The sequence below is a fragment of the Indicator indicator genome, chromosome 23, assembly GCF_027791375.1.
Source record: "Indicator indicator isolate 239-I01 chromosome 23, UM_Iind_1.1, whole genome shotgun sequence".
Lineage (NCBI taxonomy): Eukaryota > Metazoa > Chordata > Aves > Piciformes > Indicatoridae > Indicator > Indicator indicator.
In genome coordinates, this window is record NC_072032.1 from 6763343 (window position 1) to 6835009 (window position 71667).

The 71667-nt window shown below is 43.1% G+C and overlaps 2 protein-coding genes across 2 annotated transcripts; both read right to left on the reverse strand.

The window, feature by feature from the left end:
* Positions 1-6814: 6814 nt before the first annotated feature.
* RNF4 (ring finger protein 4) lies at positions 6815-13314 on the reverse strand. The gene is made up of 7 exons (XM_054391543.1): positions 13306-13314; positions 12745-12859; positions 11921-12000; positions 10910-10919; positions 10065-10230; positions 8255-8303; positions 6815-7363 (listed from the first exon to the last, which is right to left on the reverse strand). Exons 1-7 carry the CDS (start codon positions 13312-13314, stop codon positions 7214-7216), a joined length of 579 nt encoding a protein of 192 aa, XP_054247518.1. The 3' UTR covers positions 6815-7213.
* A 6998-nt stretch (positions 13315-20312) lies between these two features.
* Positions 20313-57000, reverse strand: CFAP99 (cilia and flagella associated protein 99). Its single transcript, XM_054391675.1, has 15 exons — positions 56881-57000; positions 52470-52614; positions 49599-49693; positions 45691-45803; positions 44525-44699; positions 40450-40530; positions 38145-38210; positions 37160-37219; positions 32409-32497; positions 30030-30234; positions 28085-28226; positions 26762-26913; positions 25349-25554; positions 22057-22219; positions 20313-20432 (listed from the first exon to the last, which is right to left on the reverse strand). The coding sequence occupies exons 1-15, from the start codon at positions 56998-57000 to the stop codon at positions 20313-20315; spliced, it is 1932 nt and encodes a 643-aa protein (XP_054247650.1).
* Between the last annotated feature and the right edge of the window lie 14667 nt (positions 57001-71667).

Sequence of the window (71667 nt, forward strand, 5' to 3'; positions counted from 1 at the left end):
GCTACTGCTTTTCTGCTTTGTCTTTAATGAGCAACTCCTCTCCATGAGCAGCTGCATGCAGGCACTGCCATTTTGTCCATTAGCAGCCTTATCTTTGCAGGCTGTGAGGCCATTCCTCTCCACAGTGACATCAGCCAGCGGAGGATGTGATTTATTTCAGCATGATGCAACTCCTTGTAACTGGAGTTTACTTTGCTGCAGCAGCTATGGGCTCCCTCCACCACACAGAACATTTTGATGCAGCACAAAGCCTCCTCCTTGCGATAACAAAAGAGATATAGAGGGAGGTGCCCCACAGGCCACCACCACCATTAGTAACAGAAATCTTGGAAACAACATCTCAGGCCTGGGAACCAAGAACTGGGTACTCACCTGCGCTCACCCCACTGACACCACTGTGCTCAGGGCTGCTGAGTCAAGGCTGACAGCAGCAAGCACCAGTCCATGACAGGATGCACCCAGCTGGGTACTATTAGCTACCATCAACAGCAGACTGAGAGCACTCTGGAGAAGGTCAATCATTTTTCATTTCCCTGCAGAGCATCCCACTCTCCTCTGGCCACCACACAGAGCCACTCTGCCGTTTCCAAGGTGATGCCTGGAGGTGAAGCCTGTTAAATATTCTCTTGCAGGTAACAGCAGCTGCAGCTGAGACATGCCCTTGGATGGGTCGTTGTTTGAAAGGAGGCAGCAAAAAGATGGAAAAAAAAAATCTGTCTGTAACCAGTTTTGACAGACAGGCAAGAAAAAAAGGACAAATTAGGGCATTTATTTTATGGGATGGTGCTCTCTATTGCAGTTCGAGTCCTTGCACCTGAGAATGAGCATTGTGCCTACCTTGTAAACAACAAAATGAATCATCTGATCCTCAGTTAGCTCTGTTCTCTGAAGTGATGGTTACAAATGTCCTTTGTGCCTAGCATTAAGTCTTGGGTTGCCTGAGGAAGATTTTGGTTTCATGAATCAAAAGCTCTGTGTTCCTTTCCCTGGGCTCCTTAGAAGGGCTTGCCTTGGATGCAGCACTTGACTCCTCGTAGCCTCTGGGACCTCCAGATATCCCAGGGAACAGTTTCTAAATGATAAAAAGTCAGTCTGCAATTTCTTCTCCAGGGTTTTGCCACAAACCATGTTTATTTTAACCACGTTTATTATTTTTTTAAATTTACTTTCACTGGAGTCTTTCTGCTGACCTTCTTCAAGCTCCAGAAGTTGTAAGACCCTGTGGTTGTGCAGGCAGTGGGTGCTTGGGTTAGGAGATATATCTCTTAGAATCATAGAATGGTTTTGGTTGGAAAACACATCGAGGTGCTGGAGCAGGTCCAGAGAAGGGCAAGTAGGCTGGTGAAGGGTCTGGAGAACAGGGCTGGGGAGGAGCAGCTGAGGGAGCTGGGGGTGTTCAGTGCGGAGGAGGCTGAGGGGAGACCTCATTGCCTGAAAGGAGGTTGAAGTGAGGTGGGGGTTGGTCTCTTCCCCCTAGGAATAAGTGATAGGACAAGAGGAAATGGCCTCAAGTTGCACCAGGGAAGGTTTAGGTGGGATAGTAAAAGAAACTTCTTCACTGAAAGGGTTCTCAAAGACTGGGACTGGCTTACCAGGGAGGTGGTTGAATCCTCATCCCTGAAGGTGTTTCAAAGAGGCAGAGATGTGGTGCTCAGGGCCATGGTTTAGCACCAGCCTTGGTAGAGCTAGAGAATGGTTGGACTGGATGGTATTAAAGGTCTTTTCCAACCAAAACAATTCTATGATTCCAGGGGAGGGAGACTCTGAAACAAAGGCTCTGCCTGACCTCACATCTGGGAACCAGGTAGCCATTCCTCAAGTCACCATCCTCCAGCACTGCTCCAATCTGCTCCTCACTGCTCCTCTTGGCCAACAGTTCTGGGGACAATTTGTGGGATCCTATAGGTGGATGTTGAAGTTTATGGAACTGGCTAATTTTTGCTGGTTAAATAAAAATAACAGCAAGAATTAGAGGTCAAGCCCCTCCAGCTGGATGTCCCCTTTCTTCCCAAGCAATGGTGGCAGTCGTTGCTTTCCCTGCAAAGCTCTCTGCCTTCCAACACAGAGGCAGAAGGCAAAAATAAAGGGAACACTGGCTGGCAGACCTAATAAACTCTGTTGACAGAGAGCCTGCAGTTTGACAAAAGCACTTCAGATCAGTTTTAGCCAGAATTGTCAGAAAATGATCCTTTTGTGAGCATTTCTTCTAATTAGCTCTTCGCAATTCATGAGGCTGGCGTTGAGCAGACAGCTCTGCCCCAGCAGAGCCTCAGATGCTCCTGTGGCCCCACGCTCCGTTTGCTCAGCTGGGGGGTGCTGATGCTTCAGTCTGCAGCAGGCATTTCCTTAAAAGCTGACAGACTTAAACACATTATAACCATCCCATAATCTGGCAGGTTGGAAAAGAAGCTTTTAAAGAGCCTTGTAAAATAACTGACTTCAACCTTCACCCCAGGCTAATTTTAGAATTCATTTGTCTGCTCTCCAGCAAGGAAGAAGGCACAAAATATATGCAGGATCCACATCTCCAGTTTGGGTTGCTTGAATTAGTTAGAAATAAGCTCTGATCTTTGTGGTTATTAATAAATTATTTGGGAAAATGGTGATGGAACACTGCTCACTGAAATAACCACAGTGCAGACCCTTCCTCTGTAGATCACGGAGTGGAATGAGATTAGTGGAGGCTTTGATGGCAGAAGAAAGAAGGCCAGCGCCTTCTTGCAGCAGGGTTTTAATGCCTGATTTACACATTGCCTCCCACTGCAATGTGTGCACTCTTAATCATGCTAATTATCAAGTGCCCACTTGGCATGATGCTGCAAATCAAGATATGCAAAAGGGGCCACACAGGAGCTTGCATCAAAAAAATAATGTCCAGAGAGGGGGAATGAAGCTGGAGAAGAGTCTGGCTAACAGTTCTGGTGAGGACCATCTGAGGGACCTGGGGTTGTTTGTCTCTTGTCCCTACTAACAAGTGATAAGACAAGAGGAAATGGTCTCAAGCTATACCAGGGGAGGTTTAGGTTGGATATTAGGAAATATTTCTTTCCTACAAGAATGGTCAGGCATTGGAACAGGCTGGCCAAGGAGGTGGTGAAGTCATTGTCCCTGCAGGTGTTCAAAAACGTGTGGACATGGCCATGGTGGTATAAGATTGGTGGTTGGACTCTATGATCTTAGAGAGCATTTCCAATGAAAACAATTCTGTGATTCTAATGTTGTTCCATCCACCCCATCCCACAGAGCCTCATTCCGCTATCAGCACTGTGAGCTCATGGAGCACAGCCAGGATCTTGCCTCAGGTAAGATCTTTATGGTAGGGAGAATATTTACCCTGGCACCTTCAGAGACTCTGTAGGAACAGAAGGCACTGAGATGGGGCTTGCTTTCACTCTGCCACTGTGTGTGCCAACAGGGATTGGGAAGGGCAGAGGGTATCACGGCAGGTCTTGGAAGGATGAAGGAAGCAGAGGTTCTTCACCTTCCTCAGGAAGCAGGAAGAATCCCTCATTGGATGGGAATGCATTTTGGGCACTCCCTGGTAAACAATTTTCCATATAAGTAATGGAAGTGTGTTTAAAATGGACATCTGCAATTGCTTGTGTGGACAGGACAGACCTCTGAGACCATGATCCCCTCAACCTCTGTTACCTCTGTATTAAACCAGTGTCATTGAGGGTTTTGATGCCAATGTCTCGTTCATACAATTTCAGAAAGGAAATAGGTTTAGAAATAAGCAATTCCCACTCACATTTTAATTTGTAATGTATCTGCCTCTAACTGGTTTTCCTCCAACCTTAAGGTAACATCTAATCTGGAAAACAAAAATACACCAAGGCTGAATCTACAATCTGTGGGTGGCAGAGTTACTAGTGGGAAGTCAGGCTTTCAGTTTTCTGGTGTGATTCAGGTCTTCAGCAAATGAAAGATGTTAACTAATCAGTGTAGTTTAGAAACATTCTTGGAAGCCTCCTTCTCGTTTGTACCAAAACCAGAACAATGCAATCACCTGCCCTCTGTGGTCATCCTCCACCACTGGCAGGGGTGGGACCCCTCTCTGATGCAACCTGTGAAGAACTCTTGGGCTGAGAGGTGACAGGCCCAGAGGCTGAGGCTCAGTCAGGCTCCCTGAGAGACCCCAGAGCTGACTTTGTCTCTCCCATCCTCAGTGCAGGAGTCACTAGGCAACCACCTCCACAAAATTCCCTGTCCAGGTAACAGGAGTTCTCTCTGCACACTGCAAAACAGGTAGCCTTTTTCTTTCCAGGAAAGAAAAACATTTCCCAGCATAGCCAGCAACAGAGCAGAGAGGGTGGGAAAGAAGCAACACAACCAGAAGGTGCCGAAAAACACCAGGCTGCAGCAAACACGGATCAGCAGAAAACATCCACACCTCATGGGTGTTAGTAGCAGCACCTAATTCAGAATCCATCATTGCTAGGCCTGTCTCCATCATCTTTGGTAAGTCATGGGGAACAGGAGAGGTGCCTGAGGACTGGAGAAAGGCAATGGAACTCTCGTCTTCAAAATGGGTGAGAAACTTCAGGACAAATGAGTAAGAACAGCAAATCAGAGAAACAAGACAACTTCAGGGCAACAGCATCTATGTAGTTTGTTTGAAGAAGAAATAAAAGAACTTTTCTAGTGAACTTTTCTGGTCCTCTCCTCAGCATCCCTCTTGGCTGTCTCCAGCACAGTTCCTCATATACCATGTGCACAAGCAATAGGCAACAAGCTCCAGCAGCAGGCAGGGAGACACCTTCCAAGTGAGGTATAGATACAGCTGCTGCCCCTGGAAGGGAGGCCTCTCTGCTGCCAGCACCCCCAGCCTCAGGCAGGACTGCACCCATCATCCAAAACAACACACTGACCAAAGCAACTGCAAGGTTGGGGAGCTAGGCTATTTTCCCTCTCCAAATCAGTTAAGACTGCAACTAAAAGAACGAGTGATTGATCAAATTGACAAACTTTATTTCAGCCTGGTAAAAGAATTGTGTGCCTACCAGTGGAGGCTGGGAAAAACGGGACAGACAGACATGAATACAATTAAATACTGAGAAAAATGGAACTCTATACAAGACATACATTTACAGAACAAAAAAAAAAAGTCTGTATATTCTCTACCAGTTCTTGCCAAAATGAAGCATCACTGGAACTCAATTATACTGGGCTTTCTTTTCTCTCTTTTTTTTCCTCCCTAACCTTCCCCCTGTAATGCAATTCAGTATTTTTCCACATACTGAGACTCAGAATTTCTTTTGAGATGCACAAAATATGTGGCACTTCACAGGGTACACAAAAAGCTGAAGAGTTTTGTTCCATATTTTGTAGGTTGTGGTGTCTAAATTTCAGTTCAAGGTATTTCTTGAGACACAAACTATCAAGTGCTATTTACACAGAGGGAGTTGTGCAAAGGCATTTTAGGCTATGGCTAGCATACTATGGAAGATGCATGGATACAAGACTCTCCTTCATCCCCAGAGGTAATTCCTTAGATGCCCTTCTTACCATCCCTCTCCTGCAGCAGCCACTCAAGGAGCACTGGCCATCAATGAGTTTTTTTTTCTTCTTTTACTAAGCTACTCCTGTGGCCCTGAAGAGTCTTGACAGTGTTCAAGCTTGGCTGCCTCTCCTCATGCAACATTTACAGCTGTTCCACTGATTAGCTGCTTTTTGGGACACAAATGCCAGCTGTGGTTGTCACTGCAGTCTTCTAAGCCTGCTGCAGGCCTTGCTTGCAGTTTGCATCACCCATGGGATCACATAGCAACCTATGCAACTGCTGAGCAGTTCCCATACTGCCACAATGCAAACTGCATATTCCTGATATCAGCTGATCTAGAGCTCCTCCAAAGCAGGGTGGGAAAGGTACTGCAGTTCTTCAGCCAGCCTTTATGGAACTAAACTCTGTGTTAGTACATCCAGAAACATCCCTAACCATCCTAGCAAAAAACCTCTTCAATACAGAAGTTGAAGCTGCTAGTTAGAAGAGCTGTATAAAAGGCTTCCTGCAGAGCCCTAGGGACAGGTTAGCAAAGACACATCAGGTATCAGCACTAACTAAACGCACCCAACGACCGTGCTGCACCAGAGCACGGAACAGTACTTCCAGTCTCCATCATCAACCAATTGCCAAAGGGTGTCCAAGCTTCATTTTCTATCTTTTCATAGTTGGGGCTACTGGAGATGTGGATCATACAGCACCAATTTCCATCACCTCATCTACATTTAACTCCTATAATCCTGTTTTACCAGCTCAGCTGGGATTCCACATCAGCTTGCAGATTTTAGCTGTAACAGGGTTAAAGCAGAGATTGACCAGGAAGGTCTGCAGGTAGTTTGGTCTTCAGCTGACAAGAGGACAGCATACAACCGGCTTCTAATTCATTGCCAGCAAGCCTAGAGAAGACAATGTTCTGAGTTCACAGGAGACTGCCCTGGAGAACGAGGGTAAACCCAAAAGACCATCTCACCATGTCAGAACATAAATTCTTAGAAAATCAATTCAGTGCTGTGGTTCAAGTTCTGGAATTGTTGGCAGATGAACATTCAAGGATGTATTTTCCCACTGTACACATTGTCATTTGTCTCCATACTTCAGATCTCATGGAGTTCATAAAGATACCTGCACGTTCAAGCCTCCTGCTCAAAGCACCCGAGGGCTGGTTAACGGCAGGTTCTGTTATTGCATGACCTCAGCTGTCAGTTTCATATTGATTTATGACAAAATCCATCCTCACACAACTTACTCTTCTTGGGCAAAGAAGGTATAGCAGAAAGCACCACAGTCATCAGCTTCTTACAGGGCAAAACCTTAAGTGTAACGAAAAGGGCAAGCACTCATCCGCAGCTGGAAAGGGAACTACTCTGCATCCATATGCAAGGGTGAGAATAACTTAGAATGAGGAATAACAAAATATTCAACCCCGTCTTACTAAAGCATGAAAAAAGTAGAAGGACATGGATGAGCTGCTTCCTTTCTGATGTAGGCTGCTGGTCCAGTTTAAAGACAGTCCTAAATTGAACATTATGACCAGGGACAGGACAAGAAGCAGCTTGGACCATAAGAAAGCTGTCAATATACATTACAAGTTCTTCTCCAGAATTTTATTTGGATGTATGCACAACTTGCTGCCTTTAAATCTTCAGAGCACTGAAAACATGATATTTTCCCCCAAAATCCATTTGAATTTGTCCTGAGAAACAGAAGTATTCATATATAGATGGGATGATACTGTCTGTGATTGAGTTTCTTCCTGCAGGTTGGGCAAGAGTTGGCATTCCGAAGGGAATCACGGAGGCACTGGCTGCAGAAGACGTGGCCGCATTTGGTTGACACAATCAGTCGTCCGCTCTGCACAATCTGGAGGAAAGGAAACCAGGACAGCTACTTAGGGTCAAGAGCTCAACTTGCCTGGTGTCTTGGCACCAGGCAAATAGGACTTGGAGTGTCTACAAAGACAGGGAACACAGAAATTAAGAAAAGTGTGACCAGCAGGTCAAGGTCTCCTCCCACTCCACTCTGCCCTGGTGAGGCCACATCCAGAGTATTCATATTCAGTTCTGCACTCCTCAGCTCAAGAAAGGCAGAGAAGTAGTGAAGAGAGTCCCACTGGAAGCTACAAAGATGCTGAGGGGACTGGAGCCTTTCTCTGAGGAGGAGAGGCTGAGACACCTGGGCTGTTGAGCCTGGAGAAGAGCAGCTGGGGAGGGGATCTGATCAATAGCTAAAGGGTGGGGGGCAAGAGGACAGGGCTGGGCTCTTGTCAGCAATGACTAGTGACAAGACATGGGGCAACGGGCACAAACTGGAACCCAGGAGGTTCTGCTTAAGCATAGGGAAAAGTTTTTCTGTTGGGGTGCTGGAGCCGGGGAGCAGGCTGCCCAGAGAGGTTATGGAGTCTCCTTCTCTGGAGAAGGATTCCAAAACTACCTGGACACTGCAGTCCTGGGCAGCCTGATCTAGGTGACCCTGCTTTAGCAGTGGGGTTGGACTAGATCATCACTAGAGCTCCTTCCAACTCCTACCACTCTGTGATTCTGTGAAGACCTTTCAGTGCCATCTTGGCAAATGTTTCTCCTGCTCTGTATACGACTCAGAAATGACTTGGAGTTAAAACCAGTGTCACCTTCAATCCAAGCTCTCTGCTTCAAAGCCAACTCTCTGTGGCCTCCCACATAATTCAGAGTTGTGCGGCTCACCCTCTGCCCCATTCTCCCTCTGACATGAAAGAAATGACATGTGGATCCTTACCTCTGAATAGCCATCCATGCAAATGGGACAGCTCACGGTACCAGACGGCCTTGGCAGAGAGAGGACAGGAGCAGAAAGAACAGGCATCCATGAATTTCACCATGCATGGAGGGTAACCGATACATAAATCATCATGCAATCATCAACAGCACAGACTAGCCACAGGGCATTTGGTCTGCAGATCCCTGAGGATCTTTAATTCTCTCAAGCTGTTGCATTTAATCAGTGGTTGGGGTTTCCCCTACCTAAAGGAAGGCAGTGCCTTGATTTTCCTTAGGGAAAAGATGCTGTCAGTCACCCTGCTCTGTGATGCCAAGTGACTGTGCAGTACGTGTGTGGCTGTATGAATCTTCAGCAGGTGATCAATAAGAGGTTTGTAACAAACGTATCTAGCTGTCCCTTGGAGACTATCCATTTGAGATGTGGAAGCGGTTGCCAGAAATCAAAACATCCCTGTTTGTATTTAACAACATCTCAGCCCACTGACGTATCCACACCAAGAATTCCTTTCTTACCAAGTGGAGGGCAGAACACACCAAGGTGAGGAAACATTAACAAATACATTTTTAGTTAAGAGGAGAGACTGAAGCAGTGTCTTTTACAAGCTGTGGTCACAGCTGTACCTCTCCTGCCTCCAGCTGTCTGGTACACACAGCTACTCTGCAGAAGGGATTCTGTCAGACAGAGCTTCCTGCCACTTTTATTTACAGATTCTCTATTTTCAACTATTACAGCAAGCTGCTTTCCTAAGTCCTTACCATAAACACTTAGCTTTATTATGTCACTGACCATGCCAAGCAACAGTTGATAACTGATTGATTCAGCTGGAACAGTAGCATGAGACACCTGTTATCCTGCCATCCCCAACTCAAGCAATGAGCACTAGCTGTGTTCACCCCTGGTTTCACAGCCATCATTTCACTCCATTAATTATCCCATTTTACTGCCCAAATGATTTATGCAGCAGCTATAACATTAACTCGTTTATTACAACTGGTGTTAACCATTCCCACAAGCAAGAGTAGTCTAACCCTGCAGGCAGCTCCCTGGCCATCTCCAGCATCAACAGCTTTGTGTCAGAATTAAATGCTGCAATACTGAGTTGTTTGGTTTCAGCCTTACCTAAGCAGAGCATGAAGGCACTTTCTTGAACAGAGAACTTAAGATTGAAGAAACAAAAGATTCATTTTTTACATTAGCTAATTAGTGGAATTTATTCACCTACATAACAACCACGATTATAAAAATCTACAAATCTATTATCACAATGTGCTGGTTTAGAACAGAGTAAGGCCTGAGTGCTGTATTTAAGACCTAAACCCCAAATTTTCATGCCCAAGTTCTTTCTTACTTGGCCTTCCTGTCATCTCAAATGCTCAAAGCACACCACCCTTATTAAAAAATCTGTACTTCCCCAAGCCCCCAAGCACTTTAAAAGCCTTCTGTACCACAGTTCTTAAGCTGTCTGCCCACATCACATGGCCACTTAAATTGATGTCATTAGTCCAATATGTTGGGTCATTCTTAACATCAGAAGTGCTCCTAGAGTAGGACTTGACTGTTGCTCTGCAGAATGGGGTTTTTACTGTGCAGGCTCCTGACTGAAAAGCCAGGTCACCACCTCACAAGCAAACATGTCAGAGCTCCAGGGCATATATGGGACAGCACAACAACTGGCCACAACACTATTGGCTCCACAACTGCTTTCCAACTAGATGAAGTTAAGACTACAAAGCCCAGCTATAGCAATGTAACTTAGTCCCATATATATATGAATTTAATTGTTTGTAAGGGCATGAGGCACACATACTTGGAACCTGCAGTTTCATCTTCTAGTGGTCCCAGTTCTCGAGATACTTTATTTGTCACATACACATCACTGTCTCTTGTTTCATCCTCATCATCACTACTCAGCACACAGCTGTCTGACTGTCTCTGACTTCTTAGTCTGAGGTTTCTCCTTGGTCGTTGATTCTCTGCAATTTAATTGTGGTAAGTTAGACACAATAATTATCTCCCTGCATCAAGCCTCAAAATGGATGATTAAAAGATGAACTATTGCAGAATATTTATAAATGGATCACATTCAGCTGGGTTCACAACAACCAAGCTAGTTTCCTAAACATTAAGGCTGGACACTTCCAGACACTCAACTAGAAATCTACAGAAGACAGTTGCTTTGCCCTACAAAAAAGCTAAAACTTGATCCGACAGATTCTGGTGTCCTAAGTTTCATACACTTCCACTAGCTGTGAATAAATCACCCTTCTAGAGGGAAGCTACCTCTCCCTAGAAAAAAGCTAAAAAACACCTTTTGACATTTTCTTAGTCAAAAGCAGGTATTCCAGAGCTAGGAAAAATCAGCACCAACTTTGGGCTTACAGAACTCCTGCTTGTGGAAAATAACAAAACCTGTTTTGAGCAGCTTTGATGTATTTTATTTCAGGTACTTTCTACAAGCTCTGATAGAGAGACTTCAAACACAGATTGGGCCCATTCTCTAAGACACTGGCCAGACACTTTTGCATTGTCCTTTGCCTTTTGGTAAATGCAGTTTCAATCAAGGCTGCTTAGGTTGACAAGTGTGTCTTGGAAAAGACAAAAAAAAATTAAGTTGAGGACAATTCCAATATCAATGGTAAAACATCAACTCACCTTCAACAATCTTGCATCAATATAGGTGGAAGGGAGAGAAAAGAAAATACAATTAGACTGGTGTGCACCCCAAGTGTTACATACAAACAGCAGATAAGCCAAGTAATTCCAGCAGAACAAGCTAAGGGTAGCAGGGTATCACTCTTCTGATTAGGAATGTCTCAAGTATGAGACAGTCAGCTGCTGCTCTGAAAAGAACCAAGTGGGTCTCTGGTTCTGCTCATGTTGCTGCAATGGGACAGAAATGGAGGCAGCTTATGAACCACCTGAACACCCTCCTCCCTGCCCCCCAGTTTTAGTGTACTCATTTGATTTAGGCCGCAGGAGATGCTTTCCCTCTCTCTGCCTCAAAGAGGCAAATTCAAGTTTGATATCCCTAAACACTTCATAGTAGATTAAGAGCTGTTGAAGAAAAAAACCTCAAACCTCAACCCTGCTATTGCCTTTGGTGGAACTAGCACTGGGGCAACGCGGATTATCTGGTAAAGCTTGGGGCCTGTCCCTTTGTTCAGGGACAATTCCAGCAGGAGAGACCCCCATGTTATTCCTGCTGCTGCTTTCTGATTTGCACTGAAGCAGGAGCACCCCAAAACAGAAGTTATAAGCTCCAGTTTGGCCTGGATCAGATACTCACCCAGCTTTAATAGTAGCAGTAAAAATCAGAGTGGATTTTTTTAGGACTTCACAGAGTAATAAACTGAACTAGTTTGTACCATGCCTAGCTGCAGCTGCACTGGGCATCTCTCTACCTGGACTCCCTTAAACCAGTGTCACAGCTAAACACTTCATACTTGTGATATCCAAGAAAAACAGCAAAAAGCTCTTTCAGATCATCCTCTCACTCTGCAAGTGCACCTCCAGAGCAGGTGCTGCAGAGACCTGCCGCTCGTGGCTTTCATGCACTCACCACTTCAACTTGAAACTTATCCTTGGAGCCAGATTCTATCAGGGAGCACAACAGAAACCTAACTGGACTAGAAGATTTAGAGAAGTGTGTCACTTACTACTTACCACAACAGAATCATTGTGAGTTAGATCAACGACTACAGGTTCAGAAGATTCACATGTGAGATCTACTACTTCTTCACCAGCTTAAAACCAGAACATTAGAAACAAATCAGAGATTGCAGAGAAATAAAACTGCCTGCCACTCTGTAACAGTCTGAGCTATGACTCAGCCTTGACCTGTCCCTCTTCTCTTCAGGAACACATGCAACATTTCATTCAAGCTTTGCCCTCGAGAGCACTGCCCACATAAGAGCATTGCCACCATCACCACTGTCTTTGGCTAGCTGCAGAAGCAAGCGGCTGTGCTCCTCACAGTTTTATACTATGACAACAGCTTGTGGGAGGTACTCAGCAACACATTATTCATTGAACACAGAGGCAGGTTTATCACACAGAATAAAACATGAATCATGCAGGATATGACAATTTTACAGCACCAGGCTGCACAGGTTCTCCTAAGGGACAGGGCACAAGTCATGATAAACTTCTCATTATCTTTCTCAGATTTGGGGGCTCCCAAATGTAGTTGGTCATTCTCTGTAGTGGACCTGCAGTGACTCCCAGCATGTCAGCCCAGCAGCATCTGAGTAACTTTCTGCCACAACCCATCTACCACAAGTGGTGAATGGATTTCCTCTCGGGAACAAACTAAGCCAGCTGTCAGGAACCTTGTTGTTTATAGATGCCATGTGAGATGCTTTTTGAAGAACAGGTTTCCCTTCCTCCCCAGTAAACGGCCTAGAAGCTGGCAATACCCACACAATAAGTGGGGGCACCAAGCCTCCAGATGCAGTCTTTGTTTTTACCAAGTCAAAAAGAAAGCTTACCACTTTCTTCAAGCTCTATTGGCTCTGCTTCTGAAGCCATTTCTGCAGTAGAAGCCACTAGCCTGTTGCGTTTCCGAGCTTGCCTGGAATTCACTGCTCCTCCACGGCGCTTGCGCTGAGTCTAAGAGAAAAGCAAGCCGTAGCACTTTCTTTAGGAGCAATATTAACATGGCCCTGTCTTTGCAGCACCAGTGAAAGCACACAAGGATACACAAAACACTCCCAAGAAAGGCTGTCATGTACACTGAATGGTGGTGTGGGTCATTCCTGCCTGAACCTATCACATTAAGGACAAGGCATCAGCCCAGATCTCTCACCAGCTGGGTCACAAAGGACACCCACGATGGCTCACAAATGACAACACTGATTCACAGTTCTGTCAAGGTTTTGCATCTCTGACCTACTGCACGTACAAAGAGATTAAAAAGCTGCAGTATCCCAGAACATGAAGTTCCATGAAGTTTTAATAGGTTTCTGTTCCAGTGTATGTCCTGCAAATTCTTAGAATCATTTTGAGAAGTACCACAAAAACGTGTTTGCATTGAGGAGTAAAATACTTACTGTGCTCATGGTGTTTCTTGATCTAAAAACCACAGAAAAAGGAAGAGGTACTAATCCCAAAACAGTAATTGCAAGGAAGGTACAAGGATCAATTCCTTACATTCCTCTTGGTAGCACACTGTTCAGATTGCTCAGGGTCTGGGAACGATGCTCTCCCAAACCTGGAAGAAAAGGAGAGAGAAGATGACCTGTCTGTATTGCTTACTCTCTGAAGTAAATCCCCCCTCCAAGATTCCCATTCCTGATTCACTAGTTTCTGTCCAAAGCTAGAGGGGAAGTCCTAGAGTTGAGTATTTGCACCTCAGACACTTGCAACTGGGCCTGAAGCCTCCATCATTTGTACCCATTTCCTAAACTCAAGACCAGAATAATCTGCTTTGTTACAACAAACTGGGAAAGTTCTAAGGAAGCCCAGTGAAGTTTAATTGAAAGCAATTGCTTGAAGACAACGTTTGTGTGTGGGCAGGAATCCCTGGGAAATGTGCACTATTCTTCAGAGAACAAAAAATTGCAGGTAAGCAGTTCCCTTCTCTAACCTGCCTCCAGATTCCAACAGGTGTGAAATGAACAGCTCAGGAGGATTTTACATCCAGCAGAGCAGAGAAAATTGAGTTTAGGAATACCTGTGGATCCAAAAGAGAATTATTAGAAGAAACTTCTCCACTGAAAGGGATATTCAACACTGGAATAGGCTGTCCAGGGAGGTAGTTGAATTCCCCATCCCTGCAGGTGTTGAAAAGAGGCAGAGAGTAGTGCTGAGGGACATAGTTTAGCCCCAGCCTTGGCAGAGTTAAAGAGTTGGACTTGATGGTCTTAAAGGGCTTTTCTAATCAAAGTGATTCTATGACCATCAGCATGAACATAACCCAGCTCAGGAGAGTTGTGTTTATAAGCACAAGAAAATCAGACTGCTGGGATTTATTAAGACTATAGAAAGAGTCTCATGATCCAGCAGGCATTTTTGTCTTGCAAGAGCTAACCTCTTCTATGGGGCTACAAATTTTTACATGTTATTGGCTAACTCAGGAAACATCACTGAAAGCTAATTACCCCAACTGTAGAGGCAGTCAGCAGAAATCTAGCAAAGCTCACTTTCTTCCAATACACCACAGATCAGGCTATTAGTGCAGAAGGGCTGAGGGAAACAAAAGAGTTCCAAGTTTTTTATCTTTAGACTCATACCCATCAATAAGAATTCGTTCAGGATTTTCAAAGCCTCAGGAGCACCCAGTAGAACACTGAGTTGTTATACAGGACTGTCTAGCCAAAATAGAATTACAAGGTCTCTATGCTCCTCCTCCAGCAATCACGTTCAAACCCAGCACCAAGCCTCCCAAGAGTGGGCAATACAAAGAGTTACTATCCATCTCCTATCAACCCACATCAACCTCCCTCCTCCTCAAGTATCAAGTGACTCCAGCTGAAGCTGCTGGCAAGCCCATCTACTACACTTACGGCAAGCTGCATTCAGACTGCAATTCAAAATTCTGGAATTAAGATTTCTTTTTCAAAACCAGAGCCTTTAAAATGTGAAAACATAGCAGAGCAACTTAACAAGCCAATAAAACCTTTCAACTCCTGCAGACCTTTCGCTGCACGGCCTCAAGAGGATGCAGCAGCAGGAAAAGCTACTCCCCCCTTCTCCCATATGCAGAGCTCTGCCCATGCAGTTACTGTTCCTGTCATTTTGCTCTCCCAAGAGCCTAAGCAGTGTTGTCCTGGTAACAATAAAGTTCAAGGTTTATTCCAGCTAGTTCTCTAGCATTTTAACGACTAGATCCACCAACCTTTCTCTCTCCAGGTAGATGCTTGAGATAAATAAAGGGAAAGCCATTTAAATGAAGAATGTTTACACTAGGAGCAAAGGAATACTCCCATATTCATCATCTTGGTCTCCTGCTGAGCTTTTTTCCTCTCTAAAAATGTTAAGATCTTCACCGAGTTCAAACTGACCTAACCAAGCATGTTTGAATTATAATTCCAAAACCCCCATAGGATTCTCTAACCAACACAAACTGAAAACTTTTCTTACACCTCTCTTAGTCTCATGTGCTTCGCATGAATGGAGGAAAACTGGCTTCACCAAGAAGTAGACATTTTTACCACACACTAACACAAACAAGGTATCATAATCCTAAGCATTCAAAACACAAAGTATAAATATCTGGTATATGCAATGTACAGCTGATAAAACCAGTACACAGTGCATATCAAAACATGCCATGTTAGGTCTTTAGGATTTTGTTTCTCGTTTCTACTCTTAAAAGCTCTCTTTGCACTCTTAATAGGAAACACAGTATCAAAGATACAGCATGCATAAAAAAATAAATTCTGTGATCAGAAGATGCACATACCAATCACAAAGGGCTAGTCTTCAGGTTTTTTACCATACAGAGCAGTAATCTGCCATTTTACCCTTTCATAACTTTCCTATGATGTATTTCCAGTACCCTCAAATACCTTCTCATTTTTCAGATGTACTACACCAACCACAGTGCAAACAAAAGCTGACTCTATTGTGTTCTATACAAATTAGGTCAAGCAGGCCAGTGACTACACACAGAAAAGATGAGAGAGAAAAAACTACCATAGAGATGCACCTCCCTGCCTGCTCTAAGCAGTGAGCTACATCTGCAGATAAACAAGACACAGGTGTTAAGCAGCTTAAGAAAGAACCCCCAAAACAAGAAGAAAACAAATCCAAAGGAGGAGGGCACAAACCAGCCACAGAACAAAGCACACCAAAATTTTTCAGTGGTCAGATGTCCTATTTCAGAAATAACAAAAAGCTGAAGACTGGCCAGGAAAAAAAAAAAAAAAAAAAGCAACTGACCACTCTTACTGCAGAACTCCAGACGACAGCTTACTTTCATTAGCCCCAACATCAGATACAGAAGAAAGGAAAAAGGTGTCGAGCCTTTACACATTCTGCAATGGAGGTGAGCAGCATTCCCTCCACTCCTGCTGGCACACAAAATGGGAGGACGGACTACCACGCTTCACACCGCCAGATCCACCGCACGTCCTGAGCCACTCCTGTTCCTCCAGAGAAGCTACGCCATCAGCTCTTCTCCAGCACTTGTCTCTTCCAGCCACTTCAGGACACCCTCCGAACGACCCTCGCAGCACATACGGTTTCTGACACAGTGAGCACCACAGGAGCCGGAGCAGCCTGTCAGTAAGGCCGGGCTGGTCTCACTTTCGTAGGCATGGGGGGCAGGCCTAGCTGTGCCCCGGACCTCAGAGCGGCCGGCCGCCCGGCGCTAAGTGGAGCCGCGGCGGGGCCGGGGCCGACCTTGAAGGTTGGGCTTCGGCGCTCGCAGGCCCCGGAGTCCCCCGCAGTGGCGAAGATTTAAAAAAAAATAAAAACCGAAAAACAGACCCTCCGGACAGTGAGGAAGCGGGACACGTTTGCAGCGCAACACAGGAGCCGGGAAGGCAGGCCGGGGACAGCTGAGGGGAAGCCTCTCAGGGCCGCCACAGAGGCGGGCAAGGCCGTGCCCCTGCTGCACGCCCGGAGAAGAGAGCTCAGATCACCGTCGTCGCCAAGGAAAAGGAAACAGTGGCGGCCTCGCCCCGCCGCACAGGGCCCTGCTGCCAGCACCGGCGGAGGATGCCTCGTCCCCCCCTGCTCCCCACAGCGCCGGCCCGGCCCAGCCCGCCCCTCCCCCACGGCGGCCGGGCGCGGCAGCCTTCCCCGTCTCCCCTACCTCCCTTCACCTGCCGCCTGCCATCCCGGACACCTCAGAAAGGCAGGGCGAGGCAGGTAGCGCCGGGGCCTCTCCCGGACAGCGCTCGTACACCCGAGACAGAAACCCCCGGCCTGCAGCACTCACCCTCAACACCCGACCGGCAGCGGCTCACCGAAACGCCCGCCTCTGCTCTTCCGCTATTGGCGGAGCCTGCGATCGTCTTTAATTGATTCGTCAATCATAAAACGGGTAGCGGCGCGGTCCCGCCCCCACCGGGCCCCGGGGCATACTGGGAGCTGTAGTTTGTCATGCAGCCGGGGGCGGAGCGAGCGCGCGGCCTGCGGCCCGTTGCCAGCCGTCAGTGACTGCGTTGGGTGAGGAATGAGGGCCTGGTGTGGAACGCACGCTGCTGGGCTGGAAACCTTCAGTCTCCCTCAGGTAATCTGGGTCTTGGTACACATCAGGACACCATAACTATGTACGAAGGCTCTTGTGGGCTGCGCCTTTACACTGCAGTAAGGTCTCTGAAATGTGCAGCTTTCAGTACCATTACAGGAAAACTTTTCTTCATGAATCTGTCACTCAGATCAGACAGGTGAAACCTTATTTTTTTAAGTCTGAATGGTTTGTGTTGGAAGGGACCTTCAAAATTGTCTAGTTCCAACCACATGCCATGGGTAGGGAAACCTCCTCCTACACTCTTTGTTACACCTGGCTTTGAATCCCTCCAGGGAGGAGGCATCCATGACCTATCTGCACAACCCGCTCCAGTGTCTCGCCACCTCACTGCAAACAATTTCTTCCTGATACCTTGTATAAATCTGCCCTCCTCAAGCTTCAGTCCATTCCCTCTCTTCCCATCACTACAAGCCCTTGTAAAAAGTCCCTTCCCAGCTTTCTCATAGCCAGGTACTAGAAGGCTGCTCAGAGGTCTTCTGGAGCTTTCTCTTGTCCAGGCTGAACAGCCCCCACTCTCTTAGCCTGTAACCATAGGAGAGGTTCTCCAGCCCTCTGATGGTCTTTGTGGCCGTCCTCGGGACCTGCTCCAGTAGCTCCATGTTTTGGCTGCAAATAGTGTAACAAGAGTGTAAATGAATCACTCAGGAATTATTCATCCACCTGTGTTTCCATGAAACACAAGTGCAGAGGCATTGCTGACTTGGTTATCTGTGCATGGATTAACCAGACTGGGGGTGGGCTGTGCCACAGGCCCTGGCTGAGGCAGCAGTGTCAATGCAGCTGTATTGCTTCACACCTTACCTGGCTCCAATGGCATTGCAGCTGCTTTTGAAATAAAATGCTCTTAAGTCTGGTTCTGCATCGGGTCACCTAAGGTTTCTGTGTACCACGCTGCTGCAAGAGGAATACAAGAGAAGGTGCTCTAGTGGACAGGGGTTCTGGGTAGGATCTGCTGCCTCCTTTGTCAAGAGGAATGTGGCATTTTTAATGTTATTCTGTGCATTCTGTTGCAAGGCCTCCTATCACTGAAAAAAAAATACTAGTCTATATTGATAAACAATATCAACACAGGAATACAATTGGTATTTCCCCCCAAAGACTCACGTTCTTTTATGCTCATTGAAACACTAAGGATGACTTCATGCATCCTAAAGTAGCAGTAGGACTATTTGTGACTTCTGAAGGTAAAAATCCCACAGCTGGATTCCTCTGTTCCTCAGCCCTTTCATTTGAGAGCAGGGAGAATATTGAGAAGGAAATAGTTATGAATCAGCTTGATTGCAGTAGGAGCTCTGAAAACTGGGTCCAACACGGCAGAGGAAGAAGCATGCATTATGAAGGGGGTTTGACATGCCTAAATCCACCTGCCTACACATTTGCTTAATGAGGATTTTATATTTTTTAACATTATCAAAAAGCAGACACATCCCAAAGTTTCAAAGGAACTCATCAGTTCTGTAGGATCCCAGACCATGGCTGCCAGCCCTGTTAATTGCTAACTTGTGAATTATGGAGGTGTTAGAGTCACTCCTTGGCTTTGCTGTTCTGGAATACAATGAAACAGAATGATGAGCAACCACAAAAGGAAGATAAACTCCTTGCCACCTCCTTGTTGGTTTAAGTTACTACAATCCCCCACTAGGCATGCCATGATTCCTTCTTTCCTATGTTCCTTAACTCTTCCCTCAAAGCATGAGCCCTACATGGTTTTCATGGACTACTGTAGCATGTGCTGTAGCATGCACTTTGAATGAAAAACGCAGCACATTTTATCAGCTTGCAGACTGTGGAAGTGATCTTCACAGCTAGGTGGCAACAAAAGAATTCCCTTAGACTCCCTTCAGTAAAACATGAGAAATGTAATGTTGCGAGAGCATTAAAAGCAGCTGCCTGACTCTGATGTCAGCCACAGTCTCCTTCAATTTAAATATTTGCAATAGCCATAATTAAACACTTAGCAACTGGCATGGAATTAAAATAGAAATACATTACATAGCCCTACTGCTGTGCAGATTTTAATTCAGATTTATATCCTCCTTGGCTTTGTGCCTAGAATAAGTCTTGTAATTTAAAGTCTGTTTTATACAGTATAGTAATTGTCATAGAGGGCAAATTATCTTCCAGGTGAGTAACAGGATTTTGCCTTTTTCTGGAAGCAGCTCCCTAAAGAGATCAAACAATGTCATGTTCTCCTGCTATTGTTTCAAATCTGAAGGCCTTCACATCTGCAAAGAGATGGATGGTCTTTTAGGGTCACTCAGTTGTGACTCTGGCTCCTGGAGACTATCACATCATCTAAACTTTCTAAACATTTTCCCCCTCACCCAGTAAAACCAGTGTGGAAACTGGTAATTCTCCTGTGCACAGCTCCTGGCACGCTGGAATATGTGGTGTAGGGATCTGGGCTGGCTGTGCCTTCTGAAAAGATGCAGCTATCAACAAATGTTGCTTGTTTTAGCCCTCATTTTTATTCTTTTGGAGGATGGGCATAGCAAACCATGACCCAGAATGTAATGCTGACAGAAACACACATCTCAACACTCTTACCCAGAAACTTGCCATTCTGCTGTAGGACTGTGCTTTCTAAAGCTTTTGCTTCTAAACAAAAACTATCATTATAGCATAAAAATAAAATTCTGTCACAAAAAAAATAACACATTTTTATTCTAGTGTGCCTCTGTTATGCCGCTATGACCCAAATTTCTCTAATCAGACTGCAAAGGTGAAATAAAGATTAAAATTCAACCTTGTAGTAAATAGGCACACTGGGAGATTTCCAGCAGGCCTGAATCTGTTCCAGATGGATTTTATTTTACTTCAGAGCACAATATACGGATTGTGGCTCCACGTGCAGCCTCACAGGCAGCTGAAGGTTTTCTGAGCTGTTTCTCTGGCCATGAAGCCGTGCTGAAGGATCTTGAACTGTCTTTCCCGACTCTCTTCCAGTCGCTTCCAGTGGTTCCATTGTGATGAATCCTGAGGAGAAGACACACAGCTGATCAGACTGCAGATGATACAGGGGGTCTCTTTGGAGGATACACTGAGCTTCTATTTGATAAGCTGGCTGGCAACAGGGTTGTTTGCTAAATGACTGGGAAACTTGTCAACATCAAACTGGGTGTGATGACTAGAAACGTAACTCCAGTGGGCTGCTCAGTTTAACACAAATTAAACACAGCTGCAGCACTCCACAAACTGTTGAGATCAAGCTACAGCTGGATTGCTTGCTGCAGTGCTGCCACCTTATTTTCTTTCTTTCCCAACAGAGGTACACAAATCCTATCAGACTAACAGTTTGCTGAATCAAAAGCTGGGTTCACAAGGCAGCATTCCCCAAAAGATCAGAACAAACAGAAAACTGCTACTTTTTCATCTGATTCTTTGCTTAAAGTGGTAGAAAATTACATTTTTTTTTCATTAATGGTAGGTTTTTGTATGGCTAGTTTTCCAAATTGCAACATAAATTCTGTTTTATTAAATGTAACAGTGATCTTTATATAAATGTTACCTTGGCTTATAGTGGTACAAACCCACTGGACCCAAAGGACCATCACAATCTGGAACTTTAATTCAAGATGTCACTTTTTTCCTACTTATTGAGGAACCAGTGTTCCAGAGAACTACTGCACTGTAACTAAGGGAGGATTTTTTTTCCTGTAGTTACACTAACACCCTTTCCAGCAATAGGCAATTCAACCACAACAAATACACTGAACGTTTCTGACCTGAATTGAGCCACTTCTCTGCAGTAACATTTGGTTAGGGTCATGCAGAGCTGAAGAGCACTGATGGAGGATACACCAGAACAGATAAATAATTTATGGTAACCTTGAGTTTTTTTCTATTGTTTTGCCTTTGTTTGTTTGGTTTTTTTCTTAGTTTGTTTGTTTTAACAGACGTTTTAGCATTTGAGCAGAATACAAACAAAACCACTGTGACATCTTAAGACACTGTGAGAAGCTCAAGAAAAAGACAAAATCTAACTTCAAAACAACTTGCAACCTCTGGCTTTTTTGCTCATTATATGACACCAGAGCATTCATACAGAGCCACATCAGGCAGTCAAAAGTTCTACTTGTGAATTTATAATTTCTTTTTGTTTAAAAAATGTTTCCTATTTGTAATACTATAGCTGGTTTTCTTTAAAGCCTGCACTTAGAATCATAGAAATATTTTGGTTGGAAAAGACCTTTAAGATCATCATTCCAACCATCACCTCGCTCTGTCTGGTGCTAAACCATGTCCCTCAGCACCACATCTCTGTGTAGTGGGATGTGTGAGATAGGAAGCTGAGAAAGATAAGAGTTAGAGACAGGGGTAAGATGCTGTTTTGGTGGGATGAGAGTGTGTGGTATTACAAGAGGGAAGCTAAGTGTTGTACAGCTGAGCCCTGCTCTGTGGGAACAGAATGTGTGACAAAAAGGTGAGGTCAAGGCCATGGTTTGGAGCAATGGTGCCTGTGCAGGAGGCAGGGTGTTGCTATTGCCAGTCAGGTATAGCACCATCTGCCTCTGCCCCCCTTGCCAGTGCTGGCAGTGGAGCAAAGGTCTGTGAACAGCAGGTCTATTGCAGAGCTTTTCTCCTTATGTAACTCCCAGACCTTCTTCGATGAGATGCTGGTTTTCTGGGGAGTGATCTTTAAGAGTCCTGCCTGCTTTTTACGCTCCAGGGTTTTTTCTACAATCTTTTTCTGCAGGTCCAAAATGCGTTCATCTTTCACAGGTCTGTCACTGGACTGAGACTTCCTTTTTTTTTCTTCTTGCCTGCAAAATCAAAAAGGAGCAATGAGAAAGTAAAATAATATCAAGCTACAGAATAAATCCATCTGAGCATATATTACCTTGATAGTCGTGAATTTGTACTTGCTTCTGGGAACCAGCTAGACCTAAACCAGATTTAAATCATATAGCTGAAACCTGGCATTCACAACTTGTTTACAGAGCAGCTTTACTGCACGCTATAGAATCACTGCTCAGTGCCATCATGCTATGATGACAGTATCTGAAGTAGACATGAGGAAGAAATTCTTCTCCATGAGGGTGGTGAGGCACTGGAACAGATTGCCCAGAGAAGCTGTGGAGGCTCTGAGCCTGGCAGTGTTCAAAGGCAGGTTGGATGGGGCCTTGAGCAAGCTGCTCTAGTAAGAGGTGTCAGAGGTGTCCCTGCTCATGGCAGAGGATTGGAACTAGACGATCTTGAAGGTGCCTTCCAACCTGAACTATTTTGTGATTCTATGATAACTTTAGTACATTATCATGTAGTTGAACACTCCTCAGTCTTCTGGTGCTCATATTCAAAAGCTGAGCACAGATGTCTGTCCAGTTCATGTGGCAGTGCCTGTTTTCAAACCCTGAAATTCTATACACCGAGTTGATTCTTAATGGTCGTGCAAGTGCTCACAAAGCCACTGCTGTGATGGATGTCATGGCTTGCAGACTTGATGTCTCTGTAATTCTTCATGTTTTATTTCCCATTTTGGTTAATACAGCTCATTATATACTTGCTTAACATGCTGCTTTTGTGTTGGTGCCTGTCTGTAAATGATATTAGAAGGAACCTGCTTGGTAGGGACCCAATTAAACTCCAGCTGACACTTAACTAAAGCACATTCATTCAGCAAAGCTTAGCCATTGTGTTTCAACTAGCCTTCAACAGAAAGCAATTTAAGATACAGCATGGAATTTTATATTGATGCATAAGGCTATCTAATAAGGAGCACTGGTAAAATTTGCTGTTCTATCTCTATAATTATAAATTAATTCTGTAAACATAAAAAAATTGCTTTTTATATCTCCTGTGCAGTGTGTTGGTAATACAACCCAAGCAATTAATCACTCTCACTGACTCAATAGATATTTCAGGATTCAAGATCTGCAAATCAGGTTTGACAAACGAAGCCTAATGTTTGTTCTGAGAGAAATAAAAACTGCAGCAAAGCATCTAGCATTTGTAAGCAGAGCAGCATGTCACATTCCTGCATCCCCAGAAGTAAGCCATAGGTTTGGGTTCCAGATGAAAATGCATGAAATATGCTCCCAAAGAACAACATTTCTGGTATGCTTTGAAGATGCCTCTTTACAGGAGATGCTTCCAAGTTAACATACACAGATTGCCTGGGAGCCATGGAAGGAAATGTCTTCTAACATCTCTAATGAAACTTTGGAGCAAACAGGGCTTCATTAAAATGACTGTATTACTTTCATGAGTATGACTAGAAGCTTGTAAATTAAGTGTTTCATTTCATTTGCATTCTACCATCTTTGGCACCCTGGTCTGTTCTGAAAACCATTTCAAATGTCAGGACAAGAAGTGAATCAATGTTGTCTTCTCATTAAAGCACAGCTTAATTCAGGGCGAGAACCATTTTAGAGCTGAATCAAGACACATGAAGTCAGTTTTAAAGGAACCCAGTGCTATGCAGAACTCAGACTGCACATGTAGCATAATAAATGGTTCTGGAAATAGTTAGTAGTGAAAGAGGTTTTATGTAGCACACAAGTTCTTAATGCCCAGTTTGCATCTGTGGTAGAAAGCAGCAGTTTGTGTTGCTCCCACAGGCTTTCACCACCTTAAGTGTTCAGTGGTGGAAGCCTATTTCCAGCTCTGACTCCATTTAAGGTTAGAATCAGTCTCAGAATCTTTTCTCAATACAGGCCATAGAAGAGAGGGTCACTGATCTATGTAGTCAATCCACTGCAGCTGTAGTTATTGATTCATTAAATTCATTAAACTATCTTCTTAAGTACTAACATAGTAAAATCTGCAGTCTTGAGAGAGCAACCACCAGCAGCAAACCAAATTACAGCTGGGACCAGAGAAAACTAGTTAAATGAATACATCAATCCTGCCCTCTGGAACTGAGATTCAGACCTGGATGATAAATCAGTAACAGGCACCTTAGGTATCTCAGCAATAAAGATGAATCTAAGACATGTCTAAAGATGTGTGTTTTTAGCCTGGCAGAATATGTCTGCAGAATGTCAGCCTGAACATGTCTGAAAAACAGATACAGCAAGATAAGGACTAAGCTCTCAAACACAGAAAAGGGGAAGGGTGAAAAGCAGCTTGGAAGAAAGCAATGGCAAATAGCCAGGAGGCAGTAGAAATGGTTTAAGATCAAGAGGTGTGCCAGATTTTATACCTTCACAGAAGCTTTCTTCCTCCTCAGCTTTATTTGAAAACAACTTTGACTTAGATTTGAAATGCTGTGTGGAAGGGACCTGTCTTCTGCATGTGTGAAGCATCTATGATGGGTATGGGTCCTTTATGAGAATGAATAATAACTACGATAATGAATAATAAATATGAATAATTAATTGAGAATTTGATCAGAAAGCCTGTAAGTGAATAATTTTCTCTTTGATCTGCTGCTATAATATGTTTAATATATGTTATTATTGTTACCAGAAAATCTCCTTCCTGCAATATTTTTAAGTTCTCCATAAAGCCTGCCTTTTCACAGACCAAATGAAGGAAGAAAACTATAGCCCTGATGGATTGGTTTAGATGGCTGTGAAAAACCACTCTTAAGTGGCAAGCTAGACTGTTTCTAATAACATCAAATTGGCTTTAATTAGCTGAAAAGGAATAGAAGAAAGGGGAACTTCCTTCTCAGTGTATAATATTGGCTCTGAATATTGGGGCAATGCTGTCAACACTAGCCTGCAGAGCATCTTCAACCCTAAATGATGAAAAAGATGTATTAAATCTGATACAAATCATTATCCAGTAGAAAAAGGAAATCCTGGCCCCAGTGTAATCCCTGACAAGAGTCACACTGATTTTTATAACAGGGCAATATTTTTCTCTCTACTTGTTTTTCTCTTCAAGGAGCTAGCAAAATATTAACTGAGTTGCACTGTCTTAAATGTCACATGCTGTTTTACACTGACTTTAAAGCAGCTGCCCGTCCAAGTTCTGATCTGTACAGGGAAATCTGGTCCAGTTTGTCTAGAAGAAGTTGTTCCTTAGCTTGTTTTTCATGAATTATCTGGTCTCTCCTCTCTTCCTCTGCTGCCTTCTGTGCTTCTCTGAGCAGAGCGAGGCGTTCACGTAGTTCCACTATTGACATTTCACAAATTAAACCGTGGCCACCAGTCTAGAGAACAGGAAATAGAAGTTTAAATAACACTGTAAATACCAAGAGGAGAGTAAAGGAGTAAACCCAGAATATTTTGATTGTGTTCCAAATCATGCTGAATATATTTTGACTTCAGGAAATACAGGCATACTCTAACCTGTTATTGACAAGCTTATCTTTCCTGTGTGTAAAAACACAAAGCTCAGATAACAATTAGTGAAAAAGCTTTGAAATACACAGTAGATAATCACAAAACTCACAAATCACTTCCTGTCCAAAAAAATTCTGATTGACTTATCTCTTAGATTTTTGAAATTTAAAATGTGTAAACCTGCATTTATTTTAATTTGTAAAGCCAAGAACAGACTTTACCCTTAAAAAAAAGGGCATTTTTGGTATTTAGCAATTTCCAGTGTATGGATCTGATCTGTGATGGCATTTACTATTTTTGTCTGAAAAAAATCTAGGACTAAACAATGCTTTGGACCCAGGAAATTCAGCTCTTGATCCCCAAAGTTAAACATTCAAACCTGAATGTTTAATGAAGTTTTTGCAATGAGAGTAATAATGAGCCTGATTCTGAGATGTAATGAGAGACTTCTGCACCTTAGCTTGCATATGAAGGCAGATAATTTCTAAACACATTTGTGAACAGTTGAAGTTTTTGCCTCTTGTTCTTAACATAAACTGTCCCTCTCTCTGTGTTTGTACAGATATACATCTGCATGTACAGAATGTTTTGGATTGGAAAATACCTTTAAGATCATTGAGTCCAACCATTCTCTTAACTCTGCCAAGGCTGGTGCTAAACCATGTCCTTTAGCATCACATCTCTGCCTCTTTGAAACACCTCCAGGGACGGGGATTCAACCACCTCCCTGGGCAGCCTGTTTCAGTGCTTATTTCTATCTTATACCTGCTTTTTCTTATCACATTTCAGCTTCTACAGGCCATATAACAGCTCCCTGTCTTTGCCTAATGAAGCATTTTGGTCATCTCATTCAAAATGTAAATCCAGAGCTTCTAGGACCTACTTTAGTAGGGAAGGTTGGACTAGATGATCTCCAGAGGTCCAGATAGGACTAGGTGATCTCCAGAGGTCCCTTCCAACCCTGTCCCATGCTGGGATTCTGTGCTATCCATAGGCAGCACACAATTTCTCTGACTATGTGGAGACATACAATATACCTTTATGTAGATCAATAGTGTTTCCTTTTGAGCTTACCTCTGTTAAATCAACAACCTTGTGTCTGACACTTGGTAGAGACTCAATAGCTCGTATTTGTTGAATGAGTTCATATCTCTTCCTGAGCCTCTCCTCCTCCTCCTCTAAAGCTTGCCGAAGAAGTTCCCGATTTTCTTCACAAACTTCCTGAACTGAAAGAGAAGATCTCCTCTCTGTTAGCTGGCTGCATATTTTAACAAACAGTCCATCTGGAGCAAAATTTGTATGCATTTGTGAATAATGACAATAACACTGATCTCAAGGTACTTGGGGGAACAGTCTGGCATTGGTGGGAGGAGTGATTGGAGAAGCAAGTGAGTACTTCCCACCTCCACTATCTATCCTACTATTCAGCACACAAACATACTGTATACATACATAAAGGAGGCACCTTGAGTTACTGCTTTAGAATTGCTGTTCTAACTAGTGCATGCTGTTTCATTATTTAATAAAAGGCTATCACACAATAGCAAATATTTCTAGTTTTTCAAGCTATTTATCTCCTAGAAATCACTGAATTGCAAAGGCTGGTAGGGTTTGCTGGCCCATTCAGAGTGGTTAACACCCTCTACCCTACAAGTATGGAGACAGACAAGCAGGGAAAAGCCTGCCCAGAAAAATATGCACAACTAGAGGTAGTTTCTTCATCCAGCAGATGTTAACATGGCCTTGTGTTGAAGTATGGACAGCCATGCCAGGCAGAACTGCCTTCTCCCTGGACTTCATTACCATTAACTGAAGACTTTTAAGAGTAATAGAGGATAAGTAGCACTATTTCCCTTCATCCTAATGACTGGTCTGTCTTGGAGGTGCTACATCCTTCTCCCTTATGGTACTGTTCTTCTAGGAGATGGCTTTTCTTTCCTTAGCTACACTCTTCTTCTCTGGACTATCTTCTCTGGAGAAGACAATAATCTTGAGCCATGATTCTTTCACAGTGGTTGCTAGGCAGACCCTTTCTTAATGATAAAAATCACAAGAATCTGAGCTTCATAACTTGATCTGACAAAAGTAGAGTCATTCACATATGCTGCTTCTAGATGGAAGTGAAATCAGTGGTACAATATTAGAGCTGTCTTTTTTCCTTTTAAACAAAGAGTGATTCCTGTTATCAGTGGTGTAGAATTCCTGATCTACCCATTACCAGCTTATTCCTGCAATTCATATTCATACATCCATGGCAATGTACAGCCTGGATCTTTCCCTCAACTTCCCTTTAAAGGCAATTTTCTGTAAACATTGTAATTGGCTCACTAAAAGAATGCTGAAGCAGTTTGGGGACATTTGCCATCACATCTCATTTTTCTGGCAATAGATAAATACCTATCTGCTGTTTGTATTTCTGAAGCTTTATTTTTGCTTGCTTTGCATTCTTGTGTCCTTCCACGACCTGCTGCACCAGCTCTCTCATTTCTTTCTGTTCCTGTAGACGTTTCTCTGCATACTGGTGCATCAGCTCTGCTTTCTAAATCACAAACAGAAGAATAAAACTTCTGACAACTGGTGATCCAAATCCTTCAGACCATTGAAATAGGGCAAGGACAATTGGGTTCAAAGTATTACATGATCCACAAAGGGCACTGGCTAGGGACAGCAGAGAGACGCAGATGTAAGCTCTTGTCACTGTTTTATTTGCTCACAACAGCCTTCCATAACATTTGCACTGCTATTTTCCGGGATTCCCTCCCACGTTTTTCTAATAGCAGACAAAACCAGCCATCTCTGGATCTGGTGGTGAGATACCAAGAAGAGTGCTAATCTAGTGCACAGCTGGCTGTGTGCCTGCAGGATCTTCTTGGGCCTAATTGCTATCTCTGCAATATACAAAAGTCCTCTTCTGGCTATTGTGTTCCTTTCTTTGTCAGAGGAAATGTGCAGGAAGCAGGAAAATGGATTTTACCCAGTCTAGATCCCTTACTGTACTGTCTGGTTTAGATGGAAGACTAGGGTTTCAAAGCAGGAGGAAGGTCAAGATGACAGCTGTTGGTGAATGGAGATCTGGTGCTCAGTACTTCTGGAGATCTCCAGATGGATGAAATGCCCTGCTGGCATCTGCTGGCAAGTGAAGTGAGCTGTCTGGAATTGCTCGGGATAGGGCACGTCCAGTTTGCACACCCCCAGGTCCATACATAGTGGGACACTCCTGGTAACAGAGAAAATACCTATGCTCTGAAACTGAGGTGCCTATAATAATGACAATAATTTTGGAGCAATCACACTGTGCTCAGTGGTACACAGTAGGGTTCACTTTCAGTTCTTGCTGTAACCTGTCTAAGCAGACATGAAGACTCAGTGCCAAACAGGACTGAACGATTTTTTAGGACAAAAAAGGAAGTCATCGAGCAAGCCTGGCCTTTATGAAAACCTTGTACATTTGTGGTTCCATCTTAAGGTACTGAAACACTGCAGAAACATCTGTGAGAGGTGGCCAAGAGAAATGTACTGGCTGGCCTGCAGGAGGGAGCAGGAAACTAGGCTAACGGGAAAGAAAAGCCTGTGATAGTGAGTATGAAATGTTTAAAATCAATAGAAATAGTTATTTCTTGATCACTTGTTTAATTTCTAGGAAAAGCACTGGAAAACTATCATGTGAGCTTGGGAAAAAGATTAAAAGATCTAACATTGTTTTGGGAAGCTGTGATCTGATAGCTTGGAAACTGTGTGAATATACTTCCTGGCATAAATATTCAGTTTTCCATATATAGATGAATCCAAAGAGGGTGTGATCTATGTGTCAGGTATGAAGTAGGTGTTCACAGCCAGGTTAGATGAGGCCTTGAGCAGATGAGCCTAGTTAGGAGGGATCCCTGCCCATGGCAGGGAGTTTGGAGTAGATATCTCTGAAGTCCCTTCCAATCTAATCCATTCTGTGATTCTATGAAGTAAATGGAATTACATCAGTTTAGGAAAACAAATTCTTCGATATTTGTGACTCTCATTTTAACAATATAATGACATTAGTCATATATTGGTGATTTCCATGCAAAGGTTGCTTTGTATCTCAGCAGCTGTTCGAAAGGGATATGCACAATGACAGGAAAAGAGGGGAGAATGTGTAAGTGTCATCAGTCAAGTCAAACACTTGTAACAAGCACTTCAATAAATAAGCAGTGCTGTGTCTGGAGGTTACAGCATCGTGTCCCCATTGTTTGCAGACTCCAGTGAGTAAAAACAAAGGATAGAACTTTTACACCTTACAGTAGGTATCATCTGTGCCATGTTTTGCACTGACAGCATGTAAGCAAATTTGAGCAATGCTGTTTCTTACCTCTTCTCTCATTAGATCAGCTTTCTTCTTATTTTCTTGAATGACATTCTGATGGGCTAGAACTGCCTCTTCGTAACTCAGTTTCCCTTGAAGCCTCCTGCACTCTATTTCAGCCAGCTGTTCTTCCAGATCTTTTTCACGCATCTGTTTTTGCCATTCCAAGAATTCAGATGGGTCTCCAGTCCCTTCTAGCAAATTTTCAATTCTGCAAGAGAAAAGAAGAGTATGCTGTTTGGGGATCTGGATCTGCCTTAGCTTAGAAACATCTCTAGTAGTTTGTTGTGATATAAGGTGATTCATCTCTGCAGAGACCAAAGGCAGTCATCAAAAAGCCATATGACAGATATATTTTCATTCTAGCCCAAGAGGTGTTCCTGCTGGGAAAAGCTGGCTGAAAGAATGTGCATGAGGGCATGGACCTGAAAGTTCCAGTGAAACAAAGCCCCAAGAGATGGCAAACTTCAGCTACAGAAGGAACAGGGATAATCAGGCTGAAGGTATGTACATTGTCTCAGAGGATTGCTTTTCACACAGAACTAAAAACCTTTCTGCTTAATTCTGTTTCTGGTTTGTATTTTGTCAATTAAAAATATTGCTGTAATGAGGCAAAGAAGGATTCAGCTATTAAGCAAAGCCACATTCTTATTTTTTCTGCTGGGCTGAGAGAGAAAAGCATAGCAAAGGCCTGGGGCAGGCCCTTCAGAGTCCTGCAGCAGAGAACTGAATGAGCCAAGAACTAGGGCAGAGACACAAAAATGCAGTGAATTGTCTCTTAGAGTTGCTCCCCAATGTATATATATGTGCCTATATATGTATCTGTTGTGTGTTAAATGCAGCTGAAGATTAAAACCGACTAATATAAAATACAAAATAGTGTCAAGTTACAGAGAAAATCTCTTTCTTTGATGAATGGAACAAAACTGTGCCAGACAGAGTGAACAGTGTCATGTGTAACACAAAAGACCATCAATATCCACACATAGCTACTAACAGAACCTGAGTGGTGCATAGTGTCTTACTGCTAAAATCCTGATCCACATCCCAAAATTTGCTAGGTCCAAAGACCAAATCCAATCATTCGACCTCAGGCAGTCATCCCAACAGTTAAAATGCTAACAATATTTAGTAGAGAGCCTGCTAAGAGAGGTGGATTAGAAATAATATTAAATCAAGATGACATGGTAGAGGTTTGTTAAAGTTATTAGTGAAATATTCTGTAATTTTAGTTATAAAATACAACCTGTGGTGGCCATTCAGGAGTCACCCTCTCCCTAGTTAATGTCCACTGAAAACCTGTGGACATCAGGTTTTCTTACACCAGAGGAATCCTTCTGTCAGTATTCCTTAGAGCCCTAAGTGCAATCTTTTACTGCCCAGCCCTGCCTAGGGTTTGGCAGCTTGTGTTCAAAGACAGCTCTGCTGCAGTGCAGCTGTATAGCACTGGACCAGAGCAGCGTGAGAAGAGTTGTGTAAAGTCCTCTTGTGTGTGGAGAGCCACATTCAAGTTGCTGGTAACAAACAGCCTTTGAGCTTGCCTAAGCTCACTGTAGGCACACCTGCACCCAGCCTAGCACCTTGGTGACCCTGCCTTGTTGACTTGGCTTCCTGGCTTGACCTCAGCTCTGACTCCTCACTATGGACTCATCTAGCAATCACTGGCTGTCCCTGTTTGTCACTGGATCTGCTCTGCTGTCTTGCCAGGGTACTATGGAACTTAGCTGCTGTCAGTGAGGACATTGTCCCTACATGTCTTGCTGTCTCCCTCAGCTCCTGGTTTATCTTGCCTTGTGGAGCATCACACTCTTATCCTCTGTGTCCTATTGTGACAGACACAGGTATTTTTATATACATATAAACAAGTTCAAGCATCAAATTTGGCTTGTAATTGACCACAAAACATGTATGGAGATATATGAAATGATTTGGCTTAACATCATACTGGTCTAACAGTTGTATACAGGGAGATGTGACGTTATGGTTGGACTTGACGGTCTGAAGGTCTTTTCCAGATAGGTGATTCTCTCATTTCTGTGCTCTATGCATCTTTTATAATGCAGACAGAAATAGGTGTGTGTTTGAATTATTCTTTATTCTGGAGAGTTGGAACAAATATAATAAGTGACCCTGACTGGACTTTGCAAGTGAGGCCCAGCCTGAGTGCTAAAAGAGAAGACAGTCATGCTGTATACCAGCCTAGACTTTGATTTCAGTCCACTCTTTGTTTGTCCGCCGTGGTTGGAGAATAGCTTCCTAATGCCTCACAACAGGACCATTATTTGAGTTCACCTGCAATGTATGCAATTATTTTTACTGTGGTTAATTATCCCATATCCGGGCTGTGAGAGGTAACCTGAGAACGAAGTGTGCTGGTACACCTACCTCTTGAGTTCCTGTTCCCTTTTCCGTTGGTAGAGGGCACCCTCTCTCAAAATAGCTGCAGTGTTTAATTTAATAGGTATATTGTCAGTCTGTCAGGAAAGGGAACGTATATACCATAGTTAGCAATGTAAACCATAACACACAGCATCAAAACATTTTGATGGGTTAAATACATCGACCTAAGACAGCATAAATTTTGCTTAAAGCATTCATCTAGCATTAATCTGACATTCACAATGAAATTGCATGCTGTTCTTAAACCATTCAAGCTGCTTAAGAAATCAGCAAAGTCCCCCAAGTGGATTATAAATTTGTAATCACTCTTGGACCATGTCAAATCCCATAGAATGTGTTTGCTTCCTTTCATTATTTTTTTTCAGTGCTCATATACATGGTGTGCAGGGATTCCATCTGCTTTGGACAAAGAAAGGGAACTGCTTCTCTGAAACATGGTAAGTTAGCCAAAGCCATTAAAGAAAAACCTAAGCAGTACCTTTCACAGGAAGGGCTCAGAAGTGTTGTACAAATAATCACTATTAAAACTTTAAAATACTTAGAAGTCAGCTGGCATCACCAATTGCCACAGCCACTCTCTGGGTAGTAGAAGTGAAGTACAGCTCTTAGTGACTTTCAGGCCTCATAATGTAACTTGGATTAGATCTGGTGGCTGCTTTGCAGTTCTTCAAAGTATTGCCTTAGGACTAACTTCCAGACAAGCTCTAAAGACTGAGGGAGGAAGAGAATAGAACAATGTCTCTGCCAGTTAAAAATGTTCCCTGCACAAGTAGGCTGCTCAGAAAAAATCTATCACCTTTGCAGACACATGGAAGAGACCTGATCTGAACCGAAGCAAAACAGCGCTGGCAGGGTAAGAACTGGGATCGTTCCGGCAGAGAACAAAGCTTAGTTATGACACATCTGACCTAAATCCAGACAGGTTCTGTGTTTAGAATCCAAATCTGTCTTTAAATTCCAAATTAACAGCTTAATGAGTGGCTGGAAAACAGATGCACAGAATTACTCAATCTGTATACTGCAAATATGCACAGGTAGGTATTCAGGCTCCTGAAATACAAAAGCTAACTGGAAAAATGATGTTTGCTAATTTAGATTCATTAGGTAGGCTGAGGAGAGCAAATGCATGCTACCACATAGAAATTCACTTAGTGGAATTACTGGTTTCCACACAGATGGCACATTTTAATGGACAAAAATTAATTACCTGTCTGTTTCTTGACAAAAATGATGATAACTTGAAGAATTTAGGAAAAGAACCCAACCTAATGTATTTTACTGCTTTTGTATGACTCTACTTTCTCTTCTTTATGATGTTCTTCCTTTTGGTCTACTATTCAACTCTTCTCAAAGTCTTCTGTACGAAAATTCCCTCCAAGGCCTGTATTTTATACACTGTACTGTGTAGAATTTGTCTATCTGGAGCACCCCTTTTCTTTGTCACATAGAGAAGTTTCCATATTTTTGGCAATTACCTGTGTGTACAGCTTTCATGTTCTGTATTGACCAAGTATAATTTGGATGGAGAACTGAACTAAGAATGATTATGGAAATACCTTAAATTACAGTTTCCCAGGTTATTAAACAGAAATATCACTATATGACAACAAACCAGAAAAATGGCAGCCCTATATTCAAACTACTAGGAGGCCCAGGATATATGCAGACAGGTATAAGTAAAAAAAATTAATATTGTTCTATCTCATAAATTCATAGAATCATAGGATGGTTTAGATTGGAAGAGACCTTGAAGATTATTGAGTTCCAACCTGCCTGCCATGGGCAGGGACACCTCCCACTAGCCCAGCTTGCTCAAGGCCCCATCCCACCTAGCCTTAAACACCTCCAGGGAGTGGTCATCCACAGCCTGTATGGGCAACCTATTCCAGTGTCTCACCACCCTCACTGTACGGAATTTCTTCCTAATCTCCAGTCTAAATCTGCCCTCCTAAGCTTCAATGCATCCCTCCTTGTCCTGTCACTATAAGTCCTTGTAAAAAGTCCTTCCCTGGCTTTCTTATAGGCCCCCTTCAGCTACTGGAATCCTGCTCTAAGGTCTTCTTGGAGCCTTCCCTTCTCCAGGCTGAACAGCTCCAACTCTCTCAGCCTGTCCCCACAGGGATGGTTCTCCAGCCCTCTCATCATCTTTGTGGCCTCCTCTGGACCCTCTCCAGCAGCTCCATGTCCCTTTTATGCTGGGGGCACCATAACTGGATGCAGTGCCAGGTCTCAGCAGAGCAGAAGGGTAGAATCCCCTCCCTGTCCTGTTGCTCTCATTGGTTTGGATGCAGCCCAGCACATGGTTGCCTTCTGGGCTGCCAGTGACCGTTGCTGGCTTTGTCATCAACTGACACCCTCAAGTCCTTCTCCTCCAGACTGCTCTCAAGCTACTCCTTTCCCAGCCTATATTTGTACTTGGGATTGTCTCAACCCAGGTGTAGGACCTTACACTTGACCTTGTTGAACTTCATGAGGTTGGCTTGGGCCTTGGTATCACAGAATTTTTGAATATTACTCCTCTTCCTGGTGTGAGATATCTTCACTTTTTTTCAAGATGAGAAAATGGAAATATTTGAGAAATTGCAGAACACTGTAATTACTCTGGAAGAAAATTTGTATTCACTATTGCCACCTAATGAACAGACAACAGCTCACCAAATCCAATCAATATGTAAAGAGCAAAGCCTGATATGAGCAGGAGGCAGACTGAGACAGAGTGATGATGCGTTTGTACTATCTCATTCTTCCAGTGAAAAGGATGAATAGCTATTTTGTAACAGCAATGAGAAATAATTGCTGCTGCACGTAATAAATGTGTCTGAAATGAAAAGAATGTATTTAATATACTGTGGGGGTTCTACAAAGAGTTGGTTAAAGTGTAATATCACTTCATTCATTTGAGGACAGGTGATAATCTTATTTCTGCATCTTGGATAAACCTTCCTCTTTGAGTTTGTCTACTCACAGGCAGGAAGGTAACAGGAATAGAAAGTATTTTAAAAGTCAGTAACGAGCTATTTCAGCTTGGGAGTTACAGCAGCATCTTGCATATCACCTAACCAGTCTTTAAGGCAAATGTGTTTGGCTGAGATAAAACTTACTGTGCTTCTAGAGAAGATACAGGCAGCTGTTAGAAGTGACCCTGATCAATGCCCCAAGATCCATATTTTGCAATTCAGGCTGATGGTTTGACTATCATTAGTCTACAGTGAGGTTTCAGTAGTTTATATTATCAGGGGAAGAAGTGGAATATGCATAGCCTTGAGCTAAGCCCACATCATTATACATCATGTGTGTTTGGGTTAACTGTGTAAATGTTTCCTGGGTTTGATTTTTTCCCCCTCTTTTGAGTGGAGAAGGAACTGGGATCTTCCTACATTCCTGTAGTTTAAATGGTGCTGGATTGTAAACAAGCAGACTAAGCAGGGGATGCTGTTATTAAAGATAACTTCAGGATTTGATAAATGGCAGAGTTTCTTTAGAAGTAATTGCCAGATGCCCGGTTGCACAACAGCGAATCAGTCTTTCCAACGCATGCACCTAAATCCGTAGTTTTAAGGAGTAGGTAGACCTGCTCACAAGGTATTTGAGGTCACAATACAAGCACAGCTTCCACATTAAATTGTTCTGCATATGAATGTGAAGCAAATGAAACGTGACAGATTGAATGATGTAAGACTGAAGATTATCTGTAGCACAGTTATTGCAGAAATAGCAATGTGGGTTTTCATGTGTTACATGGTGAAGGCTGAACAGCCCATTTTCCATCTTACAGTTCTCTGACCCTTGGAAATCCTGGTAGAGAAGCAATCAGTATAGTGGATTTGGTGACCTCAGTATGTGTCTGAAGGAGAGAAGACAAACAGCCAGACTGATTGTATATTGTGTATCAGACAGTCATTAGCTGGAATGATTGCTTTAGGATCTAATTTTGAAACAGTGATTTACAGACACAAGATTCTTCCGTCTCTGTGCTGAGTTCTCAACTCAAGGTTGTTTTTTCTCCTGTGGACTATTCTGAATGACTACCATTTTACATAAAAAACTTCCCCCCTTGGAACTGAAATAAATTATTAAGGCAGTATGGTTACATTGTGCAGCTGTACACAACTTACCTGTCAGGGCCCTCAGGGAGCCATGAGGTCTTAATTGCCCTGACCAGCCTCACCTAGGACTCAAGTCACCCCTTCTGCTCACTGGTCCAGGAGCCCCACTTCATTTCAGGTACAGGCTTCAGGCTTTTTCCACTATGCTGAAGGTAATTCTGCTTCTGGTTGTCTCTCCAGTTCTGTCTCCTGCTGTCACAGACCTGAGTTGCTGTTGTAGCCTTGCCTCCTGACTGGACTTCTGGGAGAACCCCAGACCTTACTTGTTACCTTGCTTTGTCTAAGGATGACCTGCTGTCAGCAGAACCCATCACTACCACCCACCCCGTCACATTCAGATAATGCAGTGTGGTTGTGAGGGTACTGCTTGTGCTTTTATTACCTTTGGCTCCTCGTTTCTCTTCCCTCCTGCAGTAGCCACGTTCTTGTTGCTCCCTGACCCTTTCTTTGTGGGTTGTTAATGTTGCACAGACCAAAATTTATGAGCATCCCATGCTCCTTGGCTACAGAACTTTGTGGAAACATGGCTTCCAGTAGAGTTTGCATCATCTCAGGGTTTGCATGTATGATTTTCACTGCAGAGTTTTCAAGTACATCTGTCAACAGACATAATCTTAAAAGGTTACTCACCTTGCTCTGGACCTTTGGGGCCTGGAATGCTGGTTTATTCCTCATACTATCATGTGTGATCTGTGTTTCAAACCAGAAATACATTATTTCATTTCAGAGACAGATTTTCAAGTACTCAGCAAAAAATACTAGATATTTACCAAAAATCACTTTTGAATATTCATCTAGAGTAACAAATGCAATCATAAGTGACATATTTTGGAATTGTTATATCCACAAAAACTTGCTATGTGCACTCAGTGGGAATATTTTCTATCAAATGACCATGCAAAGGTAGCTCCAGATATAAGCTAAATTTTTCAGACTAAAATATGCTAAAAAGCAACAGTGATGTTCTGACTATGAAATACTGCCTCTGTATATTTGTATACTCATCTCAAAACATATTGGGAAGACACAGGATGTCAAAGCATACTTGATGGAATCATTAAATAGTGGCAAAATTCTACTGATGGTTATGAATTTGATTTCTGGTGTTAGCTACAGATACTGATGTGAAAGTGTCTGGTACCATGGGGATGAACACAATGAACAGGATATGCAGATGTGACCCTGAAATGAATCTCTTACATACAGAATTTGGTGAAACAGTTGTGCACTGAGAATCAACCTAAGCAGGAATTCTGTATGAATGGGAGTGTTTCTTCCTCAGCTTGGCTGTGGCCGAAAAGTTAATGGAAAAATAATATGTGGGGTTAGAGAAATATTGCCAGTTTGAAGACTTGTTGGAGTAGTATTCCAGGAAGGCTGTTTGTCTCAAAATTAGGAGAATAATAAAGCAAAACCAGAAGTATAGGAAAATTATGCATTCAAAGAGGCAAACATTAGAATGTAGATGTGAAATGCCAAAACAACTATAAATGAAACACATAATTCCTCATCCCAAATAAAAATTTTCAAGTACTTTCAAATATGTTTAAATATCCCAGTTATTTTTCATCTTCATATTAGGTATGTTCAGATAATAAAGTATTTTGTAGCATACCACTTCCTTTTCAGGCTTCACAGTTGCACACCTGAACTGGTTTATATTTGCTTCCAGGAGCAGATCCTAAAATTAAAACAATGAGCTTAAAGATTATACTACATTTAAATTCATTAGTAAGACTTTTCTGTCTCTAAAAGCCTTGCAACCCCAACCAGGATACTCATTTCTTTCCAATGAATGAAAGCTTGACTTTGCATTTATAAGAATTTTCATTCCTGATTAAAGACTTGATGCAGGCAAGTCTTGATTTACTACATAGTTCTGCCTGGTTGTGTCTTCTGCATAGGACATCAAGCCTTGGACAGGTTTGCCCACATGAAACAGGTTGCTCGTCCAGAATTCAACTTAAATCTTCAGAATTATTTGTGGCACATCAGTACCATAGGTAGAATTTGTTTCCACATGGCTAACAAAGAATGCTCTCGGTTTTGAGTTAAATGAGAAGATTATGACTGGGGATGTGAGCATCAAGGGTGGCTACCACAGGCATACCCCTAACAGTAATTCACTTTAAATGGGGAAGTACAAGCAGCCACATTTCTAGGATTTGGCTATTTCTTTTTGTTGTAAACCAAATCTCTGATCAAAGCTGTGAAACAGACCAGATTTTCTAATGGCTTTCTGGACAGCAGCTGTTCATAACATCAGTGTTTCTGTAACTGTCTAGAGCATGGCTTCCAGTGTTCCCACTCCTCATGGGTGCTCAGACATGGTGCTTGTAACCAAATATATAGCTTCTGCAGAAATGCCATGAAACAAATGGTGCTTTTAACACATACTTCTTTCAGGACTCCAAATTTTAGCTTGTTTAGCAAAAAGCCTAGGGAACTGACCTTTGGGAATGCCTTGGATGCCTTTTACAACATTCCAGAGGCGCAAAAACTGCTGTTTGCAGCTGTAACTTCTGTGGTGCTTTTCTTTTGTTCCTTGCATTCATGCATTTCTCCACTGAGGAATGTGCCTAGTTCATAAACTCATAGAATTGCTTTGGATGGAAAAGCCCTTTAAGATCATCCAGTCCAACCATTCTCTAACTCTGCCAAGGCTAGTGCTGAACCATGGCCCTCAGCACCGCATCTCTGCCTCTGAAACATCTCCAGGAACAGGGGGCTTTCAACCACCCCGCCCCTGGCCTTTTTCTTTTCCGGCAGTGTCGGTCAGTGCCGGCTCTTCCCTGCGGCGCAAGCCAGGTGCGCTGCGCTGCGTGGGTGGCCTAGGGTCGGGTGGCTGCGGGAGGCCGGGACTCGCCGCGCTGCGGGGGCTGCTGGCGGCCTCGGGGCAGGTCGGTGGCGCTCCGGTAGATGGGGAGAGTGCTCCTATTTCCGGAGCCGGTCCCCTCAGTGAGGAGTGCGACTGCACGGTCCCAGGAAGCTCCCGCCGGTGTGCGGGCATGGGAGACAGAGCGCGGTTCGGCGGCGCCGGGCTGCCGGTGGGGCTCGGCTGTTTCGAGGCAGCGAGACCGCTGGCCAGTGCCAGGGATCCCTTTGCCTCCCCGCGCTCGCCTCAGGGCCGGATCTGGCGGGTGGGCACTGGCACCCCAACACCGCTGCTGCCCGGAGTTGGAAAGGAAGGAAGGAATAAGGAATTGGGAAGGAAGGGGAGAAGGACGAAACTGACATCCCTTCCTAGGAGCTGGCAACAACAATCTCCTTTAACTATAATAATAGCTAACTCATTGAGTGGGATTGATCAAAGTGTGGATGAAATAACTAGATCTGTTTCTTTGTTTCTGCTGGCCCTTAGTTCTGCTTTCTTGACTCACAGACCATTCACTCTGTTTCATTACAACTCACAATGACTTCCCACTCTCTCAGCCTGCAGAAGGAGAGTATGGAGTCTGCACAAAAAAAGTAGTCAGAATCTGCTGATAGTTTCAAACCTGGTGACGTGGTTATTTACCAGTTACTATAGAAAACAAAGCATTGAACATATTTTGTATTTTTAAGCCTTAATTAAGTGAATACCTAAAATATCCATGTCCTGTGGGAGTAAAAGAGCCATCAAACTAGTTTGTGAAGAGAAGTAATCATATTTCTATTACCTTACATGGCTGCTTGCATCATTTCTCACACAGCATTTGTCAAGTGAATTGTCTCAGGCAGTTAGTAATCAGGAAGATGGAAAAAGGGTGACAGAACAGAATATAGGATACAAACCTCATGACTCTAGAGAAAGAGCCAGGAGTTAAGTGCAAAGGCAGATATGTTTCAGATAAAGTTCTAAGACTTGTGGAAATGGAACTTTACAAAAGAAACAGGCTAGAAGAAAGGGAAAAGCTAGAACAAGAACATAATATACTTACTTCTGCTTTTCGGCGATTTTTTGCTTTCATTTCCTGTAGCTGCTTTTTTTCCTTTGGCACTTTGTAGGTGCTTGGAGGAACCTGTATTAAAAGGTGACAAAGGTCTAAAACATTCCAAGTGGCACATCCTTGCAGGGAAAAAATCCCCACATTCACTTTTCTTATTCTTTTCTATTAGTGCCAGTGTAGAAGACATTGACAGATTGCAATTAGCTGGAACTACCCAGGCCTTTCAGTCCAGTGTAATATAAACCCTGATGAAAAGACCAGAAAGAAAGAAAACTCTGAAACTAGATCAAAAAAGGCTAAAGAAACAATAAATCTTACAGGCCCTATCAAGGGGAAAACAAAAGTTGCTAGAAGGGGAACAGTTCTGTTTGGCATCTTCAGCTTTGCAGCACTGACAGCCAGACAGGGCAGCTGACTAGAAAGCTCTGGAACTGTCTGGCACAGCATGTGGTAGTAGCAACAAGGTACAGAGACTCCCAAGAATTTTAGGGAAGAGAAATCCTTTAAAGTTTATTAAAGATCCAGAAACTTCATTGTGACTGAGGAAGTCTTTGAGCTGATGTAGTGGGAAACTGAGATGGCAGCTGGAGAAAGCAGGAGCTACGTTTGCCCTTTCTCTGTACTCTCCCTAGACATCTGTGTTGGCCACTGCTAGAGAAAACACGCTGGGCAAAAGGGGCCTTTGCTCTGGCTGACTATGGCTGTCCTAACATCTTCTAAGGGAACATCACTGGAGGTGTAGATGAAGTGTCTGGAGGCAAAGGACTGAGAGGGCCCTCCTAGCATTGGTCAAGGATTTGGGAAAGCGTTCCCATGTCATGAAGTGCTATGGATAAAATGACCAAGGGAGACTTAGTGTCTGGCTGTCGTGGATCAACAAGAGACTAGGGACAGGTTTTGAGCTAGGCTGAAAATTCTGGAGGATTTCAATATTTGCCTGAGCAAAAACTTTTGCCCAGAAGCAAACTCTGAAAAAGACTGGATGTCTCCTTCCTATGTTTGTGAGATAATCTGCCAGTGTACTGGACATCTGCTTAAATACTGATCTTGCTAAAAATGTTCTAGATCAAGTAGAAGTTACCGAATTAATGGGAAAAAAATTAATCTGTATTGTACTGGAGGGCAGTTTAGGGAACATGGGGATCCCATCTTGCTGTATTGGACTATGTGAAGAATGATACTTTGAAAAACTTAGGAATCTGATGTAATTCTCACTGCCTTTGGTATTTGATATCATTATCTACAAGCCAAACAGACAAACAGAATAAGATAGCAATTAAATGCACTGGCAAGATTGCTCAAGTTTTTTTTGTGAGCTTTCAAGTGAAGTAGAACTGAAATTATTTCCCAGCAGTATCTAATCATTTTTAATATGCTTTTAAGGATGGAGAAATTAAAGCCCAGAGGATTTGCCAAGGGTTGCACAGGCAGTGAGGATCAGTTTGTTTCACTCTTCTTCCTAGTCATGTGCTTTACCTGCAGAACTGTACTCATCTGCCAGCATAAGCTGAAAATATCTCCTCAGAAACTGCTATGCTTAGTCAAAGTAATTTAAGGAGGAGACTGTTCAGTCAGCTCTGTTTCAAGAATGATCTTAGCCTTCTCATTTAGCCCTGACATGCTGTGGTGCTGAGTACCAATCAGACAGACAGACAATGCAGTTACCTAGTTGCTGGAAAAGGATGAACAAAGCACTATAAGTAAATAGTGAATTCCAACAGTAGAGAGATGAAAAAGGCCAAACTCCTGAACTCAATGTGTGTGATACATCTCATCTTACTTTGTATTTTCTCTCTGCTATAGAATATGATGCAACCTAGCATTAAAAAAACCCAACAAAATAATATTCCTATTAATCAGAAGGAACTAACCTCACCATAGGGATGTAATAACTTAGCAGACACCTCCATCTGAATTCTTACAGCTTGTTCCAATGCTGAGCAGTAACTGTGCCTGTACTTCCTGTGACTGCAACAGTCCCTGCTCACATACCACATGACAAGATCTTTGACAGATGCATGAGAATCATGAGAAAAAAAGGATATCTCGTAAAGCAAATAACTTTGTAACCAAGTGGAGGAGAACATTTCTGCAGCAGATGATGGGAAAAGCTTTATTTCCATGCATTCCTCTCAACTGCACACAGCTCTTCATCACACAGTAGCCCAAAGTATGGGCTGCTCTCACTTTGCTCTCTCCTGCTATCTAGGCTGTCTTTTCAATCTTTGCTCAGTTCAGGATCTAAGCTGGTGATACTGGCAACAATATGGCAAATTAAAGTGAAGCTTAATTAGCTGAGATAGGTACAGCAATGAACACAACATATGCCACTGGTACAGTAATGGTTTTAGAGTCACACAGACTTGGGAATTTGCAGGCTTGGCCAAAATGTAAACCAAATGTAGTATAATCCTAACACCACAAATGAGCTGCAGTAAAAGCATCCACATTAAAGCAAATTTATTCTAAGAGGGGCTGCACAGCATAACGGTACTGAAATGACAGCAATATGACTCATTCCTATACTGATTAAGTAGTTATTAAACACAATTTCTCAGAGCCTGGTGTTAAGCTGGTCCAATGTAAAATCCCATTAACTCTATAACACACTACCATTAAATTGCTCTGCCATCCCAAGATGTAAATGGGTCCTAAGAGCATTCAACACATGTATTAGTTAAAAGCTGAAGTGGTAATACAAGGTGGCAGATAATGCCCCAAACTATGACTTGCAAGCTCACTTCTCACTGAATTTAAATATAGATTAATTTGAAGTCTTTATTAGGTTAGTCATAGCAGCTTGACCCCAAATCCTGTTTGCCTTGCCCCAGAGAGCCAACTTAAAACTAGTGGTATGTCTCTGATTTGTACTAGTGTAACAGAATCAGTGTCTTTGGCAATGAATCAAATGAAAGCTTAGCATTCAAGGACAAATCCAGTCTCATTTATATGGGAGCAATAAATATAATCTGAAAAACCTTAATTTTAGAGATTCAACATCAATACAAATAGAACTGTAGAATCCTAGAATGGTTTGAACTGGAAGGGACCTAAAAGATCATCTAGTTCTAAGCCCCCTAGACCAGCTTGCTCAAGGCCTCATCCAACCTGGACTTGAACACTGCCAGGCTTGAAGCCTCCACAGCTTCTCTGGGCAACCTGTTCCAGTGCCTCACCACCCTAATGGGGAATAATTTCTTTATCCTATCTAATCTCAATCCAGCTTCTTCCAGACTAAAGCCATTGCCCCTCATCCTGTCACTACATGTCTCTGTCAATAGTCCTTCTCCAGCTCTCTTGTAGCCACTTCAGGGACTGGAAGGCTGGTCTATGGTCTCCCTGGAGTTTTCCCTTCTCCAGGCTGAATAACCCCAACTCTCTCAACCTGTTTCTATAGCAGAGCTGCTCCAGCTCTCTGATCATCTCTGTGGCCACCTCTGGACCTGCTCTAACAGCTCCATGTTCTTCTTGTGTTGAGGGCTCCAAAGCTGGGCACAGTAAAAGACTAAAATGGACAATAAGGAATAAATGGAATTTATTTATATCTGGACACAGAAAGGAATAGAATTGCACCCTCAAGGAGGAGCTGCAAACCTCAAGTCCAGTGAAATTGCTTTGCAATGTATTTTAATGAGAGCTCATTCACCAAAAAAATTAAGTTTATAAAAATTTTCATTTGACTGTTCTTTTCTTACCTGCTTTCAAAGCAAACATCCTACTAATCCAGGGACTACCAGAAACACTTGTGTCAATGTTGGCATCAGTTTGCACCCATTGTGTAGTTCTACCTCCAAGAGTCACAATATAAATAGAGGAACCAACCTTCTACCTTACCTTTGTTTGGCTTACAGTTCGGTTCCACAACTAAAAAATTAGTTTGGCCTTTTAAAAAGAAAACTGACTCTTTATAATAATCTCATGGACATAAGAAAGAAGAATAGCAGCATATTGCAAAAATCCTTGGTGATCTGTCAAAAGTTGTAGATTTTCTACAATGATTTTAACAGAGATTATTAATTGCCCCACCAATCATACATAAAACTTAGTCAAAGCCTAAAATACTCACAGGTACCCTTTTCTCCAGCACTGGTTTTGGCAGAGGTACAGGAATGGCACGTTGCTTGGGTGCAGTCAGATGAAATTCCTTTGGCTGGGTGACCACAGGAGTCTTGACAGTGGTAATACGATTGCTTAATTTCTTTGTGAGCTGTTCAATCAGTTGCTGTACTCTGGGCTGCCATCTTTAAACAAAACCAGATTTTTTCAAGTTTATTTCACTTTTTTCTTTCATACAAACTTGCACACAGTGTATGAGGTTGGCACAGGTTCAATTCTGTACTGCTTTAAGAGAGCCAATGGCATCCTGGCCTGCATCAGGAATAGTGTGGCCAGCAGGAGCAGGGAGGTCATTGTACCCCTGTACACAGCACTGGTTAGGCCACACCTTGAGTACTGTGTCCAGTTCTGGGCCCCTCAGTTTAGGAAAGATGTTGAATTGCTGGAGCATGTCCAGAGAAGGGCAACGAGGCTGGGGAGAGGCCTTGAGCACAAGCCCTATGAGGAGAGGCTGAGGGAGCTGGGGGTGTTTAGCCTGGAGAAGAGAAGGCTCAGGGGAGACCTCATTGCTGTCTACAACTACCTGAAGGGAGGTTGTAGCCAGGAGGGGGTTGGTCTCTTCTCCCAGGCAACCAGCACCAGAAGAAGAGGACACACCAGGGGAGGTTTAGGCTGGAGGTGAGAAGAAAGTTCTTCACAGAGAGAGTGGTTGGCCATTGGAATGGGCTGCCCAGGGAGGTGGTGGAGTCACCATCCCTGGAGGTGTTCAAGAGGGGATTGGACGTGGCACTTGGTGCCATGGTTTAGATAGTCATGAGGTTTAGGGTGACAGGTTGGACTCGATGATCTTTGAGGTCTCTTTCAGCTTTCTTGATTCTATGATTCTATGATTCAGCCATTCGATTTTAATAACATTGACCTATGAATCCGTACTCATGATTTGGTTGGACTGTTTTATTTCACCTTTGGTAGTTTGGATGGATCTTTAAGGTCCCTTTCAACCTGAACCATTCTAGATTCTGTGATTCTATAATTGCTAGAGAAAACTTCACGAGACAAAGAGGGATCAGAATGACTCCAACAGAAGAAAAAATTTAACAACAAACAACTTTACAGGGAAGCTTTCCTCAGCTTTTGATCTTTGAGGTGGCCACAGACTACTTAGGTGCTGCTTACCTTAGCAGTGGATCAATCCAGTTCTCTTTTACATACAGTGAATCGTAGAAATGACTCCATTCATCTTTTATCCATGTGTTCAAATACAAGGTATTGAAGAAGAATCTAAGGAACTAAAAAGTGGTACTTTTAAATAGGAATACTGAAGGTATGGTGCATATAAAGACTACAAAAAGAGAGTTGTTTTAACTACAAACACTGCTGAGGAACCTGCTGGTATTTTACCCTGTAATTATAATCATAGGTGCTCAGTATTTGTAGCTTTCTCTTAGTTCTCTTAGGACAGCCCATGTCTTTCAGCCCTAGTTTGTAAAACACTAATAGGTACTAAAATATTTTTAGTGCCTAAAAAAAGGTCCTACAGCATGGGGATGTGTTGATGCTTCTTCAATCTCCTTCAATATTGTGAAACAAAAGGGTTTATTCAAAATTACTACTGTAAATACACTGATCTTAGTATAATTATACAGCAGAGTTGCAGAGTCTAATATACCCACAATCATCTCCTGACTGTCTATAGTTAGATGACCTCTCCTATGCAGACACACTGAGAGAGTTGGGTTGTTCAGCCTGGAGGAGAAATGGCCCAGGGAGACCTTAAAGCAGCCTTCCAGGATTTGAAGGGAGCTACAGGAGAGCTGGAGACGGACTTTTGACAAAGGCATGGAGTGACAGGGTGAGGGGTGATGGCTTCAATCTGGAAGAAGATGGATTGAGACATGAGGGAGAAATTGTTCCCCATTAGGGTGGTGAAGCACTGGAGCAGGTTGCCCAGAGAAGTTGTGGAGGCTCCAAGCCTGGCAGTGTTCAAGTCCAGGTTGGATGGGGCCTTGAGCAAGTTGGTCTAGTAGGAGGTGTCCCTGCCCATGGCAGTTGGGGTTGGAAGTAGATGATCTTGAAGCTCCCTTCCAACCCAAACCATTCTAGGATTCTACAATTCTAGAGCCCAGGAATGTGTCAGGTCTGGCACTACACCTGAGTTACTTAAGTTCTTTTCAGCTCCCTGGGATCTAGACAGAACTGCTGAGAACTACAGTAACAGCTGTACAATGTGGTTCCTTCTTTTACTGAAATACAATTAATTGGCATATTCCCATTAAACTAGAAGACTGAAATTTGGCATATTGTAGAGCTCTATGTGCTGAAAAAATAGCAACTAACATTTGAACTTTGTTTCCTACTGGAGTTCACCAGAAGGTCAAGAGTCTTTCTTTAAAGCTTGAACTGTTCAAATGGCCTTTTGAAACCAAGCCTTGAAGAATGGCACTCAGATGCAGCATGTATCACTTACAGCAATAAAAATTCCAGACTTGAACCTGAACTTCTTCATTAAAATTCTTGGAAATGAAAGTACAATCAAGCATCATGCTGAAATAATGGCAGTATCAGAAAAGAGCACACTAAATAACACTGACATTAGGAGCCAGGCTGGAAAGCACTGTGCAGTCATTTGAGAAGCTTCAGATGGAGACTATAGAGTTTATTAGTTCAGACTTGGCATCAGCCCCATCTTGGGTTGGCTTCCACAGAGCCATACAGGTCTTTGCATTGAGGTTTTAGTTTTGGAGGACTACCAAGGAGCTTGTTAATTCACATGTAGTGCCAGGTCCAAGGTGGCTCAGAGCTTTGTGACTAATCCAGCTATAAGCAGTTCAGATTTGACTCAAGGTGTTTGCTGCTGATGTTCAAGAGTTGTAGAAACCCTGCTGCTTGAAATCTATTGTCTTGATGTGAGCATTTCCAAGGAATTAACCTGTAAATTTAGTCTTATTTTCTGGAGAAAAGGAGGCTGAGGGGAGACCACCTCACTTTCTGCTACTCCTGGAAAGGAGGTCATCATGAGATAGGTGCTGGTCTCTTCTCTCAAGCGATAGGATGAGAGGAAATGGCCTCAAATTGCACCTGAGGAGGTTTAGATTGGATCTTAGAAAAAACTTATTCCCTGAAAGGATTCTCAGAAACAGGAACAGGATCTCCAGGGAGGTGGTTGAATCCCTGTTCCTAGAGGTGCTGAAAAGACACAAGAGATTTGATGCTGAGGGACGTGGTTTAGCACCAGCTTTGGCAGGACTAGAGAATGGTTGGATGTGGCTTTGGTCTTTTCTGACCAAAACCATTCTGTGATTCTATGATCTGCTGTGCTTTTGGTAGAGTCAAAAGACTGATCAACAACTGAGGGACTGAGTGAGCATTACCCCCTTGGATTCCCATTCTTGTCTAGATACTTCTGCTCTTCCCCAAAACTGCAGGTGCTGGCATATCTCCACATGATTCAAAAGAAGATATTTCATCTCTAAAAGCATGACTACAAACTAAATGTTGAATTGTAAGGAAGTTGGTTTTACGTGCTTCCAGATTCAGTGGTGTTTGCTAAGTATTGGGCTAGAAACTCATTCCTTATCCTTTGTCTGGATTCTATCATGCAGTCCTTTCAGAGAAATGTCTGCTCACACAAATGGATCTCACTCAGCTGAAGACCATTTGAATAAAGTCTGTTTGCATGATTGAGAAAATTCCATTCTGGCTGTGATGTTCAGAAAAATTTAGTTTTTAATGTAAGGAAATCTATTCTAAGTAAATAAATGTGCGTAAGCTTTCTGCATCTCAAGTTGACTCAAGAGACAACAAGCAGGCAACATCTACAGGTCAGCATCCTAAAGGAGAATCCCAAATTTCTGATAACTTCTGTTGCTAAGGCTGCAGATTTGCCTTCTGCTCTTGTTTTTTTATGTTGCTGGGGGGACCAAAGACTGCCAAAGGCTTCTAAATCTTCTGCTGCAGGTGCATTAATATAATCTAGCATCACTTTGGAGATAAAGAACTTCTGATGCAGGAGAAGAAAAGCTAGGTACCATGGTGATGAGGATCTGATAAGATATTAAGCAAAAAATGTTCCATCTACAAGAAAAAAGTAGCAGGTGCAGGCCATTACATAATGCAGCACTTCCCTGTCAGAAGAGAGTTATTCCAGACAAGAAGGGAGGAATTATCTGCAATAGAACATCAGGGCACTGACTCTTAAGCCATCTAAAGCTAGGTGAATGGAATCAACATGAGATAGCTGGCATGAGGTGGGAAAAATGTGTTGCTAGCTGAATGTGCTCAAGATACATCCAATCCAGTGGCTGGTGCCTGAGATGTTTACCACAAAAGGGGCTGGAAGAGCATTTTAGACAGAGTGATTAGTCTGGCTGCCAGATTATGATAATTCTTCCAGCCACTTCCCTGTTATTTCTAACAGTTAATGCAATCTATCATTTTTGTGTCTGAATGGAATGAATAAAACCCATTCCACACTAAGCCCATCAAAACAAAGGGAATGGAATGTTTCTAGAAAGGTTATGCAGCCAACAGGACCTCCCCTCTCCCGCACATGTTACACAGAACTGCTCTCATTAAAGAGACACTGGCATCCAGATGAACATTCCAAGTAATCAGTACAGGGATAAACCTTAGCCTTTTGAGTATTAATCACTAAAATGTGCCTGTCTCTTGAATTCCATATTTGTTGTTCAAATGCAGTGTTTGGACCATGCTTTGAAACATCTAGATGATCAAAGTTTAGGTATGCTGCATCATTAGGAATTTGATTTTTAGCCTATTTGCCTATGAAAACAGAACTTGCAAGAAAGTGTTGCCACTCAGTTTATCCCACTGCCCCTTTTTATAACACAGCTTTTAAGAGAATCAGTAATATCACCCATTTTGAAAGAGGAGATTCTTCTATTTCTAAAAATTTCACAAGAATTAGAAGAAAACCACGAATATGTGACTCCAGAGAGGCAGAACTTTGTTGTCATTTAAATTTTCCCAATTGAAGTTATCCTGAAGGTTGAGAAAAATAATCTGATTAATCAAATGAAGAAATCATTAATTACTTGGTTTTAAATGTTTTTCACTTTCATTACCTTTTGCATTTTTACAGTGTCCAGAGATCTCACAATTCTGCTGAAGTGCTGAAACCCGAGCTCCTCAAGTTGAAAAGTAGCCAGGTAACAAATAACTATCAAAAAAAAAAAAGTAGCCAGGTAACAAATAACTATCAAAAGACACAGACATGTAAAATGCATCAGGAAGTATTAATAAACCTACACCCTATATTCAGCATGCCCTGGAATTTAGGCTGTTGCTTTAATTGCTTTTGATGCTTGCAAATACCTGCTTGCAAAACTGGGAGATCTCCTGTAGCAGTGTTTGGAAACCTGTAAGGCCAAAGGGAGGATCTTGCCATGATTCCATAGCCATTTCATTATGACAACATCACCACTACAATAAGCAGCTCTGTCAATCCCTACATGCATATTTTCATTCTTCCTTAAATTTCCTGGTGTTTCTTCTCTTGGGCAAGTACAGTCACCCACACAGCCAAGTTAAAACAGATGGGGGAATTTCAACCTGAAGCACTCTTCTAATTAGTTCACTGGATGGCTGCTAAACACAAGTTTTAATTCAGAACATGGGACTGTTAGAGTGTATCCAGAGGAGGCCATGAAGATGACCAGAGGAGCACCTCTGCTGTGAGGACAGGCTGAGAGAGTTGGGGCTGTTCAGCTTGGAGAAGAGAAGGCTCCAGGGAGACCTTAGAATAACATTCCAGGATGTGAAGGGGGCTACAGGAGAGCTGAGGAGGGAGAGGCATGGAGTGACAGGAGGAGGGGTGATGGCTTCAGTCTGGAAGAAGCTGCATTGAGATGAGACAGGAGGAAAAAAATTCTTCCCCATGAGGGTGGTGAGACACTGAACAGGTTGCCCAGAAAAGCTGTGGAAGCTCTAAGCCTGGCAGTGTTCAAAGGCAGGTTGGATGGGGCCTTGAGCAAGCTGGTCTGGTAGGAGGTGTCCCTGCCCATGTCAGGGGATTGGAATTAGATGATATTGAAGATCCCTTCCAACCCAAACCATTCTGTGATTCTATGATTCTGAGAGATATGATTGAAAAGCTTCTGACAGTATTACATCATTGGAAATTGCTCTCATATAGTCAGAGAGCTGACACTGACAATTGTCAGCGTGAGAAAGCTCATTCTGAGAAAAATTAATGTGAGCAAAAGACATTAAAGAGAGTTTTGTTAGTGAATTTTTCAATATCTGAATTAGAAAAAGCCCCCAGTTTTTAATTTCTCTGGGAAATCCGCCCCTGAATTTTGCACCCTTGGCAGGGATGCAGTTTGATACAGGAAGAGGCACAGTCAGTGCTGTGATGTTTTTGCAGGCTTGTAAAGCTCGTGAGCTCCTGTAGCAGCTTTTGTTTGGTCATATTCACTTTGATCAACGAGGCTTCACTTCCACTGCAGTATTTTAGCTGCCAGCAAACAGTAGTGATAAAATCAGTAAATTCTGACCAATGTCTGCAGCCAGCTCAGGCTATCGATAGGCTTCAGTCTTGTGCTTTCACATAGCAACATATTTAAGCAGCCTTAGCAGAATATACGTTTATCTCCTAGAAGCTTTATTAAACTCAAATCTGCTCACACATAGCAACAGCCTTTATAAGCAGCTTTGATCATTTAAGTGTCAATGCAGCTTGGCTAAAGGGAATCACAAGCAGCTTAAAACAATGTAAGCCAATGACCTTAGACTCTCCACTTGTTGATAAAGGAAAATTGTCCTGGCTCTACCCTTTGCCTATGATTAATGGAGGCTTTTGAGTGGACCAGTCCTGACAATCCAATTATAGCAACACTCAGCTTAAAGGTATAATTTATGTGCCCCAGACACTGAAAAACATGGCTTTGGAGAAATGGAGACAATGAAGCATTACCATTTTGAATAAACTCAATATACTAGTAATTTCTTCTTTGAAAGTTTAGGTTCTCTTTCATTTGTGGTTTGATTTATATTTCTATACCTTTCCAGATCAGGACAGAATAATCAGAATTGACATAAAAATTTAGTAGCTTTTAAAACATAAAATGTAGATATATTGAATATGGGGTGGGGTTTTTTTTGGTAATTTTCAACCACTTTGAATTAAATTGACTGACTTTGGAATGCGCCCACAAAGCCTCAGAACATAGCTGACTTGGGGAACCAATGCCTGTGTGATTTGTCATTCTAACTCATTTGAGGACTTAATGAATCAACTTTAGTGTCTGCATATTGAATGCATAGCATAGAAATATTTTTTAAATTACTTTTTAATGTATTTCTCAATGCTTGGATTAACTTGGGAAGTAGCAACTACTCTGATTAAGTAGCTCATACTATCAGATATAGCTGTATAGTAACGGATGCTAACCATGTAACTAACAAAAGGAAAATGATGGACCTCATCCATGGAGACAGACTGAAGTCTATTTATGTCATTGTGATGATCAGTTATGAAGAATTTTATGTATGGATACAGGCAATCTTGCCTTCCTACTGTGAGACATGCTGTGTTCCTCGGCAGGCAGAGCTGTGTTACACCATTTCATATCTGAATGGCAGAGGTGCTAGGTTGCATAGAAGAGAATAAAGAGAAATCACTGAAGAACGTTTTTTTTAGTGATGGTTAATCTTCCAAGATACTTTTTGCAGCCACTGATGCCATCTTCCATCTGCATATTACCTAATCTGCAGAATTTTCCCAGGTAAAACTCCAGTTAACACCTGTCAGAGTCCAGACTAAATCAGGGTTTTAGGCTTTACATCCTAAGACCATTGGAAATGCTCCTGTACTTCATAGTGCACTGGGCACAATGACAATGCTTCACATGTAATAAAACATTAAGACCTGCACTACTAAAATCATCTATTTTAAAGTGTCATGGTAAACATCTGGTGCTTTGAAGAAAACTTACCTGTATAGAGATTACGCTCAGAAGCCAGGCAGTATCTCCCATCCTGAACAAAAAAGGCATTGACTACCACATCCAGTAAGGATTTATATTGTATGCATCCAGCTAGGGTATCCAGCACAAATTGTTCATCTGTCACGTTAAGAGTCTAGAGAGATATCAAATTAATACTGATTAATGTATTCTGGGCAGAAAACGTTAGCTGTGTACAAAAAGAAGTACAATCATTGTGAAGTAATTGGAAAACATGAATAATGCACAGCAGAGCCTTTGGTAGGGCTGACGCACTTCCAGTGCTATCAGATATGGGCAGGCCTACAAATTAATGGCCCCTGTTAAGCAAAATGTAACCTTCCCCAATGTTAAACTTTCAGTTTATCTGCTGACATACACATTCAGTTAAAAGGCCTTGATGTGTGAATGTCAACAGTTAATGCAAAGAAAATTTGAAGTCTCTGAGCTATGAGCAATGATTAACTCGGTCAATAGTACAAGAAAGTTTCACTAAGAGTTTGCCTTAGTGAAAGCAAGGCAAGCTTTCACTTGCTTTCACTGTGAAAGCTGTAAGGAAACCTGTTCCTTGTTGCTGAAGGCTGTGCTGCCTAGGGAGACTGAACTGAGGGGAGAAGCTGGGCAGGGTTATGGAGAAGACTCAACTGCTACTGTAACCTAATACAGGAGAATCATAAAATGGCTCAGGTTGGAAGGGACCTCAAAGATCATCTACTCCAACCTCCCCGCCGTAGGCAGGGATGCTGCTCAACTAGACTCAGCTGCTCAAGGCCTCATCCAACCTGGCCTTGAACAAGCCCAGGGAGGAAGCATCCACAACCTCCCTGGGCAGCCTATTCCAGAGTCCCACTACCCTTGTACTGAAGAACTTCTTCCTAAGATCCAGTCTAAACCTGCTATCCATCAGCTTCAAACCATTCTCCCTTCTCCTGTCACTAGACTCACTTATGAAAAGTCCCTCCCCAGCCTTCCTGTAGGATCCCTTCAGGTACTGGGAGGCAGTTCAGGTACTGGAAAGCAGAGAACATGACTCGTTTAAACTAAACCTGTGAATTCCAGGTTCTTGTCACTGCAGACTGTTTCTTGTCCAGCAGTGCTCCCAGTCATTCAGAGTATTCATGTAATACCACAGAAGAGAAAAAGGAGGATCAGCTGCTCACCACGTGCCAGTTGGATCATACCTCATAATCCCTTTTAAAAGTTTGGATGCTCCTAAACTTTACAGAGTTTTAGTCATCATGAATAACCCAAGTATTATCTGTTACTAATAAGATACACTTCTAGTATGAAACACTTTTAAACACTGCAGTAAAATCAGGCCTAGAAGAATTTGTTATTATGTGAATTGAGAAAGGCCAGACACACTATGACAAAATGACAAACAGTAATGAGTCTTTGACTTAAGGAGGGTAGCCAAGAATTAAAAAAAAAAAAGCTAAGTGCATCTTCTGAAAACACGTAGTCCACATTTGATGTATGATCTCTGCCACAGCTCTGAGATGTGGGAACAATTGAACGGCAGTAATACATCAGATGAGAGGCTCACCTTGCCTAGTAGGCTAACTGCTAGCATCTTGAGTGCTTTATTTCCCTAATGTGATTCATTTTGAGTTTAAAGGTATTCTCAGAGGCTGTTGGAAGAAACTCTGTGAGTTTTCTGATGTATGATGCTATATAAGGCTTCAAGACTGAGCAAATAAATAACAGTTCTAATTTCTACATGTAAAAAATCATGTAGGAGGATTCCTAGTGTATCTCCCCAGGTTGTCACTCAGAGGAAGCATAATTCTTTCTCCATATTCCTGCTCAAAAGCCAGGATTCATCCATTTTTTGCACCATCACTGGACAAGAATAATGCCTCCATATAGTTGTCTCCATACCCACATATATTTACATAACAAACAATTTCCAAGGTGTGTTGGTTCAAGGAATAGCATGAATTAAACAGAGAAGTACCTGGAAAAAGCAAGCTTTGCCACCATAGGTGGATGGTAGTAAGGGTGGTTACAATGAGACCTGTTTAAGGGCCAGAGAGGTTAGAAAGAGATGGGTAATGAGAGAAGGAAAAGCTCTTGTTTCTGGAGAGGAGGAAGGAAAGGAACATCAGCTGTGCTCTATTTGATATTTCTCAGGATAAAGATTTAGTTTAAGGTGAAACAAACATTTTAGAAAGAAGATAATATTTGATTAAAAGATAAAATAGCTTTCACCTCCAGAGAGAAATGAGCAGTAGTATATACTGAACTTGTCTACTTCTGGGCAGAATATGCACATTTTGCAGATGCAGTCTGATTAATTTATAGTGCTTCAGAGATCAGTGCTAGTCCTCTCCAAGGGTCTAATCAGAATGCTTTAGATATGAATGTATTCCTATTGACTTCGTGGGGTTTTGAATCAGTCACCAGAACTCTGAAGTCAGTAAAAATGCTTCCAGTAATTTCAGTGGGGGGAACCTCTGGGATCTTCAGATATCAGTAGCAGAATGTCCTGCTTCTGCTGTTTACAATCTATGTTGCGATCACAAGCTAGGTTTTACATCTTCATGTGCTAATGCTGACCACAGTTAATGTTATTTGCCCTTGTATTTAGTATTAAATGACAAGAGTGGGGCACTGAAGAAAAATCAGATTGCATCCCTTCCTTAGAAAGATTCTCACCTCCATGTCTGGCAGTGACCAATAATACAAATTAGACTTGTATAATTTAGTAGGATTTTTTTTCCATGACATGTATTGAAATAATCTTGCATCACATTATTTTCATATTTAAAACTAATCTGTGACTTTTGACATTTGGGGATTTTGCTCACAGCTGAGTAGGCATGTGTGAGACACAGCTGAACCAACACAAATGAGAACTAGGAAGAGTTATGCCAAAGGACACCATGTTCTTGTGAAATGGGAAGCTCACAAACAGCTCCATCTTGCCATCAGCATGAGAGGGATAAAGGAGTAAACCAGTGATTTTGGGGTGGTGGTTCTGATTTTACAGAAGTTAGCATTTCAGTAGATGTGACTTATAAGGGCCAATATGGTGGGTCTGATCCTGTGGCTCCAGCTGAAGCAAATCATTGCACTGAGTGATTTGCATAAAGGCACAAACATTGCATGGTAACTTCTGTGTGAAAATCTGTCTCTTGTTATCATAGCAAAAGCTTGATTCTAACAGGAGGAAGGAAGGATGGAAGAAAAGGGAAGAAAAATGCCTGGGACTCTTCAGTTTGATACAAATCTTTATCTTTCCTCAAAATGAACTGAGGCCTTGGGCAGCCAGCTCTAGTTGAGAGGTGTTCCTGCCCACGGCAGAGGGGTTGAAGTATATGTTCTCAGAGGTCCCTTCCAACCTAAGCCGTTCTACGATTCTGTTGTTCTGTACCTAAAAATCCAAGGTAGTGTTTCAAAATTATCTGGCTTGCTGTACTAAAAGTCTCGTTCCTGAGTTTAACTAATCCAGTCTTTGTCTAGCAAATCAACTCTCTGGAATGCTGTCACTAATTCTTCTGCTAGTCCACTTACTCCACTGAGCAACCCACTTACTCCATTGAGCAACTCTCTATAGATTCTAGCCCACAAAAGGAAAGCTGCCTGCCTTTGCTATCAAGATAACTTCACAACTGGGTTTCATTCTGCCTGTTGCATCTTATTCTTTGCTGATGTCATCGCCCAATTCTGATCTGACAAGGCTGCAGCATGGAATCAGGGCTCCAACAATGTAGTTTGATAATACATAGCATGCACAAACAATAGCAGTCTAAACAATATGACTGTCTTCCCTTAGTGATTTTCTAAAGCTGATTCAATCCAGTAGCTGCATCAGCACAAGTCAGGGTGTCACCGAGGACAAAGAGAAAGGGAGAGGTGACAGACTGTGTCAGAAAACTGCTTCAGCCGATATAGCTCCATCTTAGCAAATCTTGGTCTGGTTACTTGTGTTACTAGTTTAAAATCAGGCAGTTTATTTACTGTCACCTGCCCTCCGTCCCACTGTTCAGATGGTCATTTATGTCCTCAAAGTAAGAAGAGCTGATGCTGTGAGTCACCCTCTGAACTGCATTCGTAAATGGATGGTGCTGACATCTACGTGGAAAGAGTAAATTAGGCAGGAAACTAAAAACCAGCTTAGTCAGAAGGGAAAGAGAAGTCTTCCCCATCACTGTCAGATCCATTTTAGAAGATTGTTGCTTTCCTGTTTTCTGTTGCTACTTAAGCAGTTTTTCAACCCCTCTGGTCTTTACTTCTTTGTTCTCTGGTGACAACCATAAGAAATTTGGAATTTATTCATGAATGAAGAAAGAAAAATCTATGAAAGTTACAACAACATGCTAGAAAACAGATATCTTTATATTTAAAAACACATAGCAGAACAAGTTAGTTATGTAAGATAAACTGAAATTTAATATACCTGCAACATCTTAGCTGTTTCATTCAAAAAAATCTCCACACTCTGATTTTCAGGGTTAAATTTGTTAAGCTGTTGGACTATTACTGCAATATGTTTTCCATGGCTGACCATCTTCCCCATGGAGAATCCTATAAATACAGTAAATCATTAAATTTTCATGCCTTCTTCAGTTGTAGCATTATGTGTGTTGATAGGCTTGTAGAGAAGTTGTCCTGCAGTAATGCAGAACAGCAGATTTCAAAGTCACCGTTACTCAGAACAGCTAACAGGAGAAATGAAATGCAGTACAAACATCTACAAAATAAAATACATCATTCCATATTTCTTATTCTGCAAGTATGTCAAGAGATCCCTAAGATGCTACCTGAAAAGGCTTCTGTATCAGGTGATTTGTTGAAATTGTGTTTATAAACACATAATACAAAAGTGAAGTAGTTCTAAGATCAGAAGCACCTGACAGTTTCGAACATCTTTGACATTTCTGTTTTCGGAGGTATCCTATCCGACTGCAGCTCCCCTGCTGCCAGCTGAGGCCCCGGAGGCGCAGGGGTGCAGCACCCCGGGCCCCAGCGTGGGCGCCACCGCCTCCGTTACCTCAGACACCCGGCGCTGCCCAGCCCTGTACCTGGCTGCCCCCGCCTGCCCAGGCTGGTCGCCGCCGGAGCCCGGCACCCTTCTCTCAGCGCGGCGGGAGCGACCCGGGGGACTCTTCGGACGCGGAGACCGCGCTGTAGCCGCCGGCGGCCCCTCACGGTTGCTAAGGAGCGCAAGGGCTCCTGGGAGCTGTAGTTCTCCCTCACACGGGCCACTGTGCTGCGGAACGGCCTGGTCGTAAGCAAAAAACTACCCGGCCGGGAGTAAAAGATGGCGGGATTGTTTGGCCCCGTTGGCAAGGGAATCCCTCCGCCTCCTGTGTATTTCTGTACTCGGAGGCGGCTAGAAATTGATCAGACTGTTGCCAGGCAGGGCTGATTTCCACAGGCAGAGGCTGACGAGCCTGAGGTGCGGCTCGTTCTCAGCCCGATCACTCAGAGCACTACGAGTCCCGACATGCACCGGGGCTTCGCGCCGCCGGCTGTGGGGGCATGGCGCGCTGGAGCACGTGCTCACCCCGCCCCTGCCCGCGTTACGCAAATGAGCGGCCGAGGGGGCGGGGCCGTCCCGCCGTGGGACCGCCCCCAGCCACCACCGTATTGGTCGCGGGAGCTCGTGGGGAGGGCACGCGTGGGCCTGCCCCTGCGCATGCGTCTAGAGGGCGCCGCTGCCGGCCGCGCAATGTTTTGGGGGCTGTCAGCGCGGCGCGGAACCTTGGCTGCCGGCGGCCGGTCCCTGCGCTGAGGGCAGCGGCTCCCGCGCCTCCGCAGCGGCTGCAGCCTCTGCCGTCGGGAGCAGCGGGGAGCAGTGGCAGCCAGAGACGACAACGAGGGACGACGAGGAGGAGCAGGAGGAGGAGGCTGCGGCGGCGATCCGGTGGAGCCTCCCGGCGAGGGGCAGGGCTCGTCCCGGTCCCCGGAGCGGCGCGGGCGGGGAGCCAGCAGCCCCGTGGCAACGCGCGGCGGCGGCGGTGCCGTGGCAGTGGCCGCGGTGATGATGAATAGGTTCAGAAAGTGGCTCTACAAACCCAAGGCAAGTTGTGAGCAGCCGCCGGGTGGTCGCCGCTGCCCGGTGTCACGTCGGCTCGGCTTCGTTTCCCGCCCCAGGGTCACCCTCACCCCCGCGGGTGGGAAGTTGAGGCGCGGCGGGCAGCGGGGGACGCGTAGCCGGGCGCGCAGACGCGGGTCGGTTCGTTCCGGTGCCTCCAGCCGGGAACCGCCGTGGAGGTGCCGTGAGGACGGTGCGGAGCAGGGTCAGGGGCTGTTCGGGTTCGGAGGGGTCCCGCGGGACCCGGCTCATGCTAGCCTCGCTGGCGGGAGGCGGCAGCGGCAGTCTGTGAGGAGCTCTGGAGCGGGGTGGGGGGGGCGGCTCGTCCCGGTGTGCGCGGAGCGGCTCGCCCGCTGCGGGCGGAGAGATGACAAAGCAGAGCCTGTGCTGTGCTGCCGGCGGGACGTGAAGGGACCACGGCCCGGAGGCACGGCGGGTTCTCCGCCGCTGCGGTGGCGCTCCCGGGAGTACAACGGCACCAAAGAGCCTCAGAAGGGCTGCGGCGCTGCCGGCGGCGGGCACGGCAGCAGGAGGCGGCTCTGCCACCCTTGCCGAGGTGAGCCGTTCTCGGCCGTGCTCCCGGCGCCGCTGTCCGTGCTTGCACGGAGCCTGAGCCCGCGGGGAGGCGGCTCGGGAGCTGCCGTTCTGCTCTCACGGTTCTTGCCTGCGCCTGTAACTTCCCAACTTAAAAAGGTGTCGAATGGTGCTCTGACGGTGCGTAGTTCCTGCCCTTTTCTCCTCGCTCTGAAACTCTTGGAAGGATTCCAAGAATCATAGCTTGCTTTGTAATGAAATTATCTTCTGGCACGAGTTAAATAACAACTGTCTGGAGAATGATCTTGTCTCGCATGTGATGTTCAGATCCTATATGGAGGACGTTGCTGGTTTGGAACACCTACAGCATCCTTTTTTTTTTTTTTTTCTGTGCTTAGGTATTATAGTAGCCGGTGTAGTTACTTCATAAAGTTCTGGATTTAATTTTTGCTTGTCTGTCACTATCACTCATTTTTTTTGCCTTATATTTTAATAGCAGTGATCGCATTAAGCCTCAGTTTCATAAGCCTGAATTGCAGCTGATATGCTGGGGTTTAAAGAAAAGCGTTGAAGTGATGCTGCAAAATTTCAGCTTTGTGCTGAAAATTTTGGGGTTGGGATTTGGATTGTGCTTTACGGATTTTGTATGGAGCCATACCCTAGTGAGTACCTTTGGAGAACACACAGTTGTCTGATATTGCTGCTAATGATTGAAAATAATTTAGAGATTAAGTAAAGGTAAATGAAAATCCAGTAACAAATTACAGGTAGTTTTCAGTAAACTTAGTGATTTATTTGTTTCACCAAGGGGCAAAATAAGGGGGGGTTGGACAAGATGGCCTTTGAGGGTCCCTTCCAACCCAATGCATTTTGTGATTCTGTGAAGAGAGAAACATAGTAAGAAAGGAACATCGATCCTCTCAAGTGCAAAAGAAATAATTGTAGACACAGCTTTTGTCACTATTTTTTATTTAAACTAATTAGATTTGACATTAATTTGTCCTCTGAGATTTAATCTTTTCATGATAAAACTTATGAATATCTTCTCCCTTTGTTGTAAGCTCTTAAGTTCAGCATCCAAGGTCTCTCAGACCTTATTTCTGTGGGACTTTTCCGTAGCAGAGGAACTTCCTAAGCCTCTTGACTCTGGGCCTGATAAATCGGTACCATCTGTTGCTTGTCACTTTCAAACCAGCACCTTTCTGTTGTATATTTAGAATTTGTGAGTAGTTTTTGTCAGTTTTAGTAGCTTTCTACAGCTTTTTTGGACTCCTATTCCAAATAGGCTACTGTCAAATTGTAATGGTGTGGGTTCCTTCAGAAACAAGCATTTTTTTGATGTGTCTGTTGCATTGGTATGGATGATACAGTTAATTACACAGAACTTCGAATAGCACTTTTTGGGTCGAAGGTAAGATGGAGGATCTCTCACTTAGAGACTGTAGCTTTCCTGAGGTTAGTACTTGCTTTCTTGCTTCATCAAGGAATACTTGGGATTCCTTCCTGTAAGGTTAGTGGGTTGCACAGCCTATTTAGAAATAATTTAAAATATGTATTTTGGAGATGACTTATTTGAATATTTGCTCTGGTGGGGGCTGTCACCATCAGTGACTTACATTGCTTAGTTTTAATCCTCTGTTAAGTGCTGTGGATGCCAGGCACGTTTTATCAGTTAGATTTTGCTGCTATCAATGATGGGACATGCTGCTTCTGAAGTATTCCATCTCCTGATATCATATAATAGGACTTGTGCATGGCAGTAGGTTTTCATGGTAGTGGACATCTGGCCTTTGATTGCCATTCAAAGATATTATTGAAGGCAGGGGGTGATGAGATCAAAGTGCAGCAAAGTACAGCCCGTTCAGGAACCTGAATATATAGTTCAGCTTCATCCCAGAGGAACTGTTTCATAATTCTTCCTAATAAAACCCAAGTCCAAAGTATGTAAAAGGACTTGATGATCTTCAGAGGACCCTTCCAACCCCTACCATTCTATGATTCTAAATTATTTCAGCTGAATCTTCATAAACGGGGGAGATGAGGAAATGGAGCAGGATAGTTTTTTAATTCTGCCTTATTAAGCAATATCAGGATAATCAGCAAGTTACTGTAGAATGCAGGAGCTGCATCTCAGCAGAGAGATTTACTTAGTAACTGCTGCATCTCTGTGTGAACAGACTAAGGATGGGAGAGAAAATGTGGGTGTAGGAAGTGGAAAGGTTTGACTAATGTCGTGAGCGTGTCAGGAGAACAGCACTTCCCTAGATCCTGGTGCAGTCACTGCTCTTCCTGTCCAGCCCTAGCCCTCAGGTATGTTGATAGACCAGGCTGGAGCAACCCGGATCAAATGCTCATGGTAGAGGTAACCAGAGGGTGAAATCAACAAGCAGTGACGTGATCTGTATTAGCTGGTAGGAGGCAGACTTTGAACTGATGTGTTAGAGACTGAGCAGAGAGATTTTGTTTGCAGCCTCTTGTGTGCCATCGATTGTTCTTTCGTTTTTAAAATGTTGTCTGTGTTTTCCTTTTGGGGGCTACAGGTTCAGTGTGTGAAGTTTCTGGAGGGCTGCTGGTGTTTGCTTTTGAAACAGGAGAAAATTCAGAGGAATTACTTGGAGCAGTAGTGTTCTTGAATTGCAGCCTAGTGGTGGAACAGTAGTTACTGTTTGATCTCCTCAGCACACTACAGGCTTCCCAGGCACAGCCACCTTTGAGAGAAAGGATGAGCCCTTAAGAATCAAAATACTACTCTGTATGCACAGATACCATAGAAATATTTCTTCTCACTTCAGGGAATTTCTTATCATGTACCTTCTGCTGCCGGAGCATTCCACAGGTGTCAGGTCAGAACCTGTTCCCAGGCAGATCCGAGGAGCCAGCAAAAATACAGAACTGGACTGGTTTTGCAGTTTTGAAATGCATTTGATACCTAAAATGTTCTGAATGATTTCTGTGCATGTTGCAGCTTAAATCTAGAGACCAGCTCAACAGAAGCCTGGGTAACTGGCTCAGCAGGGCATTGCTTCTGAATTGAGCTCAAGTTTATTGATATTTTGGAAGAACTGTTTAGTGCTTGACAGAGAAACAAAATAGTCTGTCTCTAACCACGACTTCAAGATGTATTGAATCACTTCAGCTTAAGGGACTGAAACATCTTTAATGTATGTTTATTGTTCATATATTTATTTTTAAAGCCTTGCTTATTCTGTGTTTACAGCCATGAATCTGAACAAATATTTACCTGGGGAACAGAACCCAAGGAATATTTTTTTTTTTCATGAAATCTTATCATCTTTTTTTTCTGCTATTTTTCTCAGTTGTGCTTTCACCAACCTCTTTCCCCCCCTTTTTTTTCCTCCTACTTTCTTTTGTACAATAAAAGAATGCAAACTTCTTGTAGTAAGTGTTCAGGAATTTCTCATCTTCCTATCATTCACACAAAGTTTAGTCATTGGTAGTAAAGATACTGCCTTGTGAATGCTTTGTCCCAGTTAAACGATGCTCATCGCAAGGCTTGCATAAGCCTGAGGGTTTTGTGTGACTGTTTCTAACACCCCTCTCCTCCAAGACTGACCAAAGTCTAGCTGTGCTCTTAGTGTCTGCCTTAAATAAAAGGCTGTGTGTCTCCCGTGGAGGTGTGAGGGCAGATACAGGGAAATGGCCCCAATTTGCAGCTAGGAGTGAACACTTACTGAGAAGTAGGTGCTCAGCAGACTTCTTTCACATGTTTCTGAGGGGAGTGTGCATCTTCTCCCCCCTGGAGTGCTTGGAGATGCTGAAAACTGGAGTTGCAGTCTCTGAGGTGTTTGTTCTGAAATACTCTTCAGTGGTTGCTCTCTTAAACCTGCTCAGGACTTCCTGCAGCTGGATTAGCAGCTTCATCTAGACAAAGAAGTTCTTGCTGCCTGCTAAGGTGCTTTCTGCAGTGGTGCTCTCTGAGCACAAGTACCATCTAGGGCTAAGCAGGATGGCAGGTACTTGTAGCAGGCTGGTTTCTGGATTTGTGCATAGTGCCTCTCTCTGACTTGTTTGGGGGTCTTTTTACTAAGCTACATTTTATATAAGTAAGCCAGAGATAGCTATGAAAGTTAAAAAAGGCTTAAAACAAGAGTTAGTAAATCAGCATCTTAGAAGACGATCTCCTGCAAGTGTAAGAGGAAGAGTATTCCTAGGGGATCAAGAGCAACCACCTAAAGTATAAAGGTGAGGACCAGTGGCCAAAAAAAAAGAAAAATCAAATGATGCGTGACAGATGTTGCATTGTGTTGCACAAGGAGAATTGAATAAAAAAAGTAAAAAATAAAAAAAAAAGTACTCCCAAGGGAGTATTGAACATGAAAAGTTATTTATATATATATAGTTGCTGGATACAGCAAAAAGCCCCTCCCTAAGAGCAATGAGGTGATAGGAAGCAGGCATCTCTTTTTTGCAGTGCTGGACACATAGGTGATTGCTTCACCTAAGTGTCCCAAAGCCAGTAAAATTCAGAGAATATCTGCTTATGTCTCATACATTATTAGCATTTTTCTAAGCAGCATATTCATATTAGCCCATGGAATTCATGACCTGTGTAAATCTCCTGCCTGCATGCTCATTATATAGGGTGGGGGTCTCCTTGTGGTCTTTTGAGGGTGTTCATCCTCTTCCTCCCTATGGACTTTAGCTGAACTGCTTAGCTCTTGCTCTCTCTGGGCTGTCTGATACTGTTGATGAGACAGACTGACCGACCACAGAGTTGGTCTAAACCAGTTTGCTCTTCTTACCTTCTTCTGCCTCATGCCCACAGTTACAATTTATGTACACAGTTAATGATGCTTAATTTACACAATTCGATGAGGATTACATATTCCTAAATATCCCTCAGTTAGGGTGGTATCAACGTAATCTTTGGTGACAGTGTTGTCAAGGTTGCTTAGTGGCAGAGATGATTCAAAGTAAAAGAGGAGAAACACAATAGAAAATAGTCAAAAGGTGGTTTTTTTTTTTTTTTTAAGGAAGAGAAGAAATGTGTCTGTAGGGATTTTTCTTAGGTGAAAAAATGGTTGTGAATAGAAAAAGAGCTTCTTAAAAGTTGGGTCAGTAGAATGGGAGGCAGGGACAAGGAGAATTATTTTTAGGTGACTGTTCTGATGGGTGAAAATGTTCAGAAATGAACAAGGATGAAGCTACTGGAGTAGTTAAGCAACTATTGAGAGTAGTTTGGGTGGGGAAGCAAACAAAGAAGTGATCTTGTGAAGTGCTAAGTGGAAAGCAGTTAGGAGGTTCTTTTAGCTGTGATGCCTAAATCTTGAAAGTAAAGGGTTTGTTCTTTATAAGAGGACAAGAAGAGGACTAGAGTGAGTTCAGTGTTGGGGGAAAAAACGACTTCAAGAGTGAAAGAGGCAAATGCTACTTGTAGCATAAAGCTGCGTTTTTCGTGGTGCCATACAGAAATCAAATCACAGCAGTTTGTGAACAAAACCTGTTATTGAATGCAATATTTGTGTTAACATCTAATGACTTGAAAAGGCAGGAGAATGAGGAGGGGCTTTGGGGGGAAACATCAGTTACTAGGTTTTGGGAAATTTTTGCTGTTTTCATGATCAGCTCTTAGATCTCAATTTTCTGCTTAATTATTCTTGTTGCTGCTGCCTGCTCAGAGGCTGCAGCTATTGAACCGCATTAGTGAGTGTTATTGATGAAAATCCTGAGGAAGGCAGCTTAGAAATGATCATACATTATTCAGGTGTATAGTTCTGCATACTGAATTGCTCGATTTTTAGAAGCACCATCTAGTGGTTTGAAGACAAGTGTGGAAACTAATAATTCTTAGGTGCTTGATTCTGGCTCTGCAGCTGACTGAAGATAATTACCTGCAGTCATATAGTTTCTCAGCCTTGATGTTATCTGTGTATGAAAAAGGGAAGTAGGTGACTATTGCAGCTGCCTGTTAAGAGAATTGCTTGGCTGTTCTTAATTAGGATGATGCAAGTGAAATGCATACCCCTTGCAAAATGATTTTTGGTGTGGGTTCCTGTGAGCCGAGTCACAGCATATCAGATCAAAGGTCCATCTTAGCCTGGTGTGATGTCTGGTGGTTATCTCTGTCTGTGTCCTGTAACAGATGCCTAGGGAAAAAAAGATGAGCTGAATAGAAAACGGATATTTCCCCTGGGCTTTCTTTTAAACTTAGGGCAGTCTGCAGCAGAGGGGTTTGCTGAGCTGCAGATTGTACCCTTATAATTTAATAGGTTGTGAGCAGCTTTCCTTTCAATGTCCAATTATTTTTCAATTCATTTATACTTCTGGTCTCCATGATGACTGCTGGCTTCTCAGAACTGAAAGCTGTTTCATTCTACTGAGATAATTGTTTTCTTCAGGAACTTTTTCAAGGAGCCATTTGGTATGACTTATTGTGTCCCTTGTCCTGCAGACTGTCTTCTGCTCTTTCTCTTGGAAGCTTCATCTGAATGGTTAGGTTCTGTTCCTTTCCTCCCTCCATGTGGTGGTACTTAACAGAATTTAGGGGAAAACTGACTTTTTGAAGATCACAATTCATTCTTCCTAGGTTATTTTAGAAGAATGGCAGACCCAAAAAAACCTGACCCACATTCTGGGCCACAGAAGAATATTTTTCTTCCTGAACTAACTGAAAAATAAACACTGTAAATACTTTTGATGTGCTTCATTTCACTGCTGTAATAGTCGTGATCATCTTGTTGTGCTGGCAATATTCATTTAAATTAATTCAGTATAACTATTTCTAAAAAAACCCCTTGTTATAAATAAACTAATTGCAGGCTGACTATATTTGTTGGGCTCTCATTTGGAGACTGACCAACCTTCAGAGTGCATGTTGCAAGAGCAAGTTTTCCAGCTTGGTCATTTTATTGGAAGATGCTGTTAAACTGGAGTCAGTCCTACCTGTTCTCAACTGGAGCTTTGATTTCAACTTGAAATATTTCAGCTCTTTATTGTATTTTAAATGACAAGCTGAGGGTTGTTGGTATAATAGCCACATGCCCCCTGCTTGCATTCAGGAGGTAAACTGCTGTGTCCATGCAAGCTGAGGCTGTTGAATCCTATAAATGTTAGCTGTCCTTAAGTCAGCTAAAGGAAAGCACTTCATCTGTGTCTGATGGGCTACTCAGTAGAACTTGTTTCCCTTTGAGACAGTGTGAGCTGCCTGCAGCTGGAGGACAGGTGGGAGGCAGAAGTTGTAATGTATTTTGTAGAAGTCCAGAGTTAGGATATAGATTGGGTTTTGGGGGAGGTTGGAGGAGTCGGACAGCTTAAAGATGCTGCCTTCCCGTCTCAGTAAACCCTGCTGCTTGAACTGGAAGATCTTGTTCTTATTTATTTTGATGATGTGGGTCAGGCTTATTACGTCCTGTCTGTATTTCTGTTCCACCCTGCAGGCTGTAGGATTTTCCTGCTTGTCTCTGCAGTACTCAGGGACTTGATTGCTTTACTTCCTCAGGCCTCTATCCTGGCAATTCTTACTGATCTCCCTGATCCCACCGAGAGTGTTGCTGGAGCTGATCCCTCTACATGGACCACCCTCTCCTCCCTGTAGTGTTACCAATTCTGATGTTTAGGAATGTGATGCCCAAAAAGGCTGATGAGCAAGAACAGTTATGAAAGGAAATGCAGTGAGGCTGTCCTAGTGTGGACCTTCAGAAGAGGAGGTGGCTGTGAGGAGACCTTATCCCTCTCCACAGCTCCTTCAAAGGAGGTTGGAGCCAGGTGGGGCTCAGTCTCTTTTTGCATGCATCAAGTGACAGGACAAGAGGAAATGGCCTCAAGTTGTGGCAGGGGAGGTTCAGGTTGGACATGAGAAAAAATTTTGTCAGAGAAGGGGTTCTCAGGCACAGGACCAGGCTGCCCAGGGAGGTGGGTGGGGTTGCCATTCCTGGAGGCGCTTAACAGATGCGTGGATGTGGTGCTGAGGGATGTGGTGCTGAAGGATGTGGTTTAGTGGCAGTGGCTCAGCAGCAGTGGTGGAATTGTGAGCTCAAGGTGAGTGGTTGGACTTGATGATCTCAAAGACCTCTTCCTACCTCAACAGTCCTATGATTCTGTGATCTCCACAAGGACAGCTGACCTCTCAGGGTGCCATGTAGGAAATGCCTCAACTTGGCTTGGTCCTTGTAAGCCATAGTTCCTTTTTCTATTCCCACCCATGGCCTTTATTCATACTGGGGAGCCCTTCAAAAGGGATAAGGGGAGCGATGCTGAAGGGGAGACAGGTGAACAAGGCAGGATGGAAGAAACTGCTTGGCATAAAAATCTAAGGATAAGGAGTTCAAAGGAGGAAAAAGGGAGGATTATTCTCCTACTTCCCTACTCACCTGCTCTTCATTTTCAAATGGGACATAGGTTAATTAAAATTGGGGTGGTGTTTATTCTGGAATGTGTTAATTCATGCCATTGACTGGCACTTTGATCTCTGGGAATTATAAGTGATTGAAGCCAAACTAACCAGATACTCAGGGCATTCTGCATTTCTGCTTTGCATTCTTCTAATTCTCACCTTCTTTTCTAAGACCTTCTAATATAAGAAGCATTTCCTGACAGTCTGAAGTTCATCAGATGTTCAAAATCCAAGTTTATCCAGGTTGTTTCTTGCCATAAAAAGAGCTGAGCATGAAAAGGAGTGTTGCATGTTTGTCTACAAGTGGCTTTTGGGTGCTTGTTATACAATCATAGAATGGCTTAGGTTGGAAGGGTGATCTAGGAATCTCTTTTAGAAATGGTATGGGTTCTTGGAGCATCTTCCTCCAATTCTTGTGTAAGCACTGATCTCCTGGCAGAGGTTTCACCTTGCTGTCTTAGGCCAGTTGCTGGAGTTTGTGTGCTTTGCCCATACAATAAGAGCACATCAGTGTGCTTCCTGTAAACCCCTCCTCTCAAGGCACTCTCTGCTTTTACTTGATTTTTTTCAAGAGTAGTGTAGAGTGCCTATGCTGTTGAAGATACTATTTAATAGGGGTTTTAAAGTAATTATTTTATAGAGTTGGATCTAGTCCACAGCCTTACCAAAATACCTTGATGCAACTGAAATTATGTCATTTTATAGTGCAAGACAGATGGAAGCCCTTGCAGGATAAGGAGGGGCTAATCTGAGGTAAGAAGTAGGGAAAACTGTTAAGGGCCATTGAACAAATCTCAGCTGGAACCCATGGCTTTGCACTTGAAGAAATCTTGCAGGTCCTCACTGAGGTGTGAGACATGAAGTGGGAGATTTCCCTGTGACCCATGGTGATGACTGATGCATGTTCATCCTTGAGCACAGTGGCTGTGTGGTTACATCAGTACAGGTCCTGCAAAGACACATGGTGCCGTGGGTGAAACCTGTTGTGTTCTTGCAAGGGTATGCATAGGTTCCACTGGGTGGTTGTAAAACAGAAGCATGGAGCCATTTTGGTGGGAAAAGGCCTTTTTGTGTGTGTCTGGCTTGTGGTTTAAGGGTTTTTTTTTTGATGTTTTTGCTGAGGCTCTATCATACCTCTGTGCTCAGAAGTTTTGCTCACTGTTTGTGATGGCTTCTTAAGTGTCCCTACCAAAGACATTACATCATAGGTTTAACTTCATTTTTTTTTTTGTGCACATAATTGTTGACTTGCTACACATTTTTTCACCTCCTTTCTATTTCAGTCAGGATACTTGACAAATGCTATGCCTGATAGCAGTGGTGATGGGGGGAAGGCAGGTACTGGAACAGAAAGACAATAGGATTTTTATCTTCCACTTCTCTCACTAGAAGAGGCAAGGAGACAAGGTTTGTGATTGGGCATTTATCTTTATTTCAGAGGATGTGTTTCTTTGACACTTTAATTGCCTTTTTTTTTGGCCAGTTATTTTTAAAGGTGTATTTCCTCCATTCATCAGCCACCATACTTTTGTTGACAATCGGTTTCTAAGAAAGCCTCAGCCTTAGGTTGTATCATTTTTTTTGTTGTTGTCGTTGATTTCTTCTTCTCTAATTAAACTTTAAAAGTTATTATTATTTGGTACTCTCATAATATGGTGCTGTGTGTAGATGATAACAAACCCCTCAGTAAGTTGATGTTAAATTAACTCATACCTCTGAATTTTAAAGTATTTTCAGATAGGGAGTGGGGATGCAACTCGTACAGAAAGGAATACAGCTTAAAAAAGCTATGAGATGCTTTTCAGTATAAGAAATTAAAATGTTTGGTTTTTTACTTTACATTAGGTATATCCTGTTAATTTCTTGATTTAATAGGTGCATATCAACCTCTGTGTACATTTGTATACACACACATACATAATCATACACTCACAGAGGTCTTTTCCAGCCTAGATCATTGAGTCCAACCATTCTTTAACTCTACCCAGTCTGGTGCTAAACTGTGTCCCTTCATCCACTGTTCTGATCTTACCAAGTAAATGTAGGTGACTTGAAGGTGCCCAGTTGCTTTTGTTTCCTACATAAAACAAAGAGGCAGCCCATTGTTTAAATCCAACTGACTTCCTGGTGCTTAATAAGCTTTTGGATTACTTCAGAAGAAAAATGTGTATCTGATAGCTATTAATTTCTGCTTTTTGAGAAATGGCAAGCTGTGTAAGTCTGTCCTCCATAATATTTCATGAGAACTCTCGAAGAGTTAATAGGTGGCAACCTTTCTCCTGGAAACATTAGTTTCAGTGGAGGAAAGCTAAGCACAGTTTTTGCTTAAGCCCAGAGTCATTTGTTATCAGTCAGGTCAAGCAATGAAATGCTGTGAGGTTGGCTCCAGCTCTTTTTATAGTTATGTCTCTCTGTCTATATATATCTGTGTGTGCCTGCCTGTTGTGTGTGGCCCAAAACTTGGTATCATCTGTGCATCTTTCAAATAGTCGTTCTTCCTAGCTTTCAAATGGGGGACTGACGGATGAAGGTGAGATGAGGTTATTCAGTGCCCTTAAATGGAAGCCTGTAGCCAAATTACCCAAAAAAAGCCTAATTTGGGGCTTTCTTAGCTATTCTATTCCTCATTCGCCACTGCTGCCTGTCCATTTCTTTATATCAGATGATTTTTCCCTTTTGGGTTGCCCTGCAATAACATTTCACAGCTGAAGCAGTGGAGCAGATTGTATGTGCTTTGCTATTCAAAGACTGGAGTGCAACTTACTGTTGCCATATGTTAAGTTTGACTGTCCAACTCCTGCTTACAAAGGAGAACATATGGGAGATAGGTAATGGTGGTTTTCAGCTGTTAATTAGTCATGTTTAAAGCAATGCCTCTCTAATCATGCCTCCAGTTGGTTCTTCCTCATCTCCCCCTTGTGGCAAAATCACTGGTGTATGGTGGAGGAGAAAGAAGGGTTTCCTTCTACTGTGACACTACTGAGTGGGGAAATGGGGGTGCCCCTGTACTCGGCACTGGTGAGGCTGCACCTCAAATCCTGAGTTCAGTTTTGGGGTCCTCACTACAAGGAGGACACAGGAGGTGCTCAAGTGTGTCCAGAGAAGGGCAACAAAGCTGGTGAAAGGTCAGGAGAACAGCTCTGGTGAGGAGCAGCTGAGGGAACTGGGGTTGTGCAGCCTAGGGAAAACAAACTGAGCAGAAGCCTCACTGCTCTTTACAACTCCCTGAAAGGAGGTTGGAGTGAGGTGGGGGTTGATCTCTACTCCTTAGTATTAGGCCGTTTCCTCTCGTTCTATCACTTGAAATTGTGGTGGGGTGGTTTAGGTTGGAGATTGAGACATTTTTTTCTTGCAAGAATGGCCAGACATTGGAACAGGCTGCTCAGGGAGGTGGTGGAGTCACTGTCCCTGGAGGTGTTCCAGAAACATGTGGACATGGCACTTTGGGACATGGTTTAATGGCCATGGTGGTCTTAAGCAGATGGATTGGATGATCTTAAAGGTAATTAACAATCAACACAATTTTATGACTCTACTGAAATGCTTCTGTCATTTGGAGGGTGGGATGTGTCTTCCAAGCCATGGTTGTCTATGAGCCCTAAGTGCACAGCACAGAAAATCCACATCATGGAGGTGGCACACTTGCTTACAAATATTATATTTGGTTATGTTTGTGTAAATAACATTGGTGATGTGATAAATGCCACATAATAAGACAGGAATTAGAAGTGTCTTAAGTGCTGGTATCTGTGATGGATAAAATTATCAGTAATGATTAAACCTTTGTGTTCTCTAAACTCTTCTGATAGAATGAGTCTGTTTTATCATTCCTGCACAGCTGAAGCTAATCTCTGGTCCTGCATACTGGTGTTGACTCTCTTCTTTTACTGCTTATTAGTCAACCTTTCTATAATAATGAATCCCCATCCCTGTAGGTGTTTCAGAGGCAGAGATGTGGTGCTGAGGGACATGGTTAGAGAATGTTGGACTGAATGGTGTTAAAGGTCTTTTCTAACCAAGATGATTCCATGGTTCTACATACCATAAATAGAGGTAAAATGAAACCCTCATCCAAATGCCACCTCTCCTATTGCTCTGTTGTGTGAAGGATGTTAATTTCTCTAATGCAGGGAGCAGTCTAAAAGACAGGTGAAGGCACTTGGTGCTGAGAGCTGGAGTTCTCATTCAGTTCTTTCCTGCAAAACAGGCTCATCTAAAATTATTTTTAGGTGACATAAGGTGCAGACCTTGCATAAAAT

Coding starts and splice junctions, on each gene's coding strand:
- RNF4 (XM_054391543.1), bottom strand. Junction 12,001..12,744: donor AATAGAGCTTGAAGAAAGTG/GTAAGCTTTCTT, acceptor TCTGGTTTTAAG/CTGGTGAAGAAGTAGTAGAT. Junction 8,304..10,064: donor GATGAAACTGCAGGTTCCAA/GTATGTGTGCCT, acceptor CTCTCTGCCAAG/GCCGTCTGGTACCGTGAGCT.
- CFAP99 (XM_054391675.1), bottom strand. CDS start 57,000: ATGGGGAAGATGGTCAGCCATGGAAAACATATTGCAGTAATAGTCCAA. Junction 52,615..56,880: donor AAACAGCTAAGATGTTGCAG/GTATATTAAATT, acceptor ATATCTCTCTAG/ACTCTTAACGTGACAGATGA. Junction 20,433..22,056: donor CCAGCATCTCATCGAAGAAG/GTCTGGGAGTTA, acceptor TCTTCTCCTCAG/GATTCATCACAATGGAACCA.